Source organism: Cherax quadricarinatus, chromosome 4 (assembly GCF_038502225.1).
Source record: "Cherax quadricarinatus isolate ZL_2023a chromosome 4, ASM3850222v1, whole genome shotgun sequence".
In the NCBI taxonomy this organism is placed as follows: domain Eukaryota; kingdom Metazoa; phylum Arthropoda; class Malacostraca; order Decapoda; family Parastacidae; genus Cherax; species Cherax quadricarinatus.
In genome coordinates this window covers 73719786-73783201 of record NC_091295.1, presented here as the reverse complement: position 1 = coordinate 73783201, position 63416 = coordinate 73719786, and the positions used below count along the sequence as shown (strand labels likewise).

Below are 63416 nucleotides of genomic sequence, written 5' to 3'. Positions count from 1 at the left end.
GGAGGCAGTCCACACAAATTTTCACACCCTCGTACTGCCAAAATTTTAAATATGCGGAAAGAACTTAATATTCCAAGCATTAGAGATCGTGTTACTGAAAGAAATATCCTTATTGGGGTCAATATGCTTAGGCTAGCCCATTCAAACCCCTGCACAGAAGCCCTCCAAACTTTCCTCAGCACTGGTGAACATCCTTCCAGATGGATCGAAAAAACTGGAACCGACCTCCGCATGAACCAGCTACATGATCTATATCAAGTTGGACAACAGAGACATTTCCCTGCTCCATGGGATATTACCCCATTCCAAACTACCATTCCTCCATTTCCCCCCAAAACTCTTCTTAAATCACAACCAAAGCTTCGTCTTGAAGCCAAACATGATGTCTTAGAAGGAAGCTCTGGCATCTTCGAGACCCACGCCTCGTCATTCAAACTTGGGCTGCCAGTTCTCCCTAGCTAACATAAACTAGTGTTTGCCTACATTCGGCCTATTACTACCTATGTTAAGGTCTTAGGTCTACATTATTATTATCTACAGTTGCCTCAAAAATCCTAATATTAGTGTACTAACAGTATAAACTACCTACTTCTTCCCTGAAGGGTAAATCTATCAATTAAGAAGTACCTTCCAACCACCTTCGCCAACCCGGGTGTGTGTGTTTTGGTTGGGTGTAAGGGCCACCCAACTCAGCCATTCCAACGGCCATGCTGGGACCTTTGTACGCCGTATCTATCCTGTGGAACTTTAGGGACCAAATAAATTTCCACACTCCATACTACTGAATCTAAGTTCAGCATTAGAAAATCCCAGACTGTGACAGTGCACAGATACCAGTACAAATTAGGTCAGAAGCTACAGCTCAGGACCTGAGTTTTTCAGAGTGTCTAAGCGACACACAGCCTCAGTACAACGTCGAAAATCACTCAGTCTAGACCATGTTCTGTGAACAGAGTTCCACAGAACCAAAAACAAGCCCAGTCACGCTAGCCAGTGCTGTAAATACCGAATTACAAAAAATATCTACCTGGATGAGTTGGTTTAGAAAGACACGTAAGCAAACACTATAACATATTTATTAGAAAACGTTTCGGTCCTGGAACCTTGATCACTTCTAACCAAGGTTCCAGGACCGAAACGTTTTCTAATAAATATGTTATAGTGTTTGCTTACGTGTCTTTCTAAACCAACTTGTCGGTATTTATTACCAAGGTTTATACCACCTGGATGAGTACTAACAAACTTACTCTAAACATTGACAAAACCTACTTCATTCAGTTTGGTAACAGAGTTACAGACGTCCCTCTTAACATAATGATAAACGGATCACCTGTCACAAAACTCACAGAGGGAAAATTCTTAGGAATCTACCTCGATAACAGACTCAAATTTCAAACACATATACAACAAATTTCCAAAAAAATTTCCAAGACCGTAGGCGTACTATCGAAGATACGGTACTATGTTCAACAGTCAGCCCTCCTGGCCCTATATCACTCACTTATTTACCCCTATCTTACCTATGGAGTTTGTGCATGGGGCTCAACAACAATAAACCATCTCAGACCATTAATTACCCAACAAAAGGCTGCAGTCAGAATGATAAATTCCCACTACAGGAAGCACACTCCACCAATATTCAAAACTCTAAACCTGCTCACCATACAAAACATCCATACTTATTACTGCACCTACTACATTCATAGAACACTTAATTCTGATATAAACCCTCCCCTCAAACGTCTCCTTAGCAACCTCAACAGAACACATGACCATAACACAAGGCACAGATACAGATCACTCTTTGATGTTCCTCGAGTCCATCTCACGCTATGCAAAAACTCAATGCACATAAAAGGCCCTAAAATCTGGAATTCATTACCTGTGAATATAAAAGAAACACTGTTTATAAATTCAAGTCTCTTCTCAAAAATCACTTACTCACCCACAACTAAATAAATACTGAATAATTGTATCTCATAAATTATATCTCGTAAATGTTTCTCAATATTGTATCTCATAAATGTCTAACCTGTGACCCAATCAAACTTTATTTTTTAATTACATTACCTAACAGAATACTCCATTCTACTGAATGCTCAGCAATGCAGTAAATGGCCATATGACCTGTCTTTGTAATACTCTTTTTTTTTTTCAACAAGTCGGCCGTCTCCCACCGAGGCAGGGTGACCCAAAAAAGAAAGAAAATCCCCAAAAAGAAAATACTTTCATCATCATTCAACACTTTCACCACACTCACACATTATCACTGCTTTTGCAGAGGTGCTCAGAATACAACAGTTTAGAAGCATGTACGTATAAAGATACACAACATACCCCTCCAAACTGCCAATATCCCAAACCCCTCCTTTAAAGTGCAGGCATTGTACTTCCCATTTCCAGGACTCAAGTCCGACTCTATGAAAATAACCGGTTTCCCTGAATCCCTTCACTAAATATTACCCTGCTCACACTCCAACAGATTGTCAGGTCCCAAGTATCATTTGTCTACATTCACTCCTATCTAACACGCTCATGCACGCTTGCTGGAAGTCCAAGCCCCTCGCCCACAAAACCTCCTTTACCCCCTCTTTCCAACCCTTTCGAGGACGACCCCTACCCCTCCTTCCTTCCTCTATGGATTTATATGCTTTCCATGTCATTCTACTTTGATCTATTCTCTCTAAATGACTAAACCACCTCAACAACCCCTCTTCTGCCCTCTGACTAATACTTTTATTTACTCCACACCTTCTCCTAATTTCCACACTCCGAATTTTCTGCATAATATTTACACCACACATTGCCCTTAGACAGGACATCTCCACTGCCTCCAACCGTCTCCTCGCTGCTGCATTTACCACCCAAGCTTCACATCCATATAAGAGTGTTGGTACTACTATACCTTCAGACATTCCCTTCTTTGCCTCCATAGATAACGTTTTTTGACTCCACATGTACCTCAACGCACCACTCACCTTTTTTCCCTCATCAATTCTATGATTAACCTCATCCTTCATAAATCCATCCGCCGACACGTCAACTCCCAAGTATCTGAAAACATTCACTTCTTCCATACTCCTCCTCCCCAATTTGATATCCAATTTTTCTTTATCTAAATCATTTGATACCCTCATCACCTTACTCTTTTCTATGTTCACTTTCAACTTTCTACCTTTACACACATTCTCAAACTCATCTACTAACCTTTGGAATTTTTCTTTAGAATCTCCCATAAGCACAGTATCATCAGCAAAAAGTAACTGTGTCAATTCCCATTTTGAATTTGATTCCCCATAATTTAATCCCACCCCTCTCCCGAACACCCTAGCATTTACTTCTTTTACAACCCCATCTATAAATATATTAAACAACCATGGTGACATTACACATCCCTGTCTAAGACCTACTTTTACCTGGAAGCATTCTCCCTCTCTTCTACACACCCTAACCTGAGCCTCACTATCCTCATAAAAGCTCTTTACAGCATTTAGTGTGTGTACTCACCTATTTGTACTCACCTATTTGTGGTTGCAGGGGTCGAGTCCTAGCTCCTGGCCCCGCCTCTTCACCGGTTGCTACTAGGCCCTCTCTCTCCCCGCTCCATGAGCTTTATCAAACCTCGTCTTAAAACTGTGTATGGTTCCTGCCTCCACTACGTCATTTTCTAGGCTATTCCACTGCCTTACAACTCTATGACTGAAGAAATACTTCCTACTATCTCTCTGACTCATTTGTGTCTTCAACTTCCAATTGTGGCCTCTTGTTTCTGTGTCCCCTCCCTGGAACATCCTGTCTTTGTCCACCTTGTCTATTCCACGCAGTATTTTATATGTCGTTATCATGTCTCCCCTGACCCTCCTGTCTTCCAGTGTGGTTAGGCCGATTTCCCTTAATCTTTCTTCATAGGACATTCCCCTTAGCTCTGTAACTAACCTTGTCGCAAACCTTTGTACTTTCTCTAGTTTCTTGACGTGCTTTATCAAGTGCGGGTTCCAAACAGGTGCTGCATACTCCAGTATGGGCCTGACATACACGGTGTACAGTGTCTTGAATAATTCCTTACTAAGGTATCGGAATGCTGTTCTCAGGTTTGCCAGGCGCCCATATGCTGCAGCAGTTATCTGATTGATGTGTGCTTCCGGAGACATGCTCGGTGTTATACTCACCCCAAGATCTTTCTCCTTGAGTGAGGTTTGCAGTCTTTGGCCACCTAGCCTATACTCTGTCTGTGGTCTTCTGTGCCCCTCCCCCATCTTCATGACTTTGCATTTGGCAGGATTAAATTCTAGAAGCCATTTGCTGGACCAGGTGTCCAGTCTGTCCAGGTCTCTTTGAAGTCCTGCCTGGTCCTCATCAGATTTAATTCTCCTCATTAACTTCACATCATCTGCAAACAGGGACACTTCTGAGTCTAACCCTTCCGTCATGTCGTTCACATATACCAAAAATAGCAGTGGTCCTAGGACCGACCCCTGTGGGACCCCGCTCGTCACAGGTGCCCACTGTGATACATCATTACGTACCATGACTCGTTGTTGCCTCCCTGTCAGGTATTCTCTGATCCATTGCAGTGCCCTTCCTGTTATATGCGCCTGATGCTCTAGCTTCTGCACTAATCTCTTGTGAGGAACTGTGTCAAAGGCCTTCTTGCAGTCCAAGAAGATGCAATCAACCCACCCCTCTCTCTCTTGTCTTACTTCTGTTATTTTATCATAAAACTCCAGAAGGTTTGTGACACAGGATTTGCCTTCCGTGAATCCGTGCTGGTTGGCATTTATACTCCTGTTCCGTTCCAGGTGCTCCACCACTCTCCTCCTGATAATCTTCTCCATAATTTTGCATACTATACACGTCAATGACACAGGTCTATAGTTTAGTGCCTCTTTTCTGTCTCCTTTTTTTAAAAATGGGAACTACATTTGCCGTCTTCCATACCTCAGGTAGTTGCCCAGTTTCCAGGGATGTGTTGAAGATTGTGGTAAGTGGCACGCACAACATATCTGCTCCCTCTCTAAGGACCCACGGGGAGATGTTGTCTGGTCCCATTGCCTTTGAGGTATCGATATCCCTTAGCAGTTTCTTCACCTCCTCCTCATCTGTATCTATGTCGTCCAACACTTGTTGGTGTATTCCTTGCTGGTGTCCCCATCTGGTCTGTCCCCCCAGAGTCCTTCCTGTCTCGTGTTGAGCTCCTCACATACCTCTTGATCGTTTCTTGTGAGTTCTCCACCTTCTTTCCTCAGCCTTATCACCTGGTCCTTGACTGTTGTCTTCCTCCTAATGTGGCTATACAGCAGTTTCGGGTCAGATTTGACTTTCGATGCTATGTCGTTTTCATACTGTCGCTGGGCCTCCCTCCTTATCTGTGCATACTCGTTTCTGGCTCTTCTACTAATCTCCTTGTTTTCCTGGGTCCTATGCCTCCTGTACCTTTTCCATTCTCTGTTGCACTTAGTTTTTGCCTCCCTACACCTTCGGGTAAACCAAGGACTCGTTTTGGTCTTCCTATTATTTCCGTTTCCCTTGGGAACAAAACTTTCCTCTGCCTCCTTGCACTTTGTTGCCACATATTCCATCATCTCGTTTACTGATTTTCCTACCATTTCTCTGTCCCACTGAACCTCCTGCAGGAAGTTTCTCATACCTGTGTAGTCCCCCCTTTTATAGTTTGGCCTGTCCCCTTCAGTTCCTGTTACCTTCTCCACTTGTAACTCTACTATATAGTCAAAACTCAGAACCACATGATCGCTAGCTCCAAGGGGCCTCTCATAAGTGATGTCCTCAATGTCTGAACTGCTCAGGGTGAACACAAGATCCAGTCTTGCTGGCTCATCCTCCCCTCTCTCTCTGGTTGTGTCCCTGCCATGTTGATGCATGAGGTTTTCAAGTACCACATCCATCATCTTGGCTCTCCATGTTTCGGGACCCCCATGTGGCTCCAGGTTTTCCCAGTCGATCTCCCTGTGGTTGAAATCGCCCATTACCAGTAACTTTGCTCTGCTCGAGTGAGCTCTTCTTGCCACCTCAGCCAGTGTGTCCACCATCACCCTGTTGTTTTCTTCGTACTCCTCTCTTGGCCTCCTGCAGTTCTGTGGTGGGTTATACATCACTCCAATGACTACTTTATGTTCTCCGGACTGAATTGTACCTACAATGTAGTCTCTTTCTCCAATCATGTCCATGCCTTCCATTTCCTCAAATCCCCATCGGTGTTTTATGAGCAGTGCAACCCCTCCTCCCCCTCTACTCCTTCTATCTTTCCTCAGGATCTGATATCCTGTTGGGAAGATTGTGTCTGTTATTGTCTCAGCGAGTTTTGTTTCTGTGACTGCTATGATGTCTGGGGATTTTTCACTGATTCTTTCATTCCACTCCTCATGTTTAACATTATTCCATCCGCGTTTGTGTACCAAACCTTTAGTTTCTTTTCTATCATTGTGGTCATGCAAGAATATTGGGGTTGGGGGAGCGAGAGCCTTGGTGGGGGCCTATATGGGGCTGTGGTGTAGGTGGGGTTTGTGTTGATGGGGGTGGGGTCAGAATGCCCATAAGGGACAGCTGTTGGGGTGAGGTTTGTGATATGGGGATTGGTGGCAGAGGGAACAGTGAGTGGGTTGTAGTATAGGTTGCTCAGTTGCGTTGGGAATGTCGCGGGTGGAGTCTTTTGGTGGGAGATTCTGTGGGGTGTGTGTGTGTGTGTGTGTGTGCACTCACCTAGTTGAGATTGCAGGGGTCGAGTCCAAGCTCCTGTGTGTGTGTGTGTGTGTGTGTGTGTGTGTGTGTGTGTGTGTGTGTGTGTGTGTGTGTGTGTGTGTGTGTGTGTGTGTGTGTGTGTGTGTTTTTGTGTGTGTTTGTGTGTGCATGTGTATGTGTATGAGTGTATATGAGTGTGTGTGTGTGTGTGTATGAGTGTGTGTGTGTGTGTGTATGAGTGTGTGTGTGTGTGTGTGTGTGTATGAGTGTGTGTGCATGTGTGTGTATGAGTTTGTGTATGTGTGTGTGTACTCACCTATTTGTACTCACCTATTTGTGGTTGCAGGGGTCGAGTCACAGCTCCTGGCCCCGCCTCTTCGCTGATTGCTACTAGGTCCTCTCTCTCCCTGCCCCATGAGCTCTATCATACCTTGCCTTAAAACTGTGTATGGTTCCTGCCTCCACCACATCACTTTCTAGGCTATTCCATGGCCTGACTACTCTATGACTGAAGAAATACTTCCTAACATCCCTTTGATTCATCTGAGTCTTCAACTTCCAATTGTGACCTCTTGTGTCTGTGTCCCATCTCTGGAACATCCCGTCTTTGTCCACCTCGTCTATTCCGCGCAGTATTTTATATGTCGTTATCATGTCTCCCCTGACCCTCCTGGCCTCCAGTGTCATCAGGCCGATTTCCCTCAACCTTTCTTCATAGGACAATCCCCGTAGCTCTGGGACTAGTCTTGTTGCAAACCTTTGCACTTTCTCTAATTTCTTGACGTGCTTGACTAGGTGTGGATTCCAAACTGGTGCTGCATACTCCAGTATGGGCCTGACGTAGATGGTGTACAGAGTCTTAAACGAATCCTTACTGAGGTATCGGAACGCTATCCGTAGGTTTGCCAGGCGCCCGTATGCTGCAGCAGTTATCTGATTGATGTGTGCCTCAGGAGATATGCTCGGTGTTATACTCACCCCCAGATCTTTTTCCTTTAGTGAGGTTTGCAGTCTTTGGCCATCTAAACTATATTGTGTCTGCGGTCTTCTTTGCCCTTCCCCAATCTTCATGACTTTGCATTTGGCAGGGTTAAATTCAAGGAGCCAGTTGCTGGACCAGGCTTGTAGCCTGTCCAGATCTCTTTGTAGTCCTGCCTGATCCTCGTCCAATTCGATTCTTCTCATTAACTTCACATCGTCTGCAAACAAGGACACTTCTGAGTCTATCCCTTCCGTTATGTCGTTCACGTATACCAAGAACAGCACAGGTCCTAGGACTGACCCCTGAGGAAACCCCGCTTGTCACAGGCGCCCACTCTGACACCTCGTCGCGTACCATGACTCGTTGTTTCCTCCCTGCCAGATATTCTCTGATCCATTGCAGTGCCTTTCCTGTTATGTGTGCCTGGTCCTCTAGCTTTTGCAGTAACCTCTTGTGAGGAACTGTGTCGAAAGCCTTCTTGCAGTCCAAAAATACGCAGTCGATCCACCCCTCTCTCTCTTGTCTTACTTCTGTCACCTTGTCATAAAACTCTAGTAGGTTTGTGACACAGGATTTTCCTTCCCTGAAACCGTGCTGGTTGTCAATTATACACTTGTTTCTTTCCAGGTGCCCCACCACTCTCCTCCTGATGATCTTCTCCATGACCTTGCATACTATACACGTTAGAGATACAGGTCTGTAGTTTAGTGCCTCATGTCTGTCTCCCTTTTTAAAAATTGGGACTACATTTGCCATTTTCCATACCTCAGGGAGTTGCCCAGTTTCAAATGATGTGTTGAAGATCTTTGTTAATGGCTCACACAATATCTCTGCTCCCTCTTTAAGGACCCATGGAGAGATGTTGTCTGGTCCCACCGCCTTTGAGGTGTCAAGTTCGCATAGCAGCTTCTTCACCTCCTCCTTGGTTATATGTACCTCATCCAGCACTTGCTGGTGTTCCCCCCTGTTCTGATTTCTTGGAGTCCTACTGGTTTCCACTGTAAATACCTCTTTAAATCTTGTGTTGAGCTCCTGACATACCTCTCGGTCGTTTCTTGTGAATTCCCCATCACCCTTCCTCAGTCTGATTACCTGGTCCTTGACTGTTGTTTTCCTCCTGATGTGGCTGTACAACAGCTTCGGGTCAGTCTTTACTTTTGATGCTATGTCATTTTCATATTGTCTCTGAGCCTCCCTTCTTATCTGTGCATATTCGTTTCTGGCTCTTCGGCTGATTTCTTTATTTTCCTGAGTTCTCTGTCTTCTGTACCTTTTCCATTCTCTAGTACACCTAGTTTTTGCCTCCCTACACCTTTGGGTGAACCAAGGACTCGTTCTGTTCTTCCCATTATTTCTGTTTCCCTTGGGAACAAACCTCTCCTCTGCCTCCTTGCATTTTGTTGCTACATAGTCCATCATTTCTTGTACTGGTTTTCCTGTCAGTTCCCTCTCCCACTGAATGTCTTGAAGGAAGTTCCTCATGCCTGAGTAGTTCCCCCTTTTGTAGTTTGGTTTTTCCCAGCCTATTCCTGCTACTCTCTCCACTTGGAGCTCAACTATGTAGTCGAAGCACAGAACCACATGATCACTAGCTCCCAGGGGCCTTTCATACATGATACCCTCGATGTCCGAACTACTCATGGTGAATACAAGGTCCAACCTTGCTGGTTCATCCTCTCCTCTCTCTCTGGTAGTGTCTCTAACATGTTGATGCATGAGGTTCTCCAGTACCACATCCATCATCTTGGCTCTCCATGTTTCGGGACCCCCATGGGGCTCCAGGTTTTCCCAGTCAATCTCCTTGTGATTGAAATCACCCATAACTAGTAACTTTGTTTCCCCCATGTGTGCTCTCCTGGCCACCTCGGCTAGTGTGTTGATCATTGCTCTGTTGCTCTCATCGTATTCTTCTCTTGGCCTCCTGCAGTTCTGTGGTGGGTTGTACATTACTGCAATTATCACCTTATGTCCCTCAGACTGGATTGTTCCTACTAAGTAGTCCCTTTCGCCCATGCCATCCATTCCTTCCATTTTCTCAAAACCCCACTGGTTTTTAATGAGCAGTGCAACTCCTCCTCCCCCTCTCCTCCCTCTGTCTTTCCTGAAGATTTGATATCCGGATGGAAAGATTGAATCTGTTATTATTCTGGTGAGTTTTGTTTCTGTGAGTGCTATTATGTCTGGGGATGTCTCTTTGATTCTTTCGTGCCACTCCTCATACTTGTTTGTTATTCCATCTGCATTTGTATACCACACCTTCAACTTCTTTTCTAAGACTGTGGTCTGGGAAGTATATTGGGGTTGGGGAAGTGGGAGACCTGGTAAGGAACTATGGGTTGTTGCTGTGGGGGTGAAGTTTGTAATGTAGTGGGTGGGGGCATTGGATGTGGCATGGGTGTTTTGATTTAGAGTGTTTGGTTGCACTGGGGTTGACCTGGTTGGGAGGCTTCTATAGAAAGTTGTGAGGGAGGCTGTATTAGATCTTCTTCCTGGGTCTGGGATCTCCTGTCTGTCTTCTGTATGTGTGTGTGTGTGTGTGTGTGTGTGTGTGTGTGTGTGTGTGTGTGTGTGTGTGTGTGTGTGTGTGTGTGTGTGTGTGTGTGTGTGTGTGTGTGTGTGTGTGTGTGTGTGTGTGTGTGTGTGTGTGTGTGTGTGTGTGTGTGTGTGTGTGTGTGTGTGTGTGAATTTGTATATGTGTGTGTGTGTGTGTCTCAACAATCAATATTTGCACCAATAACTCACTACAGTTGTGACCGGGTGTGGAAGTGTGAATTGCTCATTACTCTATAATTTGTTCATGATTGTAGCCGTGTATAAACGTAAGTAACCATTCTTACAGTATTCATTACCTTTGTAACTTGTGAGTTCATTACCTTGTACCTAGTTCAGCCATCAAAACTTTGGGGGCCCAGTCCCTGGACCCATTACGTACCTCTGCAATCTGTAAATACCTTTGTAACTTGTCATGATTGTGACTAGACCTACCTGGAGTTCATTACCATTGTAAATTGTGAATTCATTACCTCTGTAACTTGCTCAGCTATCAAAACTTTGGAGTCCAGTCCCTGGACCAATTATGTACCTCTGTAATCTTTTGACTACCGCCCACAAGATGGGTATGGGGTGCATAATAAACATATTAAACTAAAAACAGCATTTAGTAACTTACCACCTATTCCATATACTTGCAACATCTGCCACATTGCTCCTCTATCCACTCTATCATATGCCTTTTCTAAATCCATAAATGCAATAAATACTCACTTGTGCTAAATTGTTATATGTTTACAATAATGTTTTTACCACTGAATATATCATTGCTTAGTTAATCTTAAGTTAATTTTAAGCCTGCCCATAATGCTCTGCATACAAGGGACTTTGGCATGTTGCACTGTAATAACTGTATTCCTTTGTACTTCACTGTATCATGTTCAAATTAATAAATAAACAAATAAATAAAGAAAGCGACAGAGACGATCTTCCAACAAGGGCCCACAAGGGAGAGCTAGAGGCACGTCTTGCTTAGAAGAACGTCGAACAGACAAGAGGCAAGCGCAGGCCAGGCAGACTACTCCAGGCAAGGTGTGATCACCCCCAACCCTGATCACGTGACTCTCCATGGACTGCTGCTGCCTAGCAACATACAAGCCGGCAGCGTAACGAGCGGAGAGAAAACACAGTAGTTAGACAATGTTGTCAGCTACTTAACACTGGAACTATGAGCACTGAATAATATATAAATGTTACATCCTACCTAATGAATATAACTAAGTCAAATAATAATATAAAGCAATATATTTATGATTTAGCTATTATCGCAAATATAAAATTATATGAACAGGTAATATACATTATATACAGGGGTCACAATATGTGTATTATACAGTGTTGTATTGTGTGTATTGCAGTGTTGTAGTGTGTGTATTATAGTGCTGTATTGTGTGAATTATACATTGTTGTATTGTGTGAATTATACAGTGTAGTATTGTGTGAATTGTATATATCGTATTGTATGTTATTTTATTCATGGGGAAGGGTAAGCCCGTCGGGGTCATACAGCAGCCGGGGAATGGGAGGCAGTCAAATTTTGATCTGAGGAGGATAACTCCCATTCCTTGGATCAAAAGATCTCCTTCCTTGGCCTGTCGGAGACAGTCAAGACAGTCAGGGAGACAGTCTGGGAGACAGGGAGACAGTCAATGCAGTCAGGGAGACAGACAGTCAGGGAAACAGTCTGGGAGACAGTCAGTGCAGTCAGGGAGACAGTCCTCAAGGCTGCCAGTTAAAACTGTCATCTCACTCAGTCAGCAGCAGCCTCACCTGCTGCTAACCACCACACTTTGTTAACCTCCTCTTCTTCCTCTTTTTCACCTTCTTAATAATAATAATAATAATAATCTTTATTTGAACATGATACAACTTATACAGACCATAGTTGACATCAATGACATATTACTATATAGAAAGCCCATTGTTATGCTGAGCATTTTGGGCAAATTAGGTCAGTTTTACCCCAGGATGTGACTCACACCAGTTGACTAACACCCACTTACCCTTTTTACTGATGGGTGAACATAAACAACAGGTGTTTACCTGGAGTTTACCTGGAGAGAGTTCCGGGGGTCAACGCCCCCGCGGCCCGGTCTGTGACCAGGCCTCCTGTGTAAGAAAACACGCCCAATGTTTCCTCCCTCACCAGGAATCGAACCCAGACCCTCACTGTGTGAAGCGAGAGCTTTGCCAACCTGGCCACGAGCCATCTTATAAGCAGGGTAGTATAGTAGCCTGGAACCTAACTTGCTGTATATGAGGGGCCCTACAGTAACCTGGAACCTAATTTTCTGTATAAGTGGTTCCCTACAGTAGCCTGGAATTGAACCTGCTGTATAAGCAGGGAACTATAGTAACCTGGAACCTGATCTTCTGTATAAGCGGTTCCCTACAGTAGCCTGGAACTGAACCTGCTATATAAGCAAGGCCCTACAGTAACCTGGAACCTAATCTCCTGTATAAGTGGTTCCCTACAGGAGCCTGGAATTGAACCTGCTGTATAAGCAGGGCCCTACAGTAACCTGCAACCTGATCTCCTGTATAAGTGGTTCCCTACAGTAGCCTGGAATTGAACCTGCTGTATAAGCAGGGCCCTACAGTAACCTGGAACCTAATCTTCTGTATAAGTGATTCCCTACAGTAGGCTGGAATTGAACCTGCTGTATAAGCAGGGCCCTACAGTAACCTGGAACCTAATCTTCTGTATAAATGGTTCCCTACAGTAGCCTGGAATTGAACCTGCTGTATAAGCAGGGCCCTACAGTAACCTGGAACCTAATCTCTTGTATAAATGGTTCCCTACAGTAGCCTGGAATTGAAACTGCTGTATAAGCAGGGCCTACCTTTAGTTCAAAGCCTATTGACTATATGAGTATTATTAAGGCTGCATGAAACCTGTACACCACCCTAGACTGTACATATACTAAGTGGTAAACCAACAAGGCTTACATCAAAACATATACACCTTTCAGTGAATATATCTTTGTCCCAAGGAAGGGCAAATTTATTAACATTGTAAAATAGTTCAAAAAATACTTATAAATCATTTGAAGAGTACAATAAAACTAAGAGATTTGGTTTTATGACCGAAGATTAATGTATTTTTAGTCAAAATATTTTAATTTTAGTGGTAAGCCGGAAATAGTCCAAAAAATGTAAATTATCATTAGTTTCAGTTAAAAGTGCAACAATCAACATATTTTAGCTAAAAATGTGTATTGTCAAAAAAAAATCCAACAACTCTGAATCACCGAAATATTCAGTAATAAAATATATATTTTAATGGACTTTTCATGTGATTTTTTAAAAATATGTAAAATATTTAAAAATGTAGAAAATTTTTGGAATGTGTTAGCAAGTCAAAAGGGATAAGTTAAACAGCACTGTAGATACTGATACATAATTTATTAATTAGATGTATATTATATCTTCATTATTGCCCTTCTTGTTAAAGGTATTAGCCAAGAACTGACTAATGCACAACAATCATTATTTAGTAATATGTATAATAAAAATAATATTTATGTGAGTGGTGACAAGTGGTTTTTGAGATTTGATGTTCTGTAAGTTTGAGCAAGGTAACATTTATGAAATGACTCGGGCAAACCAGTTATTCAGGCTCAAGTTCTGTACTCCGTTGGAATGGACATTAGTTCGGACGGAGTCACCTGAATTGTGATGTCTTGATTCGTGACACGTTGCAAACAAATCACAGTATGGGTGGGGATTGAACTTGCGGCAAGTGAGTTTTACAAATCGCCGTGAGTTCAATCCCCACCCATACCGTGGGATGTCTTGATTTCTGTCAAGACCTCTATGAAAAGTGTGATAATGACTCTTTCTATGGGTCACACTACCTTCAGAAGATGGCCAAAGTGTGAAACTTGTGAGGAAATGGTAATTCAGCACTACAAAGTACAGGGGGCATAAGCCCAGAGTAAAAGATCCGTGGATCTGTGGACCATAGAGGGCAATTACCTGTATACAGAAAGATGAACTAGCACAAAAATAATATGCCTTAAGGATTTAATTTTTCATCGAGAAACTTTTACAAATGTGTATTGCACAAGTAACCAGTTAGTAATTGGATATCACTGGGATGACACAATATGTAAGAGTACACCAACTCTACCAGTGCAAAAAGTATAAAATGATGAAATAGATCTTTCAAACTTAAAACAACTTCCATCAGTACCATAATGAAAGATTACATGAATGAGGATGCTTCAAACAGGACCCGGCTCATTTATATGAACCAACTATACCACCACTATAATTCCTCAGTGAGAGTGGATCCCAAGTGCAGCTTAAAATTGTGTATAGTTGAACATAATAACAAAATGTAAATTAGCTATTAAGAAAGAATATTGTGATCAGGTATGATCACAATATGCAAAATAATCCAGGACATAGACAGGACAGATAAAGAAAGGCTTTGTACCACAGAAGCAACTAAAACAGATAGGTGGAAACTACACATCCAAATAAACTACACATACAATATATGAAAACAGTTTTTAACCATTAGTGGGAAAAAGAAGCAGAGCAATTTAGGTAATGAAGTAAAGGTGTTTTTTCTGACAGTAGAGCTTAGTATATAAAGTGGATTTATAAGTAGATGATAAAACTATTTTGTGTGAGCTGGTTGAAAATTAAGAAACATGGCCAAAACAAGAACTTGCTACCCACACAAACAAATATTTACAGAAAATTTGTAACATTTTTCAACAATTATGATCTACCATAAATTTTATTCAAAGTAACTAATAAAATGTGTAATAAAAAGTTCTCTGTACAGGTGCTCATCCGCTTATGATGGTTCAACCTACAATATTTTGACTTTACAATGGTGAAAAGGCAATTAATTACTTTGGAGATGAAACTTAAGATAATTACTCAGCATGAAGGCAACAAGTCTGTAACTTGTATTCCTATATTTACTTTTCAATGCTGGTATTTGGTTAGTTACAGTAATTAATTGTCAATTTGCTTATTCAGTGACAGTAGTTATTTATTTACTTATTTATTTATCATGTATTCATATTCGACTTACGGTATTTTCAACTTAGGATGTGTTTGTTGGAATGTAACCCCATCGTAAGTCGAGAAGCACTTGTATACTGTACAGCTGAGAAGACACTGGTGAAGACTAACCAAACATGGACGAGAAGGTAACGACTAACAAAAATACAAGAGGAAAGTAATGGTAGATACAAGGTTGTCATGCACTGACCAAGAGCTACTGTATAGCTACCTGCATATTTTCTTATTCTTTCAACAAACCGACCATATCCCACCAAGGCAGGATGGCCCAAAAACAAAAACAAAAGTTTCTCTATTTAACTTTAGTACAGCCTCTCGTCACTTAACGATGAAGTTCCGTTCCTGAGACCACATCGTTAAACGAATTGGTCACTAAGTGAGGAGCATACTATAATGGTAGTGAGTTTGTCAACCATCTTTGATATTGTTTTAATGTCACCTTTGCACCATTTATAACATTTCAAGTATATTTTTAAATGTTCATGCAGTAGTGTACTGTATACTGAAATAAACAGAATAGAAGAAATCAGCTCTAATATGCATTATTTAGGTATGAATAATGGTCAGAGAGCCCATCACAAGTCCGAGGCGTCGGTAAACGAGTACGTCGCTAAGCGAGGAGAGGCTGTAATGTATGCAGGAGAAAGAGTTACTAGCACCTTGCTCCCGGCATTTTAGTAACCTCTTACAACATGCATGGCTTGAGGAAGAACTCTGTTCCACTTTCCCATGGAGACCTGTGTATTTATCAGTTTTATAAAAAGGGCAAAACCAAGAATTTACAAACTGATAAAAGAACACTGAAAAACTGTAGATTAAAAAAATTTGAATAATACTTTATGAAGATTTTGCATTAGGGTATCTTTAATTAAACATTAATATACGTACAATGGTTAATTTATTACTTTCCATATGTTACAATATTCCATGTAAACAACAATTTGTACTTCACAAGGACCTGTAATCTCATGACAAATCCAAAAAAAAATTTCTCATGGGGAAGAACTGTACAGGAAATCAATATGAAGAATTCATATTTAAAAGTTGTTTACAGATGCTTGAGCTTTATTAATTTTTTTGGCCAAAATATAACTGATTTAGGCCATGAAGAAGAGGAGAGGGTAAATTGTCCATTTTAATAAGGCACTACTTCAATTATATTTTTTTCTCAAAATTTAAAGATTCACTGCTTTTTCTTTTTTTTTCCCTTCTTTGATGGCATCACCTCTTGACTGGGCGTCCGTTTTCGAGCTGACCGCCTAGTTTTACGTTTTGGAACTTCAAAATCCACATCCTCATATTCCTGAAAGACAATACATCCAAGCTTGTAATATGAACTGGAGAAATTTATTATTAAGTTTATGAGCGTGCGCTTAACTCCATAAGAAAAATAAAGCAGTTGGAGAAATGGAAGGCAGTGTCAATCCAAGGAAAGGGAAGACTGGTCCAGGTGATAATGATTCCTTATTATCACCTGGACAGACAAAACAGTTAACTTATTTACTTAGCATATGTAAAATATCCCATTATAAGTAGCATTTTTGAAGAGCAGAAAGATATATAGGTTATAAAAGAAAGAGGAGACTAAACTCCCACAAGAAATCATACAGGGATTTCTGTTTGCTTTGACAAGACTGGAATGTCCATCAAGCAGATACAAACACTGAGAGAAATCTTAACTTGAAAAGGAGTTTTAAACACTGTACATTAAGGCATTGGAATCTTTATGCTATTAATCTTAAGCTTTGCAAATCAATGATGGGTATCATAATGTAAACATTACAGAGTACTGGACTGTATTTTATTCTGCCAACACAACCATCATCATCTCAAGATTCCCCAACAAAATCCACAGAAGAGCCATAATCTTCCACCTAGGTCATGTAACCTCACATCCCCAACTCACTGCAGCACATTTATCTTCTGGAAGTCTGGGTATATAATGTCTTCAATGACTGGTTTTCAGGAGTGTATAAGCCAAGTCATACAAAGGTTTACTGTACTGTACTAGATGCTATTGATTCTGTAGGTAGAAAATGTTAATATCATCATCCACAGGATTCCTGTTTCCACTCTTATGGGGCGAGGGACTTGGTCAGAGTTTAATCCGTTCCACGACCTTGCTCGCAACTGGATTTGCTCGTTGGCAGTCAATTTTCCTCATTTAATTTAATTGAAATGCAATTAATCCGTTCCAGTGGAATTCTGTACTTCAATAATTTCGCTAATATCAACTCTACGGCTTATTTATCTATCTCACTTCATCTAATATGACATAATATACAAAATATAAATAACATAGAAACCTGATATATACTCTAAAATGAATAAAATATGTCATTCATGTAGTGGTATGGGCGGTGTCGGCGGTGGACGAGAGTTTGTCTGGACACCGGGCAAAATACTTCATGAATAATTTCGCTAATATCATCTATACTGCTTATTTATCCATCACAGTTCATCTACTATGACATAACAAACAATATGAATAATATAGAAACATGATATATACTCTAGAATGAATAAAATATGTCATTCATGTAGTGGTATGGGCGGTGTCGGCGGTGGACGAGAGTTTGTCTGGACACCGGGCAAAATACTTCATGAATAATTTTGCTAATATCATCTATACGGCTTATTTATATATCACAGTTCATCTAATATGACATAACAGGCAATATAAATAACATAGAAACACGATATATACTCTAGAATGAATAAAATACGTGTATGTCATTATGTAACAGGTGGAGTCGGCCACAACCGCTCCTCTTTGTTGTGGTAAACACTGCCATCTAGTGACGGCCTTTTGAAGCCGTCTATTATTATAATTGTTATATGTAGTACATTATTATTATATTTTTTTTTTTCAACAAACCGGCCGTATCCCACCAAGGCAGGGTGGCCCCCCCCCCAAAAAAAAAAAAGTTTCTCTTTTTAAATTTAGTAATTTATACAGGAGAAGGGGTTACTAGCCCCTTGCTCCTGGCATTTTAGTCGCCTCTTACAACACGCATAGCTTACGGAGGAAGAATTCTGTCCCACTTCCCCATGGAGATAAGAGGAAATAAACAAGAACAAGAACTAGTAAGAAAATAGAAGAAAACCCAGAGTGGTGTGTATATATATATGCTTGTACATGTATGTGTAGTGTGACCTAAGTGTAAGTAGAAGTAGCAAAACGTACCTGAACCTTGCATGTTTATGAGACAAAAAAATGGACGCCAGCAATCCTACCATCATGATTATTATATATGTATTATTATTATACATATTATATTATTATTATTATTATTATTATTGTGTTATAGTACATGTACTATTATTATTATATGTATTGTTATTATTCGTATTATTATTATTATACATACAGTGGTCCCTCAATAATCGTAGTTCGCGAGAGTCGTAGATTTCGGAAATCATAGCGATATTTTCGTATAAACATGGGCTCGCTAATCGTAGATTGACTTGTGAATAGTAGGTCGCCCGGGATGCATACTCACGGTGTGAGCCGGGGCGGCCTCCCTACCCAGCCAGTCTGGCATTGTTTACCAGTGAGCGAAGGTCCCCTCACGTGCTCCTACGAAATACTCATTTTAGTGCTTGCAAGTACTAAGTAAGCTATCATGGCTCCAAAGAATGCTCCTAGTGCCAAGCCTTTGGTAAAGACGGTGAGAAATACGAATGAATTTAAGAAAAACATCACTGAACAATATGAAAGTGGCTTAAGTGCATCCGAACTGGCCAGGATGTATAACAAACCCTACACAACCATATGTTCCATTGTGGCCAAGAAAAAGGAAATCAAGGATGCTGTAGTTGCAAAGGGGGCAAATATGCTGACAAAAATGAGATCACCAGTACTCAAAGATGTTGAGAAGTTATTATTAGTGTGGATAAACGAGAAACAATTAGCAGGAGATAGTCTTATGACGTCGATTATTTGTGAAAAGGCTAGGCAGTTGCATGACGATCTGGTAAAGAAATTGCCTGCAAACAGTGGTGATGTGAGTGAATTTAAGGCCAGCAAAGGTTGGTTTGAGAGATTTAAGTTCGGACCACAAAGTGGCTGAAAAATATGTGCATGAATTCAAGGAGTACACAGAGGCTGAAGGACTGAAACCTGAACAACTGTTCAATTGTGACAAAGCAGGTCTCTTTTGGAAGAAAATGCCAAAGAGGACCTACATTACACAGGAGGAAAAGGCACTGCCAGGACACAAGCCTATGAAAGACAGGCTGACATTCATGTTCTGTGCTAATGCTAGTGGGGATTTCAAAGTGAAGCCGTTACTAGTGTACCATTCTGAAAATCCCAGAGTGTTCAGGAAAAACAATGTTATGAAGAGTAAATTGTGTGTGTTTTGGAAATTAATAGTAAGGCATGGGTCACGAGGGAAATTTTCGTCGAGTGGTTCAATGAAGTGTTTGGCCCTAGTGTGAAGAATTACCTCCTGGAAAAGAAATTGGATCTCAAGTGCCTCCTAGTAATGGACAATGCACCTGCTCATCCTCCAAACTTGGATGACCTAATTTTCGAGGAGTTTGGGTTCCTCACAGTAAAGTTCTTGCCCCCGAATTCCACTCCTCTCCTCCAGCCCATGGACCAGCAGGTCATTGCAAACTTTAAAAACTCTACACCAAAGCAATGTTTCAAAGGTGCTTGAATGTGGCCTCAGACACTCACTTGACCCTAAGAGAATTTTGGAGAGAACACTTCAGCATCCTCAATTGCATAAGCCTTATAGGTAAGGCTTGGGAGGGAGTGACTACCAGGACTTTGAACTCTGCTTGGAAAAAATTGTGGCCAGACTGTGTCGACAAGAGGGATTTTGAAGGGTTTGGGACTGGCCCTGATGAGCCTATGTCTATTGTTAAATCTATTGTGGCACTGGGGAATTCCATGGGGTTGGATGTGAGTTTGGAGGATGTGGAAGAGTTGGTGGAAGGCCACAATGAAGAGCTCACCACTGAGGAGCTGCAAGAGCTTCAGCAGGAAGAGCAACAGATTGCAGCTCAGCATCTTGCTGCAGAGGAGGAGGAAGAGAGATGGAAGAAGTTGCCTTCTTCAGAAATTAAGGAGATTTTTGCAATGTGGGGTAAGATGGAAAGATTTATGGAGAAACATCACCCTGACAAGGCTGTTGCAAGCCATGTTGGCAACATGTACAGTGACAAAGTCTTGGGCCATTTTAGGAAAGTGTTAAAGAGACGCCAGAAACAGAGCTCTCTGGACAGTTATTTTGCGAGACAGGACTCCAGTGACTTTCAAGCTGGTCCTAGTGGCATTAAGTAACAGAGAAGAGAAGGAACCCCAGAAAAGCAATTGGTACCTGAGGTGTTGCTGGAAGGGGATTCCCCTTCCAAACTATAAACAATCCACTCTCCTCCTCCAGTCTCCCATACACTAAGAAGAATCTCCAATAAAAGTAAGTGTTATGCTGTTAATGTTTCATTCATCATTTCCCATTGTATTGTTTATGTACTACATCTATATTTCATATAAAAAAAATTTTTGTTTTAATACTTCTGGGTGTCAGGAAAGGATTAATTGTATTTGCATTATTTCTTATGGGGAAAATTCATTTGAAAATCGTAGATTTCGATAATAGTAGCTCCTCCAGGAACGGATTAAATACGATAAACGAGGGACCACTGTATTATTATTATTATTATCATCGTTATTATTATTATTATTATTATTATTATATAAATTATTTGTAATTTTTATTCACACAAAAAATATAAGATTCACTGTTTGTTTACTCTGAAACAGCCAAGCAATGGACCATTTCTCCTAGGTTGAGCTCAATTTCAAGGCACTTTTCGTCATGAAAGCAATCAAAATCATATCTATTTCTGTAATATATCTTCCATTCTATCAAATGAGACCAAAAAAACAAGAATACAACCATAAAAACCATTTGAAATTACCGCTAAGGGGTGGCTAATTGCTGAGAAGTGAACTCCATTATTTATGCTTAGATTTCTTTCATTATTATTATTTTTTTTTTTCAACAAGTCGGCCGTCTCCCACCGAGGCAGGGTGACCCAAAAAAGAAAAAATCCCCAAAAAGAAAATACTTTCATCATCATTCAACACTTTCACCACACTCACACATTATCACTGCTTTTGCAGAGGTGCTCAGAATACAACAGTTTAGAAGCATATACGTATAAAGATACACAACATATCCCTCCAAACTGCCAATATCCCAAACCCCTCCTTTAAAGTGCAGGCATTGTACTTCCCATTTCCAGGACTCAAGTCCGACTATATGAAAATAACCGGTTTCCCTGAATCCCTTCACTAAATAATACCCTGCTCACACTCCAACAGATCGTCAGGTCCCAAGTATCATTCGTCTCCATTCACTCCTATCTAACACGCTCATGCACGCTTGCTGGAAGTCCAAGCCCCTTGCCCACAAAACCTCCTTTACCCCCTCTCTCCAACCCTTTCGAGGACGACCCCTACCTCGCCTTCCTTCCCCTATAGATTTATATGCTTTCCATGTCATTCTACTTTGATCCATTCTCTCTAAATGACAAAACCACCTCAACAACCCTTCTTCTGCCCTCTGACTAATGCTTTTATTAACTACACACCTTCTCGTAATTTCCACACTCCGAATTTTCTGCATAATATTTACACCACACATTGCCCTTAGACAGGACATCTCCACTGCTTCCAACCATCTCCTCGCTGCTGCATTTACCACCCAAGCTTCACATCCATATAAGAGTGTTGGTACTACTATACTTTCATACATTCCCTTCTTTGCCTCCATAGATAACGTTTTTTGACTCCACATATACCTCAACACACCACTCACCTTTTTTCCCTCATCAATTCTATGATTAACCTCATCCTTCATAAATCCATCCACCGACACGTCAACTCCCAAGTATCTGAAAACATTCACTTCTTCCATACTCCTCCTCCCCAATTTGATATCCAATTTTTCTTTATCTAAATCATTTAATACCCTCATCACCTTACTCTTTTCTATGTTCACTTTCAACTTTCTACCTTTACACACATTCTCAAACTCATCCACTAACCTTTGCAATTTTTCTTTAGACTCTCCCATAAGCACAGTATCATCAGCAAAAAGTAACTGTGTCAGTTCCCATTTTGAATTTGATTCCCCATAATTTAATCCCACCCCTCTCCTGAACACCCTAGCATTTACTTCTTTTACAACCCCATCTATAAATATAAATATCCATATACTTGCAACATCTGCCACATTGCTCCTCTATCCACTCTATCATATGCCTTTTCTAAATCCATAAATGCAATAAAAACTTCCCTACCTTTATCTAAATACTGTTCACATATATGCTTCAATGTAAACACTTGATCTACACATCCCCTACCCACTCTGAAGCCTCCCTGCTCATCCGCAATCCTACATTCTGTCTTACCTCTAATTCTTTCAATTGTAACTCTACCGTACACTTTTCCTGGTATACTCAGTAAACTTATTCCTCTATAATTTTTACAATCTCTTTTGTCCCCTTTCCCTTTATATAAAGGGACTATACATGCCAACAAGACTAGAAAACACACTTGACCTTATCTTCACAAATAATGAGGACCTGATAAGAGACATAAGAATATCAAAAACAACTAATTCCGATCACAATCTAATCGAAGTCCAGACGTACATGCATAGGGGTCCTGAACAGCAGAATGCATGTACCGGTGAAGGTGTCTTCACAAAATACAATTTCAACAACAAGAACATCAACTGGGACCAGGTAAACCATGTCCTAAACGAAACATGTTGGGAAGATGTCTTAAATGACATGGACCCAAACCAGTGCCTTGAAAGGATCAACTTCCTGGTAGCCGAAGCATGTTCTAGGCATATTCCCCTAAGAAAGAAGAAGAGCAGGAGTAAACTGGAGAGAAAAAGACGCTCCCTCTACAGAAGACGACGAAGAGTCACTGAGCTCCTCAGGAGTGCTAGAATATCTGATACACGAAAGGAGGCGCTGACCAGGGAAGTGGAAACTATCGAACTTAAGCTAAATGACTCTTACAGGAACCAGGAGAGGCAGGAGGAGCTTAAAGCTATTAGTGAAATTGAAAGAAATTCAAAATATTTCTTTTCATATGCCAAAAACAAGGCAAATACCACATCTAGTATCGGGCCCTTACTCAGACAGGATGGGACTTACACAGACGACAACAAGGAAATGAGTGAAATATTGAAATCCCAGTACGACTCTGTGTTTAGTGAACCACTAATCGGTCTGAGGATCGACGACCCAAATGATTTCTTCATGAATGAGCCTCAAAACTCCATAAATGTATGCCAGATTTCCGACATTACCCTAACTCCGATAGATTTCGAAAAAGCCATTGACAACATGCCTATGCACTCAGCCCCGGGCCCAGACTCGTGGAACTCTGTTTTCATTAAGAACTGCAAGAAACCCCTCTCGTGTGCCCTAAGTACACTATGGAGGAGGAGCTTGGACATGGGTGAGATTCCACAGTCACTTAAAACAACGGATATAGCCCCGCTCCATAAAGGTGGCAGCAAAGCATTAGCTAAGAACTATAGACCAATAGCTCTGACGTCCCACATCATAAAAATCTTTGAAAGAGTGCTAAGAAGCAGGATTGCAAATCACCTGGATTCCCAAAATCTGCACAATCCAGGGCAACATGGGTTCAGGGCAGGTCGCTCCTGCCTCTCACAACTACTGGATCACTATGACATGGCCTTGGATGCACTGGAAGAAAATCAGAATGCAGATGTAATATACACAGACTTTGCAAAAGCATTTGACAAATGCGATCATGGTGTAATAGCCCATAAAATACGTGCTAAAGGAATAACTGGGAAAGTGGGGAGATGGATCTTCAACTTCCTAACAAATCGAACACAAAGAGTAGTGGTCAACAGAGTTAAATCGGAGGCTGCCATAGTGAAGAGCTCTGTTCCACAAGGCACAGTACTCGCCCCCATCTTATTCCTTATCCTCATATCAGACATAAACAGAGATATACACCACAGCACCGTATCATCCTTTGCGGATGATACTAGGATCTGCATGAGGCTGTCATCTGCTGAGGACGCGGTTAACCTCCAAGAAGATATAAACAAAGTTTTCCAGTGGGCGACGGTAAACAATATGATGTTCAATGAGGACAAATTCCAACTACTCCGTTATGGAAAACTGGAAGAGATAATAACTAGAACAGAGTATACTACTGACTCCGGCCATACAATAGAGCGGAAAAATAATGTAAGGGACCTGGGAGTAGTAATGTCTGAGGATCTCACTTTCAAGGATCACAACAGTGCCACGATCGCACGTGCAAAGAAAATGATAGGATGGATAATGAGAACTTTCAAAACGAGAGATGCCAAGCCCATGATGATCCTTTTCAAATCACTTGTTCTCTCTAGGCTGGAATACTGCTGTACATTAACATCTCCATACAAAGCAGGTGAAATCGCAGATCTAGAGAGTGTACAGAGATCCTTTACTGCACGTATAAGTTCTGTCAAGCACCTTAACTACTGGGAACGCTTGAAAGCACTTGACTTGTACTCGTTGGAACGCAGGAGGGAGAGATATATCATAATCTACACTTGGAAAATCTTGGAAGGAACGGTCCCAAATCTGCACACAGAAATCACTCCCTACGAAAGTAAAAGACTGGGCAGGCGATGCAAAATGCCGCCAATAAAAAGTAGGGGCGCCATTGGTACACTAAGAGAAAACACCATAAGTGTCCGGGGCCCAAAACTGTTCAACAGCCTCCCATCAAGCATTAGGGGAATTGCCAATAAACCCCTGGCTGCCTTCAAGAGAGAGCTGGACAGATACCTAAAGTCAGTGCCGGATCAGCCGGGCTGTGGCTCGTACGTCGGACTGCGTGCGGCCAGCAGTAACAGCCTAGTTGATCAGGCCCTGATCCATCGGGAGGCCTGGTCGTGGACCGGGCCGCGGGGGCGTTGATCCCCGGAATAACCTCCAGGTAACCTCCAGGTATGCTCTCCGCCAATCCCTAGGTACCTTCCCCTCTTTCATACATTTATTAAACAAAAGTACCAACCTGCTTTTAACATTTCTGTCATGATCGCATTATTATTATTATTATGTAAATAATTTGTAATTTTTATTCACACAAAAAATATAAGATTTACTGTGACGTTATTTGTTTACGCAAACAGCCAAGCAATGGACCATTTCTCCTAGGTTGAGCCCTATTTCAAGATACTTTTTGTCATGAAAGCAATCAAAATCATATCTATTTCTGTAATATATATTTCATTCTATCAAATGAGACCAAAAAACGAGAATACAACCATAAAAACCATTCGAAATTACCACTAAGGGCTGGCTAATTGCTGAGAAGTGAACTCCATTATTTATGCTTAGATTTCCTTCATTTTTGGTGTATGTTAAGAAGCATCTTTCCATCATACATTGCCCAAGTTTCAATAAGATAGTCCAACAAACAACTGAGATACAATTCCCGAGATCAAAAGCAAGAGCCCCTCACCAGTGTCAAGAAACCTGCTTTGAGGTCTGCTCGCTTGTGGAAATTTTGCTCGCGTATGGAAGCAAAAAATCGACCCATCTACTGCTCATATTTGGAAAAACTCGCACGTGGACACGCTCGCAAGTAGAGGTTCCACTGTATAAGTTAACAAATAACTACTGTCCTAGGTAGTAGGTTGATAAACAGCAACCGCCCAGGGAGGTACTACCATCCTACCAAATGAGTGTAAAACGAAAGCCTGTAAATGTTTTACATGATGGTAGGATTGCTGGTGTCTTTTGTCTGTTTCATAAACATGCAAGATTTCAGGTACATATTGCTACTTGTACTTACACTTAGGTCACACTACACATACATGTACAAGCATATATATACATACGCCTATGGGTTTTCTTCTATTTTCTTTCTAGTTCTTGTTCTTGTCTATTTCCTCTTATCTCCATGGGAAAGTGGGACAGAATTCTTCCTCCATAAGCCAAGCGTGTCGTAAGAGGCGACTAAAATGCCGGGAGCAAGGGGCCAGTAACCCCTTCTCCTGTATATATTACTAAATTTAAAAGGAGGAAGTTTCATTTTTACTTTTGGGCCACCCTGCCTCGGTGGGATATGGCTGGTACATTGAAAGAAGAAGAAATAATTACTGTCACTGAATAAGTAAATGAACAAATAATTACTGTAACTAAATACCAGTACTGGAAAGTAAATAAATGAATACTACAAGTTACAAACTTGCTGCCTTCATGCTGGGTAATTATCTCAAGTTTCACCACCATAAGGTCAAAATATCCTAAGCTGAGGAGCACCAGTAGTGCATTAATACAATGTCAGTCTCCATAAAATTATATCTTTTACTTCTTTTTTTCAACAAACCAGCCGTTTCCCACCAAGGCAGTGTGGACCTAAAAAAACACAAAAGCTTCTCTTTTTAATTTTAGTAATGTATAAAGGAGAATGGGTTAATAAAATTATATAATATTGCAAATTATATAATCCTAGGTTACATTAATACAATGTACACCAGGAGACAATCATACCAAGGTTTGTGATAATTTTGAGGGAACATATTCTGGATCCCCTTGAGAGTCTGCACTTAGCAGCTGAGTGTCAACAATGAGGTCAGACTGATCAGGACAAGAAGTGGCTTTCTTGCTTCGAGTGGAATGTCTCCCAACCACAGGGCTCGGTGCTGTCCCACCTCGCTCCTCTACATCTTTCTCATGACAGGGTTCGGGTTGATGTGAAGGTATCGTCTCTTCATCATTATCCTCATTCAGTCTACCTAAAATTAAATAGTATGTATTATTTGCAAAACCATTTTCCAAACTTTCCATTTAATACAGTTGGGTCAATTTTCCCACTGCATGAGGCTAAAAATAAAAATTTAAAGTAATTCTGGTGTCACTGTATATTTGTCAGATTGTTTTCATACAATTAAGTAAAAAGATTCAAAGAAATGTGAATGATAACTTATAAAGTTTATTATTAATAGTCATATGGGGAACATCTTCTCTTAGATATATAAGAGACTGGACTATAATTTTTTTTTTTTTGTTTTAGGCCTAAATGTACAAGGGTTATGAAGATTCAGTTTCGAAAAATGAGATACAAATTCAAAGCTTTCACTCAGGACAGATCACACTTTTAACCCTTTCAGGGTCGAGACACCCTCTCCTAAACTTGTTCTCAGGGTTGAAAATTTTTCGGAAAAAAAATTATTTTTTCTTATGAAAAGATAAGAGAATCTTTTCCCGATCATAATGACACCAAAAGTATGAAATTTGATGGAAAACTTATGGAATTATGCTCTCGTGAAGTTAGCGGTCTCGACGATGTTTACACATTGGCGATTTCGCCCACTTTGAGCCCTATTTTTGGCCAATTCCAGTGTGCTAGTTGACAAAAATCATAACTACTTCGCTAGAACTCCATTTTTTCTATCGAATGAGTACAAGAAACCATCCATTTACTGATTTAAACTATCCAATAAAGTGGTCAGAAATTAGCAATTTTGCCAATTTCACACAAATTTCAGAAGATGCCAATTTCCAAAAAGGGTCCAGAATAAACAAGACAGACATTCCTGGCACTAAAATAACATTTCCTCTGTTCATTAGTCATGCCCCCAGGCCACTCTTACATTTCTTTTGCTTTCCACTTTGAATTTTTATTCTCACAAAAAATAGAAGATTTATTGCTATGCAGACTACTGCATTAGTGTAGAAATGGTATAAATAATATCAGCGCACTTGTAAAAGAATATTAGACTCGCCAGTTGACGTGTATTGGATGCTTGGCATGATTTGTTAACTTTTGAACTTTGGCAAAACTCGAACATTTCTGCTACTTTGAGCTCAATTTCAAGGTACTGTACTTTTCATTGTGAAACCAATCAAAATCATCTCAATTTCTGTAATATGCCTTCCATTCTATAAAATGAAACCAGGAAAACTAGAACAGAACCATAAATACCATACGAAAATACAGTGCAAAGTCGGTTTTAAACCAAAAACACGGTCAAATTTTTTTTTCTCATTACGCACTGTGTGCTGCAGGATTTTTTTATACTGTGCACACTGACCACATCGACTCATTCTTTCATATGTAGGCCTACCAGCTTTCTCTCGCTAGATTTGAAGGTGCTAGAATTTAGGCATACTAGTACATCAATAACCCTGGTGCGTAAGCCGTACTAATACATTGGAAACACTGAAAGGGTTAAATTTTATATAAAACATCAGAGGATAAACTAGCATGAACCATACATACTGGCCTGTATATAAGATCAACACATCAATAGGGAAGCCAAAAGAGGCATATGACAAATATTCTGGTACTGACTTGGGAGACTGGAGAGATACACTGGAGACAGAGGTTCACAGTCAAGCAGCAGACTCTCACTCTCGTTGCTACATGGTGAACTTGGGCTACACTGGAACATATCCGGGCTAGGTTTTACCTGCTCACTTACTTGAGTGGGCTTCATACACTGTTCTTCTGTTAGACAGCTTAAATATTTCACTTCCTCCTTCTCTTGCACTGTCACCACATCACAAGTGCTTTCTCTCCTCTGATCAGCTGTGCATAAAATTTCATTCCTCTCTACTTTATCACTATTTCCTCTATCAGTTAACCTTTTACTATTGATCAAATTATTATTTTTCTTGGGTCTTGTACTAATTGTGTTCATGGGAACTATATTTTCATTTCCATCATTAGTACTCAATTTTAGTTCCTCACCACTTTCAGTAACTCCACTTTTAATATTATCACTTTCATCCAGAAGTATATCTTTCAAGGCAATGTTCTTACTAGTTAAATTACCAACTATTTGTTCATTAGCTTCTTTTACATTCTCGACTGTATCTGCTGCTTTTGAGTCTCTCTTCTTTCTTTGATCTGTTTGCCTTCTTTGAACATCAGCAATAAGTTGAGCAAAGTGATCTCTGTTTTCCTTTACTGAAAAAAAAATAATTACCTATATATACAGAAAATCTGCAACTGCAATGGATGCCTCCTAAAGGAAGCTTAATCAAGAAATTCAATGCAAGTGTAATGAATCTGTCTGCAGGTAAAGCAAGGGAATTTGATTTTTTTTTCTTCAGAATATACCATATTTCACAGCTTATAAGACTTGTTTTAGTTTCAATGGCTCGGCGTTGGATGTAAATGGGAGAGCTACAGTCCACCCCAAACTTATAGCTCCCATCACTGACCTTCAATTTATAGGACACAGGGTGGTTTTTTGAAGACATTTTATGGACAAAAAAATGTCTAATAAGCTGAGAAATACGATAACTTCCAACAGAACTTGTTTCTAATACACATTTTTCCTTAGAAGCTGAGGAAGAGTAATGCTGACAGCCCTCAGACAGATGAAAGAGCACTGAAGTCTTGGCTTTTCACCAAATGTACATACTTTACACTTAAAATTAATTATGTACCAGTTGATTTTTTCTACTTCGAAAAGACAACTTACTGTATTTTTGTTGCTCTTTTTCAATAACTTCCGGAGCAGTTTTCCTGTCATATGTGAAAATCTGCAAAAGTATAATAATTAATAATATACCTTGTACATATATCAATTACATACACATATTTCATTTTGGTCCTAGGTAGTAGGTTGGTAGACAGCAACCACCCAGGGAGGTACTACCGTCCTGCCAAGTGAGTGTACAACGAAAACCTGTAATTGTTTTACATGATGGTAGGATTGCTGGTGTCCTTTTTTCTGTCTCATGAACATGTAAGATTTCAGGTACGTCTTGCTACTTCTACTTACACTTAAGTCACGCTACACATACATGTATAAGCACATATATACACACCCCTCTGGGTTTTCTTCTATTTTCTTTCTAGTTCTTATTCTTGTTTATTTCCTCTTATCTCCATGGGGAAGTAGAACAGAATTCTTCCTCCGTAAGCCATGCGTGTTGTAAGAGGCGACTAAAATGCTGGGAGCAAGGGGCTAGTAACCTCTTCTCCTGTATACATATTACTAAATGTAAAAGGAGAAACTTTCGTTTTTCCTTTTGGGCCACCCCGCCTCGGTGGGATACGGCCGGTGTGTCGAAAGAAAGAAAGAAAAAGGAGAAACTTTTGTTTTTCCTTTTGGGCCACCCTGCCTCGGTGGGATATGGCTGGTGTGTTGAAAGAAAGAAGAAATAATATACCTTGTATATCAATTACATACACATATTTCATTTTGGTCCTAGGTAGTAGGTTGGTATACAGCAACCACCCATGAAGGTACTACCGTCCTGCCAAGTGAGTGTAAGACGAAAGCCTGTACACCTACCATCCGACTTACGACCTGCTCGACTTACGACCACTTGATTTACGACCTTGTTTTTTATGCCAAATTTCTGGGAAATAAGCAACTATTTGTGTTGTATACAGTGTTTATCCTAAACCTTACAGTATAAAATACAGTACTAACAACATAAAAAGTAAAATAAAACATGAAATACCAAAATAAAACAATAAAATAAAGTCATTACAAAAATGTTTTGTTGATATTCAGTAGTAAAGTTCGACTTACGACCATTTCGACTTACGACCGGTTTCTCGGAACCGAACTCGGTTGTAAGTCGGATGGTAAGTGTAATTGTTTTACATGATGGTAGGATTGCTGGTGTCCTTTCTTCTGTTTCATAAATATGCAAGATTTCAGGTACGTCTTGCTACTTCTACTTACACTTAGGTCACACTACACATACATGTACAAGCATATATATACATACATACCCCTCTGGGTTTTCTGCTATTTTCTTTCTACTTCTTGTTCTTGTTTATTTCCTCTTATCTCCATGGGTAAGTGGAACAGAATTCTTCCTCCATAAGCCATGCGTGTCGTAAGAGGCGACTAAAATGCCGGGAGCAAGGGGCTAGTAACCCTTTCACCTGTATATATTACTAAATGTAAAAGGAGAAATTTTTGTTTTTTCTTTTGGGCCACCCTGCCTTGGTGGGATATGGCCGGTGTGTTGAAAGAAAGAAGAAAGAATTTTTACAATCTCTTTCGTCCCCCTTCCCTTTATATAAAGGGACTATACACGCTCTCTGCTTTCCCTAGGTACCTTCCCCTCTTTCATACATTTATTAAACAAAAATACCAACCACTCCAACACTATGTCCCCCCTGCTTTTAACATTTCTGTCATGATCCCATCAGTTCCAGCTGCTTTACCCCCTTTCATTCTACGTAATGCCTCATGCATAATATTCCATAATTTTGAAACTGGCAAATGATTTGCCAAAACATTTATCTAATTTTAATAAATGATCATAAAAAATAACAAAAAAAAGGCACAATACCGTGACTGGAACGATACACAAATAACCCGCACATAAGAGAGAGAAGCTTACGAAGACGTTTCGGTCCGACTTGGACCATTGACAAAGTCACACTAACCAGAGGTGGAGCAGGACGGCTATATATAGGCAGGAAGAGGTGGTGGTAGTAGTAGTAGTAGTAGTACAAGAATTGTATATAATACCGACAAGATGAAATTAAGACACATGCACAACACGATGGGGATGCCCGGGTGTTGTGCATGTCTTAATTTCATCTTGTCGGTATTATATACAATTCTTGTACTACTGCTACTACTACTACCACCACCTCTTCCTGCCTATATATAGCCGTCCTGCTCCACCTCTGGTTAGTGTAACTTTGTCAATGGTCCAAGTCGGACCGAAACATCGTCGTAAGCTTCTCTCTCTTATGTGCGGGTTATTTGTGTAAGATCATAAAAAAAAGGTCATTCTTTCCCGTCATCCTTATATTCAACTACATACTTTACTGAGTTGCCAGAACATTTATTAATGTAGTTTTTTTTTACATCAAGGAATTTATACAGAAGGGGTTACTAGGCCCTTGCTCCCGGAATTTTAGTCTCCTCTTATGACATGCATGGCTTACAGAGGAAGGATTCTTATCCACTTCCCCATGGAGTGAGTTATATACACAATTTTTTTTTTTTTCAACAAGTCAGCCATCTTCCACTGAGGCAGGGTGACCCAAAAAGAAAAAAAGTCCCCCCCAAAAAATACTTTCATCATCATTTAACACTCACCTCACTCATACATAATCACTGTTTTTGCAGAGGTGCCCAGATACAACAGTTCAGAAGCATATATAAAGATATATAACATATCCCTCCAAACTGCTATAATAACAAAACTATCTAGTGTATAGCATATACAGTACTGTAAATAATATGTTTTCCATGCCAGTACATAACTCATTATGAATTTTAACATTTGGGCACTTGTCTCTCTGATTTTGCAGTATTACATTTTTGTTACGAATCTGATCAAGATATACAAACGTGGAAGAAAAATAAAACATGTCTGAGAAAGTTTAACCCACACTTTGAGAACTGGAGACCCGAGTCTTCTCCCGCTCCTCACGTTCAACCTGGCGCAGAAGCTCAGAAACAGGACGGGGTTCCAATACATCACACTCGGCATTATAAAGTGTTACAAATCTGAAAACACATGAACAGCTTTTTTAACGATACAATGTCTGACAGGGTGAATATCAAAATGGTATACAATACCGTCAGGTTGGTAGGTAAGACACATAGGCAACATTTAGGACATGATCTCTCAGTGGCTGCATTCTAACTACTGCTACTCTGCACCTCTCCTTCCGACAGTATTTTAGTCTCCGCACTGTCGCTTGATCTTCAGATAGTTCCAGACTATGGAGCTGAACTTCTCCAGGCTGAGGGACTGACAACCTCAAATCTACGACTTCAAGGGTGATGGACTGTTTACATCTTCTTCACATCTCTACTGTTCCTGCCTACTTTCTGAACTCAACTGAAGAAGCCTACTGTGTAGGCGAAACGTTTTGGAATAAAGTTGCCTAACTGTTGCCTATGTGGCAGCTCATGGCATTGGGGGAAAAGTGCTCTCGTGGATCGAGTCATGGCTCACTGACAGGAAGCAGAGTGTGTCCATAAATGGGGTTAAATCCGAGTGGGGATCTGTAACAAGTGGCGTTCCACAGGGATCAGTCTTGGGCCCGTTGTTGTTTATAATATATATCAATGATCTTGATGAGGGAATTACTAGTGATATGAGCAAATTCGCCGATGACACAAAGATAGGTAGGATAATTGATTCAAACGTAGATGTTATGGAACTTCAGGAGGATTTAAACAAACTCAATTCTTGGTCAGAAAAGTGGCAGATGCAGTTCAATGTAGATAAATGCAAGGTTCTGAAGCTTGGGAGTGCCCATAACCCTAGTACGTATAAGTTAAATGATGTAGAACTTAGCCATACAGATTGCAAAAAGGACTTGGGGGTTATGGTAAGCAGCAACCTTAAACCAAGACAGCAATGCCTAAGCGTACGTAATAAGGCAAATAGATTACTGGGATTTATATCAAGAAGTGTAAGCAACAGAAGTCCAGAGGTCATACTGCAGCTTTATACATCATTAGTAAGGCCTCACCTAGATTATGCAGCTCAGTTCTGGTCTCCATATTACAGAATGGACATAAATTCGTTAGAAAACATTCAGTGTAGGATGACTAAATTAATACATAGCATTAGAAATCTTCCTTGTGAAGAAAGATTGAAGACTCTTAAGTTACATTCACTTGTTAGACGAAGAATAAGGGGAGACCTGATCGAAGTGTATAAGTGGAAGATAGGTATTAATAAAGGGGATATTAATAAGGTCTTGAGGATGTCTCTCCAAGAGAGAACCCGCAGTAATGGATTTAAATTAGATAAGTTTAGATTTAGAAAGGACATAGGAAAGTATTGGTTTGGAAATAGGGTAGTTGATGAGTGGAACAGTCTACCTAGTTGGGTTATTGAGGCTGGGACTTTGGGTAGTTTCAAATTTAGGTTGGATAAGTACATGAGTGGGAGGGGTTGGATTTGAGTGGGACTTTCACATCAGAGCTTATTTCTTGGGTGGCATTGAAAATTGGGTTGGGCAAATGTTTTGTTAGTAGGATGAATTGTAAAGGACCTGCCTAGTATGGGCCAACAGGCCTCCTGCAGTGTTCCTCCTTTCTTATGTTCTTATGTGTCTTACCTACCAATGATACAATACTAATAATTTTGTTCATAAAATACTAAATAAGTATTACAAAAACTATTTTAATGCTTAATGTCTGTACAGCTTTGGTGACTTTCGGTCATGTAATATTGGCATGTACGCCTTCATTTTTCTACTTTACTCATTCTTAATTAATATTTAAAAATACAGTATGTACAAATAACATGAATTAGCCCCTAATTTTTTTTAAGCACACCACCATCTCGCACCAAGATAGGATGACCTCATTAAAAAGGGAACACATTCACTCTCAATCATTCAATAGCTGCCTTGTCTTATTCTGTAAAACTTCTAGCCAATTAGCCAATACATAACAAATAACAAAAAAGGCACAATACTGTGACTGGAACGATACACAAATAACCCGCACATAAAAGAGAGAAGCTTACGACGACGTTTCGGTCCGACTTGGACCATTGACAAAGTCACACTAACCAGAGGTGGAGCAGGACGGCTATATATAGGCAGGAAGAGGTGGTGGTAGTAGTAGTAGTACAAGAGTTGTATATAATACCGACAAGATGAAATTAAGACACATGCACAACACCCGGGCATCCCCATCATAGACGTTTCACCATCCAGCCAGCCACTGGATGGCGAAACGTCTATGATGGGGATGCCCGGGTGTTGTGCATGTGTCTTAATTTCATCTTGTCAGTATTATATACAACTCTTGTACTACTACTACTACTACTACCACCACCACCTCTTCCTGCCTATATATAGCCGTCCTGCTCCACCTCTGGTTAGTGTGACTTTCTCAATGGTCCAAGTCGGACCGAAACGTCGTCGTACGCTTCTCTCTTTTATGTGCGGGTTATTTGTGTATAGCCAATACATTATAAAAAATATTCTTTATTAGACTTTCCAAGCAATTAAAAGCCCAGAATATACTTTAATTGCAAGTTATATGGACCCTTATATCATTGTTTTTAACACTAGCCATCTCTCACCAAGGAAGGGTGACCTAACAAAGAAAACACTTCCACTATCACTCATTCAATCTCTGCCTTGCCAGAAATATAAAGTTTTTGCTCCCAGTACTTACCTACGATGCCTGTTCATCAATGCTTGTTTATCGCCCTGAGTTGGTAAACCAATATCTTTCAGCTTCTGACGCAACTGCTTCTCTGACAACAAAGAGTACACCAACTTTGCCATAGGTTTGCGTTTCAGAACCTGTTCATGTCTGAAAATAACACAAGAGTGGGTTACCATTTTAACTCTAATAACACTGCACACAAACAGTTTCACAACATACAAAAATAGAAGGCAAAGTTACAAAGCAAAACTCTGCAGCCTAGTCCCTGGGCCAGTTATGAACCTCTGTAATCTTTAGACTACTGCCCACAGGATGGGTATGGGGTGCATAATAAAGATATTAACCCTTACAGGGTTTCCGACGTACTAGTACGGCTTACGCACCAGGGTTATTGATGTACTAGAATGCCTAAATTCTAGCGCCTTCAAATCTAGTGAGAGAAAGCTGGTAGGCCTACATATGAAAGAATGGGTTTATGTGGTCAGTGTGCACAGTATAAAAAAATCCTGCAGCACACAGTGCATAATGAGAAAAAAAAACTCCAACCGTGTTGTTGGTTTAAAACAGCGACTTTGCACTGTATTTTCGTATGGTATTTATGGGTATTCTAGTTTTCCTGGTCTCATTTTATAGAATGAAAGACATATTACAGAAATTGAGATGATTTTGATTGGTTTCATAATGAAAATTACCTTGAAATTGAGCACGAAGTAGTAATGTTCGATTTTTACCAAAGTTCGAAAGTAAACAAATCACGCCAAGTATCCAATACACGTCAACTAGTGAGTCTAATATTCTTCCACAGGTGTACTGACATTATTTATACCATTTCTACACTAATGCAGTAGTCTGCATAACAGTAAATCTACTTTTTGTGAGAATAAAAATTCAAAGTGGAAAGCAAAAGAGATGTAAGAGGGGCATGGGGACGTGACTAATGAACACAGAAAATGTTATTTTAGTGCCAGGAATGTCTGTCTTGTTTACTGTGGACCCTATTTGGAAACTGGCATCTTCTGAAATTTGTGAAATTGGCAAAATTGCCAATTTCTGACCACTTTATTGGATACTTGAAATCGGTAAATGGGTGGTTTCTTGTACTCATTCAACAGAAAAAGTGCAATTCTAATGAAACAGATATGATTTTTGTAGACTAGTACACTGAAATTGGCCGAAAACAGGGCTCAAAATGAGCAAAATCTCCGATGCGTGAACATCGTTGAGACCGCTAACTTAGCGAGAGCACAACTCCATAAGTTTTCCATCAAATTTCATACTTTTGGTGTCGTTAAGATTCTCTATCATTTCATGAGATTTTTTTTTTTTTCTGAAAAATTTTCGACCCTGAGAATGAGTTTAGGAGAGGGCCTCTCGACCCTGAAAGGGTTAAATTAACTAGGTTGCACTGCAATATTTAAACAATTACATTATCTTTGAACATTCAGTGATATGCCAAGTGTTATTTGTACAGGAAATAACTGATCAATTTTTACTGTTTCAATGTAATTTTCTTTTTTTTATTTATTATCACACCGGCCGATTCCCACCAAGGCAGGGTGGCCCGAAAAAGAAAAACTTTCACCATCATTCACTCCATCACTGTCTTGCCAGAAGGGTGCTTTACACTACAGTTTTTAAACTGCAACATTAACACCCCTCCTTCAGAGTGCAGGCACTGTACTTCCCATCTCCAGGACTCAAGTCCGGCCTGCCGGTTTCCCTGAATCCCTTCATAAATGTTACTTTGCTCACACTCCAACAGCACGTCAAGTATTAAAAACCATTTGTCTCCATTCACTCCTATCAAACACGCTCACGCATGCCTGCTGGAAGTCCAAGCCCCTCGCACACAAAACCTCCTTTACCCCCTCCCTCCAACCCTTCCTAGGCCGACCCCTACCCCGCCTTCCTTCCACTACAGACTGATACACTCTTGAAGTCATTCTGTTTCGCTCCATTCTCTCTACATGTCCGAACCACCTCAACAACCCTTCCTCAGCCCTCTGGACAACAGTTTTGGTAATCCCGCACCTCCTCCTAACTTCCAAACTACGAATTCTCTGCATTATATTCACACCACACATTGCCCTCAGACATGACATCTCCACTGCCTCCAGCCTTCTCCTCGCTGCAACATTCATCACCCACGCTTCACACCCATATAAGAGCGTTGGTAAAACTATACTCTCATACATTCCCCTCTTTGCCTCCAAGGACAAAGTTCTTTGTCTCCACAGACTCCTAAGTGCACCACTCACTCTTTTTCCCTCATCAATTCTATGATTCACCTCATCTTTCATAGACCCATCCGCTGACACGTCCACTCCCAAATATCTGAATACGTTCACCTCCTCCATACTCTCTCCCTCCAATCTGATATTCAATCTTTCATCACCTAATCTTTTTGTTATCCTCATAACCTTACTCTTTCCTGTATTCACCTTTAATTTTCTTCTTTTGCACACCCTACCAAATTCATCCACCAATCTCTGCAACTTCTCTTCAGAATCTCCCAAGAGCACAGTGTCATCAGCAAAGAGCAGCTGTGACAACTCCCACTTTGTGTGTGATTCTTTATCTTTTAACTCCACGCCTCTTGCCAAGACCCTCGCATTTACTTCTCTTACAACCCCATCTATAAATATATTAAACAACCACGGTGACATCACACATCCTTGTCTAAGGCCTACTTTTACTGGGAAAAAATTTCCCTCTTTCCTACATACTCTAACTTGAGCCTCACTATCCTCGTAAAAACTCTTCACTGCTTTCAGTAACCTACCTCCTACACCATACACTTGCAACATCTGCCACATTGCCCCCCTATCCACCCTGTCATACGCCTTTTCCAAATCCATAAATGCCACAAAGACCTCTTTAGCCTTATCTAAATACTGTTCACTTATATGTTTCACTGTAAACACCTGGTCCACACACCCCCTACCTTTCCTAAAGCCTCCTTGTTCATCTGCTATCCTATTCTCCGTCTTACTCTTAATTCTTTCAATTATAACTCTACCATACACTTTACCAGGTACACTCAACAGACTTATCCCCCTATAATTTTTGCACTCTCTTTTATCCCCTTTGCCTTTATACAAAGGAACTATGCATGCTCTCTGCCAATCCCTAGGTACCTTACCCTCTTCCATACATTTATTAAATAATTGCACCAACCACTCCAAAACTATATCCCCACCTGCTTTTAACATTTCTATCTTTATCCCATCAATCCCGGCTGCCTTACCCCCTTTCATTTTACCTACTGCCTCACGAACTTCCCCCACACTCACAACTGGCTCTTCCTCACTCCTACAAGATGTTATTCCTCCTTGCCCTATACACGAAATCACAGCTTCCCTATCTTCATCAACATTTAACAATTCCTCAAAATATTCCTTCCATCTTCCCAATACCTCTAACTCTCCATTTAATAACTCTCCTCTCCTATTTTTAACTGACAAATCCATTTGTTCTCTAGGCTTTCTTAACTTGTTAATCTCACTCCAAAACTTTTTCTTATTTTCAACAAAATTTGTTGATAACATCTCACCCACTCTCTCATTTGCTCTCTTTTTACATTGCTTCACCACTCTCTTAACTTCTCTCTTTTTCTCCATATACTCTTCCCTCCTTGCATCACTTCTACTTTGTAAAAACTTCTCATATGCTAACTTTTTCTCCCTTACTACTCTCTTTACATCATCATTCCACCAATCGCTCCTCTTCCCTCCTGCACCCACTTTCCTGTAACCACAAACTTCTGCTGAACACTCTAACACTACATTTTTAAACCTACCCCATACCTCTTCGACCCCATTGCCTATGCTCTCATTAGCCCATCTATCCTCCAATAGCTGTTTATATCTTACCCTAACTGCCTCCTCTTTTAGTTTATAAACCTTTACCTCTCTCTTCCCTGATGCTTCTATTCTCCTTGTATCCCATCTACCTTTTACTCTCAGTGTAGCTACAACTAGAAAGTGATCTGATATATCTGTGGCCCCTCTATAAACATGTACATCCTGAAGTCTACTCAACAGTCTTTTATCTACCAATACATAATCCAACAAACTACTGTCATTTCGCCCTACATCATATCGTGTATACTTATTTATCCTCTTTTTCTTAAAATATGTATTACCTATAACTAAACCCCTTTCTATACAAAGTTCAATCAAAGGGCTCCCATTATCATTTACACCTGGCACCCCAAACTTACCTACCACACCCTCTCTAAAAGTTTCTCCTACTTTAGCATTCAAGTCCCCTACCACAATTACTCTCTCACTTGGTTCAAAGGCTCCTATACATTCACTTAACATCTCCCAAAATCTCTCTCTCTCCTCTGCATTCCTCTCTTCTCCAGGTGCATACACGCTTATTATGACCCACTTCTCGCATCCAACCTTTACTTTAATCCACATAATTCTTGAATTTACACATTCATATTCTCTTTTCTCCTTCCATAACTGATCATTTAACATTACTGCTACCCCTTCCTTTGCTCTAACTCTCTCAGATACTCCAGATTTAATCCCATTTATTTCCCCCCACTGAAACTCTCCTACCCCCTTCAGCTTTGTTTCGCTTAGGGCCAGGACATCCAACTTCTTTTCATTCATAACATCAGCAATCATCTGTTTCTTGTCATCCGCACTACATCCACGCACATTTAAGCAACCCAGTTTTATAAAGTTCTTCTTCTTCTCTTTTTTAGTAATTGTATACAGGAGAAGGGGTTACTAGCCCATTGCTCCCGGCATTTTAGTCGCCTCATACGACACGCATGGCTTACGGAGGAAAGATTTTCTTGCCAATATAAAATACGACATTCAATTAAAGTATTTCTACTATGATCAAGATATATACAAATTATGAGACGATGAGCTTCAATAAAGGAACTTATTATAATCATGAACAATGCTAAAACAAATACTAAAAATATGAGTAACAGTAAAAATAATAATACAGTAATAATAATATAAGAAGTATACAGAACCCAGCATGCTTTCAGATGTTGCTAAAATTATCAATATATTTTGTTTGATTCTTTCTGCATGTCCTAACTAACTCAACAACCCTTCTTTTCTTTTGCATTACTGTATAACTTTTTACATCACTGAATTTAGTTTCTCCATTCCTTATTTAATACTAAAAATTCAATTCACTTTCATCTCAGAGAAGACCCTTCCACTGCCTCCAACATCATCTTCACTTCAGCATTTAAAGGCTATTCATCACACCCATACAAAATCATAGCACCACTCCCATTATGGCCTTATCTGACCAATTTTTTTTTTTTTTTTTTGCTGAAGACTCTTCGACTCTTCCTGATCCTACTCTATAATTTATCTCATCCTTCTTAAACCAAAAATGAACTTAAAATTATAGCAACTAACACTTCTACAACATCTCCTTCCTCAATGCGTCGAAGACAGGCATCAAGATGAATGTTTATATTTCTCTCTAACACTGCAACACCACATACAGGGCATGGAACACGACTTCCATCTTGATTGCTACCTTCACTGCTAGCGTTGGTGCTGAAAATATATTGATAACTAAAAATACAACATTCTGTAAAATAATTATCATCTTGTAGATAAATGGCACAAAGAAATGTTGCACATGTGTTGAGTTTATCAATTGTCATTTTGATTACTGTTTTACATAAACAAGAATAACAAAGTATCTATTAGCAGTGTGAACTGATAAATTGATAATTGCACTTTTAAAGGTAAAATTAATTACCCATGAGTAAGTATAGAAAAATATCCAGAAGCACTCTGAGCTGAAGGTGACTGTGAAGTGGACATCCATGATGCAGATGAACTACCCAGGGGAGACTTCATGTTGGTCTGGTTCTTGGAAGTGCTCCCACTGCTGCTGCTGCCTCTTAGTGGTGTGCTGCCTTGGCCTGATAAGATGTTTTTTCCTAAACTTCTCTTGGGTGTGACACTGATGTCTTTGTCAGTCCTGATTAGAAAAGACAGAGATAAAAAATTAACCTAACACAGTACATCAAAGTAATGCAAATTAACCTTACACAGTACAGTTATCTAAGTAATGCTTTAAGCTCACAACTGGCATGTAGAGTACTACGCTCAATAATAACCCACATGGAAACAGAAACTCAGGAGATTAATTAATCTGTATATTTCGACCTCCTTCTGGGATCCTCTTCAGCAAATCTGTTAAAACAATTTTCCTCATTTTTTTCATAACTCAAATTAAAAGTATGTAGACTTGTACATTAGGTTTAATATATACAATGTACTATGTGTTTAATTTTAACTGCTTGCCTTGTCTACAGATGCATGTATCAAAGCTATCACAGGTATGAAGCAAGCATGCAGTACCTAAATGAAAACTGTAGACTGCTTACAAACCTTGGGGAAAATGGGAAATTCTTCATAGGTGAAAACTCTTTTTGCAAGGATATTCTGTCCTGTCCAGTGTTACCCATGCGTTTGGGAGTTGTGGCACTTGTAGCAATGGAGGCATGACTATTTTTACTGCTACTAACAGAAGTAAAATTTTCCTTAGTAATCACCTCAGAATCATTCTTCTCCAAGTAACCAGTAATAACACCTCCCTTTGATGCCTGACTCAAGCAAGCCACTTTATCCCTGCATGGAGTAAATTATATCATTAATTTCTACACCTCACCATAAAATGTGAATGAGGAGTGAATATTTAAAAAAAAAAACATGTACTGAGAGAGCTAAACATTTTGTGGGTAAAGTACAAATTTTTTTTATTAAAAATAAGTTACATTCCTGAATATCAGTGTAAGCTATGTCTGAAAATTTTCAAAACACCTATTGCTAAATTTAATCAGCTGTTTCTTCCCAAAGAGAGGGTGACCCATACCAGATATCTCATCACTCATTCAGTAGCAATGTTGAAACAGGCAACAAAAATTTAGTAATAATGGTATATATACGAACAAAATGTTAGGAAAATGGACATAGATATAACTAATGTGCTTTTTATTTTGGCATCTGTGTTCATTTACCTAACAAAAAAAATTTAGAGTTTGTGGTTTATCACAGTTTCACTAAAGGCAATGATCTCTGGATTTCTTTCTATTCAGCAGCCTCACTGCCTATCATCTGCACAGATCACCCACATATCCTTTACACCAGAGATGTACAACATTTTCAGTTATGAAATATTAATGATTGAAAAACAAAGTATGCAAGGTACAGTTTGTAAACTGAGTGAAGCCAAAGGAAGATATTCCGTGTCACAAATCAGCAGTACTAAGTTTGATTTTTTACACAAAACATTGGGGGCGACAACTGTACCCATCTGGAGCCACACATTGTAGATCCCTACTCTAGAACAATTTACTGTAAAAATCAATAAATACTGTTGAACTGATTTGCCATTCTTTCATATTCTTGTAATTTCTAACAGATGCCAGATTCATTCATGCTACATTCATGTGGCTTATCTTCTACCTAAGCAACTCCTCAAAGCTTATCCAAGATACTTAATTTCTTCTATATCATAAGAATTATGTTTAATCTCTGGACTTCCAACACCGTTAGCAACTCACTTAGGTGCCATGGTTAATAGGCAGAGACATTAAGTGATGAGGGTTGCAGTAATATACAAAACTGACCATTAAAGGTAAGGTCAATGATGTATGTATAGGTTTAGGTGGAATGGTTGTGTCAGTGGTAACATGAGACAAAAGAGAAGATGCCAACTGCTGGACAGGAAAACATGCGAAATGCTGATTAATAAGACATAATTTAATGTGAAGTGCTCTAGGACCAATTTGCAGCCTTGCCATGTATCTGACTACAGCCTCTCCTCACCTAACGACGAGGTTCTGTTCCTAAGACCACATCAGTAAACAAATTTGTCGCTAAGTGAGGAGCATACTACAGGTCCTCCATCACAAATCCAGCACCATTGGGACCTGTAGTGTGCCGGATTACTGAGTTTGCCAGATTACAGAGTGGTTAGGTTAGAATACACTTAATAAAATTAACCAACTTGACTTACACAAAGTTCATTAAACATCGGCAAAAATCGAACATTTCTGCTACTTTGAGCTCAATTTCAAGGTACTTTTCAACATGAAAGCAATCAAAATCATATCTAATTCTGTAATATATCTTCCATTCTATCAAATGAGACCAAAAAAACGAGAATACAACCATAAAAACCATACGAAAATATACCACAAAGAGGCGGCTAATGGCTGAGAAGTGAACTCCCTTATTTATCGTCCATCTTTTTTATTTTTGGTGTAGGTTAAGAAGCATCTTTCAATCATACACTGCCCAAGTTTCAGTGAGATAACCCAACAAACAACTGAGAAAAAAACAATATTTACCAAAAATCATGGCAAGTCCAAGCCAGGTACTGGAAATAAGTCACTTTGTCTGACTTTTTTGGGTTATCCTAGGTTCTCTATACATACGCTGCTATGTATGATAATCTATGTAACTGTATTTGTGTATAGTACCTGAATAAACTTACTTACTTCTAGTCTGTCGACTGAGTACAAGAAACCGCCATTCACCTATTTCAACTACCCAATAAAGTGGTCAGAAATTGGCAATTTGGCCAATTTCACTGATGCCAATTTCAAAACAGGGTCCAGAATAGACAATGCAGACATTCCTGGCAATAAAATAACATTTTCTCTTTTCATTAGTCATGGCTCCAGGCCCCTCTTATATTACTCTTGCTTACCATTTGGAATTTTTATTCGCACACAAAAATAGAAGATTTACTGTTATGCAAACTGCTGCATTATTATAATAATTGTATAAATAATGTCAACCCATCCATAACTCTATGTTGGAATTTGGACCGGCATAGCTGACGTTAGTGACATACTACTATATTATAGTAAGCCACTTGTTATGCAGAGTATTTCAAGCAAATTAGGTCAGTGTCCCAGGATGTGACCCATACCAGTCGACTAACACCCAGGTACCCATTTACTGATGGGTGAACATAGACAACAGGTGTAAAGAAACACGCCCAATGTTTCTACTCTGGCTGGGAATCGAATATTTACCAAAAATCACATATGGCTAACCCAAGCCAGGTACTAGAAATAAGCCACGTTATCTGACTTTTTTTGGGCTATTCTACGTTCTCTACACATATGCTGCTATGTGTGGTAATCTACATAGAGAAAATAGCTTTTTTGTTTCAGGTTTATGGTGTAGTACGAGTGTATATCACAGTTAGCCCTGTGCTACACTCCGTTTTCTCTAATATAAGCCCCAAGACAGGCATAGGAGAATCGTACTTGTATCGCGTATCCTCTTCATACCTCTGTCGAACTGCTCGGTATTATGCCAAATATTATTCATTCTGGAGTATTTAACATGTTTTATGTTATTTATATTGTTTATTATGTCATATTAGATCAATTTTGATAGGCAATAAGCTGTAGTGTTGATATTAGCGTAATAATAAAGCATATTCCCCTGCATCACGAGACTGAGCTCATAGCAACCGACAGTGGCTTCAAAGCCACCTTATCTTTAATGGACAATGTACTGTGTAGGTGCTTTACACAACAAAAAGCATTTCTTTTATTCATTGGAACCATGGCTAGGGCTAAAAGTAAGCAAGTTATAACAATAAATGGAGAAAAAGAAATTAGAATAACTTATGCAGCAAGTAGCGCCATCAAACAGTACCAGCAGGTTGGTGTGGCAACCCTGGAAATTTGAAATTATGCTAGCCGAAATTGGTGCCAAATAACTCAAGGAACCGAATAAGTGATTGCCGGATTTGTGATGGCGGACCTGTATAATGCTAGTGGGCTTGTGTCAACCATCTTTGATATTACATGTATTTTAATGTTACCTTTGCACCATTTATAACATTTCTATTATATTTTTAAATGTTTATACAACAGTGTACTGTATATTGTAATGAACAGAATTGAGGGAATCAGCTCTAATATGTACAGTGGAACCTCGGCTTACAAGTGCCCCACCATGCTCGGTCGATTTTTTTGTTTCTGGATACGAGCAAAAATTCAGGATGCGAGCTTTCCCCTCAAACAACTTTTTTTTAGACCTCCAGATCTTACAAAAATAAAAGTGAATATATAATTGTAGTTCACTGTCGTGATGTATTATGTTGTTTTTACTGCTTATGACTATAATTGCAACAGCAATAATAGTATTTCTTACATTAAATTGAGGGTGCTGGTGTTTGTCATTGACTGTAAAGAGAGTGGAGTGTTATGCTGTGGCCCTACTGGGCTAATGTGGATGGTAGAGGTACTGGTACTGAAGTCTATGGTTATGCTGGAGTGTGCATAAATTCTGTAATGGATTTCTGTTCTGTCTTACCCTGTAGTACATTATACAACTGATGGTGAGGCATCAGCTGCTCTAGACACTGTTTCAGGGTCCTCTTCAGTGAAAAAGTCTAACTTTAAGTCATTCAGTAAGTCAGTCAAGTCATTCAGACAGTCACGTCAGTAAGTCAGTTAAGTTATTCAGTCAAGTCAGTAAGTCAGTTAAGTTATTCAGTCAAGTCAGTAAGTCAGTCAAGTCTGTAAGTCATTCAGTCAAGTCAGTAAGTCAGTCAGTCAAGTCAGTAAGTCAGTCCAGTCAATAAGTCAGTCAAGTAAATCAGTAAGTCAGTCAGTTAAGTCAGCCAGTCAAGTCAGTAAGTCAGCCAGTTAAGCCATTCAGTCAAGCCATTAAGTCAGTCAGTCAAGTCAGTAGGTCAGTCAGTCAAGTCAGTAAGTCATTCAGTCAAGCCAGTAAGTCTTTCAGTAAGTCAGTAACTCAGATGCTATGCCCAATATCTCTTCCCCACTATCAACCACCAATATTTCTTCTCCAAGGTAAATGCTGTAGTACGTACTACATAATTTCTTTACATTGTTTATTATGGCACATTAGATGAATTGTGATAGATAAATAAGCCGAAGAGTTGATATTAGAGAAATACTGAAGTATTTTGTCGTGCCTGGAATTCCTCTGAAACAGATTAATGCCATTTCAATTAATTTAAATGAGGAAAATCGACTCAACATACGAGCAAATCGGGATACAGGTTGGCCATCACTAATCTGGCATCACTGGGACCTGTAATGTGCCGGATTAGTGAGTTTGCCAGATTACAGAGTAGTTAGGTTAGAATACACTTAATAAAGTTAACCAAGCTGAGCTATTTCATACATTTCGGCCTTTCTTTGATTAGTTTATCCTGCAGCATGTAAACATTCATTATTTCTTGTTCACTTATAAAACTGTGTTGCTCTAGACATTTTAGTAGTTCGCTTGTCAATTGAATTAACCTATTAATAAAGACTTTCTGCTACATCTTCCTCATTTTCATCACTGCTTTCTCCTCCACTGGCTTGCTGCTGTGGCTTTACAACCATCTGTACAATTTCTGATTCAGTATAATGGTGAAATTTGAAATTATACTAGCCAAAATTAGTGCCGGATTACTGATGGAACTGGATAACTGATTGCTGGATTTGTGATGACCGGCCTGTATGAGCAAGGTCATGGAACAGATTAAACTCGTAAGCTGAGGTTCTACTGTATATTATTTAGGTATGCATACTGGTAAGAGAGCCCGTCGTAAGTCCGAGTCGTCGGTAAACAAGTATGTCGTTAAGTGAGGAGAGGCTGTACCCAGTTTATTCAGTGATAAGCAATACTGCATTTTAGTCACCCTATAAAAACTACAGTTGCAACAACTATGCACTATAAAGATACATGGTACTGTATATAAAAAGTTTACTGTATGTCAAATAACTCATGTAAATACAGAGCTCACGTTATGCGCTGAAAATGCAAAAATTTGAAAAAAATCTTATTACTACTGTCTCCGAAAAGATAAAATTTACCAGTCTTAACCCTTTCAGGGTTTCGGCCATACTAGTACGGGTTACGCGCAGGGGTTTTTGACGTACTAGTGCGCATAAATTCTAGTGTCTTCAAATCTCATGGGAAAAGGCTGGTAGGACTAGATGTGAGAGAATGGGTCTGTGTGGTGGGTGTGCGCAGTAGAAAAAAAATCTGGGACCCAGTGGCGCATTGTGGGAACGCCATTTTAGTTCACTTTGTCCACCATGCCTCGCGGTAAGAAGCTCCTCACTCCTCGGCGAACTGGGACACTTTTGTTCCCCAGTGATAGCTCTAATACAGATGGAAGTGCCAGTGAAGATGAGTTTCAAGGTTTTGGTGAGGTTTTGACCGAAACTAATGACCATAACATCGGTAATAGTGAGGAAAACCCAGACGACCCTCAGCCTTCCACCTCTGGTGCTGGGCCGTCTTGTTCACACTTAATTGTACCAGAATCAAAGAGGAAACTCCTATTTTCCCAAATCCCAGACTCAGATGTGAGCATTTGTGATGATAGTGAGAGTGATTATGAACTACAAGCTCTTCAAACTAGTTCCAGTAGTGATAGTGAAGTGCAATATTCCCCAGTGAAGCGTCAGTATATACGACGATATATGCGCTCTGGTAGTGTGCCATATGCTATTCCAAGGGGAAGGAGTACATCTCGGAGTACATCCCATGGCTGTACAACAGGAACTGACAGTGAAAATGACAATGATACTGTTGCAATTGGAATGGAAAATGTGCATGGTGGTGGTAATGGTGGTGCCGGCCGTGAGGCACCAGCAGTGGGCCATGCTGCCACCCACGCCGCTGCCACCCACGCCGCTGCCACCCACGCCACTGCCACCCACGCCACTGCCTCAGGTGATCTATAACAAAGGCCACCACACCAGCCTCCACAACCACAACCTCCACAACCACAACCACCTGTCATTGTCCAGTACCCACCAGCAGACCGCACCTGGGATTGGCAGGAAGCTGTCAATTTTGTTCCAAATCCCCACCAGTTTGATGACAGCCGAAGTGGAATACGGCCATGTTATACACTGGGAAACAATGCCGGTGAACTGGAATGTTTCGAGTTATTCTTTGACGAACCCCTGATGGAAAGTATTGTCATGGAAAGCAACACATACTACGAGTACACCATGACAAACACAATGCTTTCACCAAAATCACGTCTACACCAGTGGAAGGAGACAACTGTGACTGAGATGTACCTTTTCTTTGCCACAATAATGTTTATGCCACATGCGTATAAGCACAGTGTGAAATCATACTGGTCAACAGACCGCCTGATTGCAACCCCAGGTTTCAGGGACATAATGCCAGTGAATCGATTTGTGCTACTGTTACGTATGCTTCACTTCTCAGACAAAACCAGGCCTGACAGAAACAACAGGCTATATAAGATTAGGCATGTGTTTGTGTATCTGAAAGAGAAATTCAACATGTATTTTTATCCCTTCAGGAAGCTTGTAATTGACGAGTCTTTGATTCTGTTCAAAGGAAGACTCTCTTTCAAGCAGTACATACCAAGCAAGAGGAAACGCTTTGGTATAAAGTTGTTGGTGCTTTGTGATTGTTACAGTGGTCTGGTATTGGACATTAATGTGTACACTTGAAGTTATACATTGCAAAATACCAGGAAGTTATTGGGCATCTCTGGTGATGTGGTTAGAACAATGATAGAACCGTACCTTGGTAAGGGACATATATTATATACAGATAACTGGTACACAAGCCCCACACTCAGTGATTTTTTTGCGAGTGAACATGACAGATGTGTGTGGCACAGTGCATGCAAATCGGAAATATATGCCCAGGTTTGACGCTGGCACTCATAGAGGTGAGGTGCAGGCGTTTGCTGCCAATGACATCATGGCATTTCGGTGGCATGACAAACGAGATGTCACACTGTTGTCATCAGTTCACCCTAATGAAATGGCAGACACTGGCAGGCAGCATAGAGAAAGCAATGAACCCATTCTAAAACCTGCAGCTGTGATTGATTACACCCTCAATATGCATTCTGTGGACAAATGTGACATGCAGATTGGGTTTGCTGATTGTGGTACATAAAACTCTTTTTCCATCTTCTGGACATTTCCATGCTGAATGCTTATAATATGTATAAGATGAGGACCAGAAACAAACCACCGTATGGCGAATTCTGTTTGTCTGTCAGACAAATAGTATTCAAGTACCAAGGAACAACACCTTCAATAGACCACCCACCAAATTTTCAACAACTTCCTTCTCGTTTGAAGCATGGTGATCACTTCCTGGTAAAACTGCCTGCTACTGCTTTCAAGAAAAAGGCTCAGAAGAGGTGTTACGTCTGTGCACATAGAAAAAAGCGCCCACAACAACGCAGAGATACTCGTTTTATGTGTGAGGAGTGTAAAACACCACTGTGCATGACACCATGTTTCAAAGAGTTCCACAGGCTGCAGAACTTCTAGAAACATTCCCTGTGACTGTATATGTGTATATAAAATATAGAAAAATAGTAATAAACAACATTTCAAATCGTTTGTTTGTGTAAATATTTTCTGTAAACAAAACAATGACAACAGTGTTTATGCCGTTATTGTGTAGTATTGAAAAAGAAATAACTTACAAAATACTGATCATATTGGTCTCAGAGGCCATAAAAGTCACTTGGAAAAAGAAAAATTAAAAAATAATAGAAAATAGTACATAAAACACTAAATAAAAGAATACCGGGTGACGGCAGTCGGCGATGTTACCACATGATGCTCATTTTTTGTAAACTTCACGCCTCCATATCTCGGTAAGTATTGATGGTAAAAATTTTTTGTTTAGCTTATAATGTTTAGAAAAAAAAAAAAAATTTTTTCATAAGAAAAAATAATTTTTTTTTTTTTGAAATTTGGCCGACCCTGAGAACAAGTCTCTGACAGGGCCTGTCGACCCTGAAAGGGTTAACCCTTTGACTGTCGCAACCCCCAATCCTGAGGTGTCTCCTGGTGTCGCAAAATTTAAAAAAAAAAAAAATTATTTTTTCTTATGAAATGATAGAGAATCTTTTCCCGATTGTAATGACACACAAAAAAAAACGAAATTTGATGGAAAACTGACGGAATTATGCTCTCGCAAAGTTAGCGACCTCGGCGCTGTTTACAAATCGGCGATTTCGCCCACTTTGAGCCCTATTTTCGGCTAATTCCATTGTTCCAGTCGCCCAAACTCATAGCTATTTCTTTAGAACTCCATTTTTTTCTATCGATTGAGTACAAGAAACTGCCCATTTACTGATTTCAACTACCTAATAATGTGGTCAGAAATTTGCAATTTGGCCAATTTCACGAAAACTAAAAAATATGACAATTTCAAAATAAGGTCCAGAATGAACAATGCAGACATTCCTAGCTCTAAAATAACATTTTCTTTGCTCATCAGTCATGTCTCCAGGCCCCTCTGATATTACTCTTGCTTTCTATTTTGAGTTTTTATTCAAACAAAAAATAGAAGACTTACTATTATGCAGACTACTGCAATACTGTAATAATTGTATAAATAACATCAACCCATTCATGACTGCATATTAGAATGGCTAGTTGGACATTTATTGGACAATGGCATCATTTGTTTACTTTTGAACATTGGCAAAAATCAAACATTTCCCCTACTTTGAGCTCCATTTCAAGGTTCTTTTTATAGTAAAATCAATCAAAATCACCTCTATTTTTATAATATGTTTTCCATTCTATCAAATGAGACCAAGAAAACGAGAATACAACCATAAATACTATACGAAAATAGACCACAAAGTCGGCATTTTAATTAAAAAAAACGGTCAGTTTTTTTTTTCTCATTACCTGGAGTTTACCTGGAGAGAGTTCCGGGGGTCAACGCCCCCGCGGCCCGGTCTGTGACCAGGCCTCCTGGTGGATCAGAGCCTGATCAACCAGGCTGTTACTGCTGGCTGCACGCAAACCAACGTACGAGCCACAGCCCGGCTGGTCAGGAACCGACTTTAGGTGCTTGTCCAGTGCTAGCTTGAAGACTGCCAGAGGTCTGTTGGTAATCCCCCTTATGTATGCTGGGAGGCAGTCGAACAGTCTCGGGCCCCTGACACTTATTGTATGGTCTCTTAACGTGCTAGTGACACCCCTGCTTTTCATTGGGGGAATGTTGCATCGTCTGCCAAGTCTTTTGCTTTCGTAGCGAGTGATTTTCATATGCACTGCGTGCTCCAGGATTTTTTTTATATGGTGCACACTGACCACACAGACCCATTCTCTCACATGTGGGCCTACCAGCTTTCTCCTGCTTGATTTGAAGCCGCTAGAATTTATGAGTATATATACGTCAAACACGGTACCTCGTAAGACGTATATATACGGCCGCGACAGTCAAAGGGTTAAGAGATGGGGCAGAACAAACTGTGTGTACCATGAAGATTAATATACAAAAAACATTTAGCACAGTATACTATATACACCTACCATCTGACTTACGACCTGCTCGACATATGACCACTCGACTTATGACCATGTATTTTATGCCAAATTTCTGAGAAATACACAACTGTTTGTGTTGTACACAATGTTTATCCTAAACCTTACTGTATAAAATACAGTGCTAACAGCATACAAAGTAAAGTAAAAAATGAAATACCAAAATAAAACAATAAAATAAAATCATTACAAAAGTGTGATGCTGATATTCAGTAGTAAGGTTCGACTTACGTCCATTTTGACTTATGACCAGTTGGTCGGAACCAAGCTCGGTCGTAAGTTGGATGATACCTGTATTTCACATATTTTCACAAAACTCTAAAAGTCAATGATACAAAGATGAAAATATTAGAGGAGACAGTAAATTTTAAGCTTTGATTACCTTAACATTGAAAACAAGCTGATAATCTCATCCACAAGTCTATTGTTCCGTAAATGTTGAGTAGTGGTTTCTTGAAAGCAGGCAGGGCATTGTGTTTTGTAGGACAAATACTGCCGAATGCAGAGTGAACAATCTGCAATATAAAATTCAATGATAATTAAAACACTGCATTAAAAATTATTGCACAAGACTTAAAAATAACCATCATAATTAGAAAAATTAATCTACTACATCATTCATCCACTATTAAAATTCTAGCTACTAGAGGGTTACACAGGCATACCAAGATTACAACAAAATATAATAAAGCCACTATTAAAATATATTAAGTAAAGGAGAGTAGATTAAGATAGCCATATTGGAAGAATACTGTACTTCATAACTGCTAAGTTGCTTAAACTGACAACTTGACAGTGACACAATGAACCCCATCCGTTCTTTCCTTTCATGTCTCAACAATTTCAATTACAGTACATTACACATAACCCACACATGGTCTGACTTAGACCATTTACAAGTTAATGTGACTTGTAAATGGTCCAAGTCAGACCAAAATGTCATCATAAGCTTCTCTCTCCTATGTGCAGGTTATTGTGCCTTTTTTGTTCATTACAGTGTACACTGTATTCAAAACTCACAGTTATGAGAGCAAGCTGTCACCATGGATGTTGCCATTAACTCGTAGCAGATACCACACCTCAGCAACTCGTCCATTTGCTGTAGATTCAAAAAACAATTTCCAAGGTTATCTAGTGACTCCATGATTCTAAGAAAAGTTAAGTATACTATAGCAATTAAACAGAATTATGAGTGAAAACACAATAAGGTTTTTGGCTGGATATGGATAAGGAAGAGTTCAAGTTTCTAGTTTCACAAAAGGACTGATGATTGTAGATAATATTGCATAGAACAAAAAATATTACTTTTGTTGCTACCAGACTATTATACCTCAATTTAATGGACTAACAGAGAGAAGCAGTGATCAGTAATGACAATTCTGGTGAAGTGCAATTCTGCAGCCAACAGATTTGGTCTGTTATTGTATTATCAACTGACACTGGATTTTTTCCTATATTCTGGAAGTCTGATGTGTTAAATTGAGGGTTTACTCTAGTACTTTGGTTACCAACCTTCAGCTGTGGGATGCTGGAGGGCCAAGGGATGGACATCTCAGCTTCCATCATTGCTTCACATCACATTCTAAGGAAGCACTCATTTAATGCAAGTCCTGTAAATCTATATGGAGTGTAATAATTACATTTACTTTTTATGTATTGTATAAATTTTATTGCAGACAAGATATATACCTACAAATTTTCCCCCTCATGTTTTTTAATATGTGCATTATTTATCTTTATTCTTATTTTCCAATGGGTACATTATTTATCTTTATTTTCAAGTGAATGTTTTTAGATTTAGTCTCAAAATGCTCTGCATAACTATGGGCTTTCTGCATGCACAACTAAATGCTGAAATGAAATTATTATTATTATTATTATTATTATTATTATTATTATTATTATTATGTACTGCATATGGTCTTATTAATATTAAGTGTGTCATCATTCAGACTGATATCCTTTAACAGAGTTCCACAATGGAGATTAAGAGAGAGAGAGTAGTAGCATGCAAGGATCAAGGCTGACCAGTAAGCAACAAAGTGCAGATAAGTGAGGAGAAATAAGAATGGAGGGGGGAGGACCCATAACAAGAGACTTTTCACATCACTTGCCACTTCATGCAAATATTACAATAATCATGGTGGAGTGCTAAACATGTAGGGGTCATACAAGGCTTGATAAATGAAAGGAAAAATTCTTCATTCCAAGGGAAGAATTCCTTGGATCAGAAGCCCCTCACCGGCTTCGAGGAACCTTCCTAGGGTGGTGGGAAGGATCTGACGGATGTATAAGATACTAATAATAATTCAGATGCTTTATTTCAGCATTATACAAAGTTTGTATAGAGATAGGTGACATTTAGGAGTGCATGCAAAAAGCCCCTTAATACACAGAGCATTTTGGGCAAACTTAAGCCTGTCTCAAGATTAATAAGGCCCATGACCATGGCTTGTGGTATGGTACGGTGGCCCATGGCCTGGTAGGTAACGCTCTTGCTTCACACACTGAGCATCTGTGGTTTGATCCCCAGAAAATGTAAAAACATCAGGCATATTTCCTTACACCTGTTAGTGGGTGTTAATGGACTGGTGTGGGTGGCATCCTGGGGGACAAGACTGAGGACCACAATGGAAATAAGACAGACAGTCCTTGATGATGCACTGACTTTCTTGGGTTATCCTGGGTGGCTAACCCCTCAGGGTTAAAAATCCAAACAAAATCTTAACTAACTGATTTTTCATATATACGGCCTCTAAGAGGTTAAGGAATTACGAGGAACACAAGAGAACTGATTAGCACATTAATACATTCCATACAACTTTTATCAAGTTTAATTGCGGCTCAGAGGTAACTGGAGTCTCCATGAATTTACCAGCTGATGGAGATGGAGGTTACAGTGCACCAGAGCTACTCCACACTGAACCCTGCATCCAGAAGTGTTCTGGACGACAATATACCAACAAGAAGGATGTACAGCATTATACCCAGGAGTCCAGGAGGGCAATATACCGCCTAGGTTTACCTGGAGAGGGTTTTGGGAGTCAATGCCCCTGCGGCTTGGTCTGAGACCAGGCCTCATGGTGGATCAGGGTATGATCAACCAGGCTATTACTGCTGGCTGCATGCAAGCTGACGTACAAACCACAGCCCGGTAGGTCAGGTGCTGACTTTAGGTGCCTGTCCAGCTTGATGTATAACTGTACACAGGAGTTCAGAAGAACAATATACCAACAAGACTGACATACAGCATTATACCTAGGAGTCCAGGACAATATACCAACAAGACTGGCATACAGCATTATACCCAGATATCCTAGACAATATACCACTGAGGCTGACGTATAAGTGTCCTGGACAATATACCAACAAGACTAACATAGAGCATTATACCCAGATATCCTGGACAATATACCACTGAGACTGACGTATAAGTGTCCTGGACAATATACCAACAAGACTAACATACAGCATTATACCCAGATATCCTGGACAATATACCACTGAGGCTGACGTATAAGTGTCCTGGACAATATACCAACAAGACTAACATACAGCATTATACCCAGATATCCTGGACAATATACCACTGAGACTGACGTATAAGTGTCCTGGACAATATACCAACAAGACTAACATAGAGCATTATACCCAGATATCCTGGACAATATACCACTGAGACTGACGTATAAGTGTCCTGGACAATATACCAACAAGACTAACATACAGCATTATACCCAGATATCCTGGACAATATACCACTGAGGCTGACGTATAAGTGTCCTGGACAATATACCAACAAGACTGACGTATAAGTGTCCTGGACAATATACCAACAAGACTGACGTATAAGTGTCCTGGACAATATACCAACAAGACTGACATATAAGTGTCCTGGACAATATACCAACAAGACTAACATACAGCATTATACCCAGATATCCTAGACAATATACCAACAAGACTGACGTATAAGTGTCCTGGACAATATACCAACAAGACTGACGTATAAGTGTCCTGGACAATATACCAACAAGACTGACATATAAGTGTCCTGGACAATATACCAACAAGACTGACGTATAAGTGTCCCGGACAATATACCAACAAGACTGACGTATAAGTGTCCTGGACAATATACCAACAAGACTGACGTATGTGTCCTGGACAATATACCAACTAAGTTACATACACAATATACCACACAGGTTAACTTACATACACAGTATACCACTCAGGTTAAGATATATACACAATATATCCCTCAGGTTAAGGTATATATAATAATTTTAAAGCAGCAGATATACGTCACTTTTCCTCACTTTTGTTTACATTTACTCCCGCCTCAACACACTTCATATACATCTTTTACAATCTCCATAATTATTATAAAACCTATAATTAACTGAACGTTTACATATTTATCTCAATATTATTTTAACCGGTAAGACTATTTGTAAGTTCTAGACTTTAAATAATAAGATATTACAAGGCCCTTACTGGAAATAAGTCACTGATTTTTTGGGTTATTTTAGGTAATTTACATATATATTACCATATAATATAAATGTACTTATGTGTACTTGTAACTAAATAAACTTACTGTTCTGCCGTCTTCATACTTATTTGTTAATTTAATTCCCCCCCCCGGCAATATTTATTAAAACTATCTAATAATAATAATACTAATAATAATAATATGTTTATTTAGTACAAGACCATAGTTAATATCAATGACATATTACTATATAGAAAGTCCTTTGTTATGCTGAGCATTTCAGGCACATTAGGTCAGTGTCCCAGGATATGACCCACACCAGTCCACTAACACCCAGGATATGACCCACACCAGTCCACTAACACCCAGGATGTGACCCACACCAGTCCACTAACACCCAGGATGTGACCCACACCAGTCCACTAACACCCAGGATGTGACCCACACCAGTCCACTAACACCCAGGATGTGACCCACACCAGTCCACTAACACCCAGGATGTGACCCACACCAGTCCACTAACACCCAGGATGTGACCCTCACCAGTCCACTAACACCCAGGATGTGACCCACACCAGTCCACTAACACCCAGGATGTGACCCACACCAGTCCACTAACACCCAGGATGTGACCCACACCAGTCCACTAACACCCAGGATGTGACCCTCATCAGTGCACTAACACCCAGGATGTGACCCACACCAGTCCACTAACACCCAGGATGTGACCCTCACCAATCCACTAACACCCAGGATGTGACCCACACCAGTCCACTAACACCCAGGATGTGACCCACACCAGTCCACTAACACCCAGGATGTGACCCACACCAGTCCACTAACACCCAGGATGTGACCCACACCAGTCCTCTAACACCCAGGATGTGACCCACACCAGTCCACTAACACCCAGGATGTGACCCACACCAGTTCACTAACACCCAGGATGTGACCCACACCAGTCCATTAACACCCAGGATGTGACCCACACCAGTCCACTAACACCCAGGATGTGACCCACACCAGTCCATTAACACCCAGGATGTGACCCACACCAGTCCACTAACATCCAGGATGTGACCCACACCAGTCCACTAACATCCAGGATGTGACCCACACCAGTCCACTAACATCCTGGATGTGACCCTCACCAGTCCACTAACACCCAGGATGTGACCCACACCAGTCCACTAACATCCAGGATGTGACCCACACCAGTCCACTAACACCCAGGATGTGACCCACACCAGTCCACTAACACCCAGAATGTGACCCACACCAGTCCACTAACACCCTGGATGTGACCCACACCAGTCCACTAACATCCAGGATGTGACCCATACCAGTCCATTAACACCCAGGATGTGACCCATACCAGTCCACTAACACCCAGGATGTGACCCATACCAGTCCACTAACACCCAGGATGTGACCCATACCAGTCCACTAACACCCAGGATGTGACCCATACCAGTCCACTAACACCCAGGATGTGACCCATACCAGTCCACTAACACCCAGGATGTGACCCATACCAGTCCACTAACACCCAGGATGTGACCCATACCAGTCCACTAACACCCAGGATGTGACCCATACCAGTCCACTAACACCCTCGAAACCCTCTCCAGGTAAACTCCAGGTAAACCAGTTGCAGATGATGATCGAGTACTTAAAAAACCGAACAAAATATTTAAGAAATATTTAAGAAAATATTTAAGAAATAGAGCCAGGGTTTAAAGCCTGGCTCTTATTTTTACGACTAAGAACAGGTGTCCAGCGGTGTTGTTGGTGTGTCTGGTCTTCCCTGCTCAGTCATTTAGCAAGGTTTTTAATGCCATGGTGGCTGCTGTTGGCCATTGTGTCTTACATACACCAGCCATCTTAAATATTTTGTTCACTTTTTTAAGTACTCGATCATCATCTTGCAAATGGTGTTGCAAGATGATGATCTTGCAACTGAATGTTGTCTTATGATGATCTTGCAACTGAATGTTGTCTTATGATAATCTTGTAACTGAATGTTGTCTTATGATGATCTTGCAACTGAATGTTGTCTTATGATAATCTTGTAACTGAATGTTGTCTTATGATGATCTTGCAACTGAATGTTGTCTTATGATGATCTTGCAACTGAATGTTGTCTTATGATGATCTTGCAACTGAATGTTGTCTTCAATTCAAATTCAAATTCAAATTCAAAGTTTATTCTCTATAAAGATTACAATGTTGAATTTACAGAATTTGGTTGTTGTGTGGTTTACATGTAGTTAAATAATGATTACAGAGTGTACCACTAGAACACCTAGCATGGCTAGGCATTTCGGGCAGACTTAAATTAGTTCATTATTTTAAAATATTACAAATTATGAGGTAAGTTGGTATTATGGCTAAGTAACTAAATACTAGTTTGTGAGTTTAGCAATGTGAATGCTTTTGTTTTGGCACAGTACATAGTTTCAGTATTGGAGTATCACAGGCCAACTTATGACTAGTTAGGATTCATTATTTTAAGATTGAGATTAATATTTCTGTTTATGGTCAAATGGGTGAGTGAGTGTAAGTGTGAACCACCAGGTGGTATTCGTGTAGTTAGTTGATGGGGTTTAACAGGGAGATAAGATGTTTTCTAATGGTAGTTTTGAAGGTGATGAATGTGTCTGCAGTTCTAGAGTTCTCAGGTAGGGTGTTCCAGATTTTAGGGCCTTTGACATACATTGAATTTTTGTAAAGGTTTAGTCGGACATGGGGAATGTCGTAGAGATGTTTGTGTCTGGTGTTATGCCTGTGGGTTCTGTCACAACTATCAAGAAAGCGTTTTAGGTCAAGGTTGATATTGGAGTTTAAGGTCCTGTAGATGTAGATTGCACAGTAGTAAGTGTGGATGTACTGAACAGGGAGTAAGTTTAGATCTATGAAGAGTGGGGGAGGGGTGTTGCCAGGGATGGGATTTAGTGATTATTCTTACTGCAGCTTTTTGTTGGGTTATTATTGGCTTTAGGTGTGTTGCTGCAGTTGATCCCCAAGCACAAATAGCATAGGTGAGGTATGGATAAATAAGTGAGTGGTATAGTGTGAGAAGGGCATTTTGCGGCACGTAGTATCGTATCTTGGAGAGGATCCCAACTGTTTTGGATACTTTTTTGGTTATGTGTTGGATATGGGTGCTGAAATTCAGGTTATGATGATCTTGCAACTGAATGTTGTCTTATGATGATCTTGCAACTGAATGCTGTGTTATGATGATCTTGCAACTGAATGTTATCTTATGATAATTGTTGGAACTTATTCGGTCCTACAAGTCCCAACGGGGGAAACACACCATTTGGGGGCCTTTACACACACACACACACACACATATATATATACACACACACACACACACACACACACACACACACACACACACACACACACACACACACACACACACACACACATACACACACATACACATACACACACACACACACACACACACACACACACACACACACACACACACACACACAGACACACACACACACATATACAGGATTTTACACCTTCCTGTGAAGTGACCCTATAACCCTTCCTTTCCCCCCCCATCTCTCTCCCTCTCCTCTCCTCTCTCTTCCTCTCTCTCTGTCTCTGTCTCTGTCTCTCTCTCTCTCTCTCTCTCTCTCTCTCTCTCTCTCTCTCTCTCTCTCTCTCTCCCTTTCTCTCTCCCCCTTTCTCTCATCCTCTCTCTCTCCCTCTCCCTTTCTCTCTTCCTCTCTTACTCTCTCTCTCTCCCTCTTCTTTTATCTCTCTCTCTCTTCCCTTGTCACTCCCCCCTCTCTCTTACCTTTTCCCTCTCTCTCACTTTCTCCCCCCTTTTCCCTTCTTTTCCCCTCCTTCTAGGCTCCCCTTCTCTCTCTTCCTATCTCTCACTCTCTCCCCCTTTTTCTTTTTCTCTTTCTCTCTCTCTTTCACTAAAAAAAAAAATGGTTGGGACTCGCAGGAATCAGGGATCAGATAACAATGGTACTGGTAGGGAGGAATGGATGGAGGAACAGTGGAAAAGGATAGAGCAAGAATGGGAGAGAAAATTAGGAGAGCTTTCTGAAAAAATGGAGAAAGAGCTCTCTGTGAAATGGGAAAAGAGGTTGGAGAAGGAGACGAAGAATTGGGAGGCACAAGTTGAAACTGCAGTAGCCAGGGTAAAGGTCCTAGAATTTGAGGTAAAGAGGCTGAAGCAAGTCTCAGGGGTAGTGACCAGAGAAGACACACCATACGAAGATGAGAGGCTGAACAGGAAGGAAGGAGATATGAATTATGCTAAGGTCATGTCAGCCTGCAAAGAAGGGCCAGGGAGTGGAAGGGAAGAGCAGATGGGTGCAGATGGACAGGGAGATAGGTCGAATGCTGAGGCACAACCATGCTACCAAGAGCCACTGGATAAATCAAGGGAGAAAATGACCACATACAGACAGGAACCAGAGTTACAGAGGGAGAGGCAATGGGAGAAGGAAAGGGCAAAATCAGTGATTATCCATGGGCTTTGGGAGAGAGAGGAAAGGACACACACTGAAAGATGGCAGGAAGAAAGAAAGGAGATTGAGAAAATCATCACGGAAATAGGGGGAGAAGACATGGATGAGATTGTAAATTTTAAGAGAATAGGGGGGTACTTGAAGGGGAGAAACCGACCGATCAAGCTGATTCTCTGGACAGAAACAGTGTGGAACAGGATCCTCCAAGAGAAACCACGGTTGAAAAGCTCGGAAGAGTACAAGAAGGTGTTCCTAGACAGAGACAGAACACAAACAGAGAGACGGCAGCTGAGGGAGAGGACAAAAAAGTGAAAGGAGCTAGGAAAGGAGACAAGGATGGAACCAGCAGAGGTCAGTCAGAGCAGAACAGAGCAGCAAGGGCAAGCACACACACAACTCCTCAGAACCCCACAACCTATCACACCATCCCAACACACAATACAATCCATACCCACAGCTTCCACCCAACCCCCAACCATAGAATCCCACAGTATGCTACCAGGTCTCCCACCCCCACAGGCCTCCCAAACCACAGTGTTAGAAAGGAAACTGAAGGTATGGTACACAAACCTGATGGAATAACAAACAAGTGGGAGGAGTGGCACGAAAGAGTCAAAGAGGCATCACCAGACATCATAGCGATCACAGAAACCAAGCTTACAGGTATGATAACAGATGCCATCTTTCCAGCGGGATACCAGGTCCTGAGAAAATACAGAAGGAACAGGGGGGTGGAGGAGTGGCATTGCTGATCAAACACCGATGGAATTTTGATGAGCTGGAGAGAGGAGACAGCGGAGAAGAAAGTGATTACATAGCGGGAACGCTTCACTCTGGTGGTCCCAAGGTGATAATTGCAGTGATGTATAACCCACCACAGAACAGCAGGAGGCCAAGGCAAGAGTATGACGAGAGGAATAGAGCGATGGTTGACACACTGGCTGCAGTGGCCAGAAGAGCTCATGCATGCAGGGCAAAGCTCCTGATCATGGGCGACTTTAACCACAAGGAGATTGAATGGGAAAACTTGGAGCCACATAGGGGCCAAGATACATGGAGGGCTAAGATGATGGAGGTGGTACTGGAAAACTTCATGTACCAACACGTAAGGGACACTACAAGAGAGAGAGGAGAGGATGAACCAGCAAGACTGGACTTAGTATTCACCTTGAGTAGTGCAGATATTGAGGACATCATATATGAAAGACCCCTTGGGGCCAGCGATCATGTGGTTTTGAGCTTCGAATACACAGTAGAGCTACAAGTGGAGGGGGAAGCAGGAAGGCCAGGACAAATGAAACCAAACTACAGGAAAGGGGACTACACAGGAATGAGGAACTTCCTGAATGAGGTTCAGTGGGACAGAGAACTGGCAGGGAAGCCAGTTAATGAGATGATGGAATATGTAGCAACAATGTGCAAGGAGGCTGAGGAGAGGTTTGTACCCAAGGGTAACAGGAATAATGGAAAAGCCAGGATGAGCCCATGGTTCACCCAAAGATGCAAGGAGGCAAAAACCAAGTGTGCTAGGGAATGGAAGAAATATAGAAGGCAAAGGACCCAGGAGAATAAGGAGAGCAGTCGTAGAGTCAGAAACGAATATGCACAGATAAGAAGGGAGGCCCAACGTCAATATGAAAACGACATAGCAGCAAAAGCCAAATCTGACTCGAAGCTGTTATACAGCCACATCAGGCAGAAAACAACCGTTAAGGACCAGGTAATCAGGCTAAGGAAGGAAGGAGGAGAGACAACAAGAAATGACCGTGAAGTATGTGAGGAACTCAACAAGAGATTCAAAGAAGTGTTCACAGAGGAGACAGAAGGGGCTCCAGAAAGACGGAGAGGTGGGGTACACCACCATGTGCTGGACACAGTACACACAACCGAGGAAGAAGTGAAGAGGCTTCTGAGTGAGCTAGATACCTCAAAGGCAATGGGGCCAGATAACATCTCTCCATGGGTCCTGAGAGAGGGAGCAGAGGCGCTATGTGTACCCCTAACAACAATATTCAATACATCTATCGAAACAGGGAGATTGCCTGAGGCATGGAAGACAGCAAATGTGGTCCCAATCTTTAAGAAAGGAGACAGACATGAAGCACTAAACTACAGACCAGTGTCACTGACATGTATAGCATGCAAAATCATGGAAAAGATTGTCAGGAGAAGAATGGTGGAACATCTAGAAAGGAATGATCTCATCACCAGCAGCCAACATGGTTTCAGAGATGGGAAATCCTGTGTCACAAACCTACTGGAGTTCTATGACATGGTGACAGCAGTAAGACAAGAGAGAGAGGGGTGGGTGGATTGCATTTTCTTGGACTGCAAGAAGGCTTTTGACACAGTACCACACAAGAGATTAGTGCAAAAACTGGAGGACCAAGCAGGGATAACAGGGAAGGCACTGCAATGGATCAGGGAATACTTGTCAGGAAGACAGCAGCGAGTAATGGTATGTGGCGAGGTGTCAGAGTGGGCACCTGTGACCAGCGGGGTCCCACAGGGGTCAGTCCTAGGACCAGTGCTGTTTCTGGTATTTGTGAACGACATGACGGAAGGAATAAACTCCGAGGTGTCCCTGTTTGCAGATGACGTGAAGTTGATGAGAAGA

At 40.4% G+C, this 63416-nt stretch overlaps 1 protein-coding gene across 4 annotated transcripts; it reads right to left on the bottom strand.

Annotated features, from left to right (window-relative positions):
* Positions 1–13612: 13612 nt before the first annotated feature.
* Positions 13613–56146, bottom strand: LOC128684322 (E3 ubiquitin-protein ligase RAD18-like). Of its 4 annotated transcripts, none has more exons than XM_070097978.1 (13): positions 56110–56146; positions 53300–53405; positions 52808–52886; positions 52170–52302; positions 41823–42062; positions 41185–41409; positions 40833–40976; positions 35437–35577; positions 32676–32793; positions 29782–29842; positions 28644–29261; positions 26840–27084; positions 13613–16574 (listed from the first exon to the last, which is right to left on the bottom strand). In XM_070097978.1, the coding sequence occupies exons 2-13, from the start codon at positions 53351–53353 to the stop codon at positions 16455–16457; spliced, it is 2178 nt and encodes a 725-aa protein (XP_069954079.1). In that variant the 5' UTR covers positions 53354–53405; positions 56110–56146; the 3' UTR covers positions 13613–16454. The 4 variants fall into 4 exon arrangements, with proteins under 4 accessions (XP_069954079.1, XP_069954086.1, XP_069954070.1 ...); XM_070097985.1 differs by having other exon boundaries at positions 53300–53369; positions 56006–56135; XM_070097969.1 differs by having other exon boundaries at positions 56006–56132.
* Between the last annotated feature and the right edge of the window lie 7270 nt (positions 56147–63416).

What these genes read in the sequence shown, in the direction of transcription:
- LOC128684322 (XM_070097978.1), bottom strand. Translation starts at nt 53,353, where the DNA reads ATGATGGAAGCTGAGATGTCCATCCCTTGGCCCTCCAGCATCCCACAG. An exon ending in GAAGGAGATGTTGTAGAAGT is followed by an intron (nt 35,578 to 40,832) that starts GTTAGTTGCTAT and finishes TGTTATTTTCAG; the next exon opens with ACATGAACAGGTTCTGAAAC. An exon ending in CAAAATTATCACAAACCTTG is followed by an intron (nt 16,575 to 26,839) that starts GTATGATTGTCT and finishes ATTGTCTTTCAG; the next exon opens with GAATATGAGGATGTGGATTT.